The sequence below is a fragment of the Malania oleifera genome, chromosome 3 (genome assembly GCF_029873635.1).
Source record: "Malania oleifera isolate guangnan ecotype guangnan chromosome 3, ASM2987363v1, whole genome shotgun sequence".
Taxonomy (NCBI): Eukaryota; Viridiplantae; Streptophyta; class Magnoliopsida; order Santalales; family Ximeniaceae; genus Malania; species Malania oleifera.
The window spans coordinates 88,133,323-88,205,411 of record NC_080419.1 but is presented as its reverse complement, the minus strand read 5'-3'; the positions used below and the strand labels follow the sequence as shown (position 1 = coordinate 88,205,411).

Sequence of the window (72,089 nt, the reverse complement as noted above, 5' to 3'; positions counted from 1 at the left end):
ATTTGGAAAAAAAAAAAAAAAAATAGGAATTTAGTCAAACAATCTTTGGCGGCACCAAGATGGAAAGGAAGACAAGAGATCAATTTATTTTATTTTTATTTATACTTCATTTAAATGTTACTTGTTAATAGTCAATTTTTGAGTAATGACCCAACTAAAATAAATCAAAGTTCAAGATAAAAATAAGAGGAAAATAAAATTCCACAAGGTAGTTAGTTTTATTTTTTTGTTGAAAATTTGAAATTTGACTTTATAAATTTCAAAAAAAAATTCCTTCCCTTTTGTTTGGTCTACATATAGACTTTGTTGGGGCATTTTTTGGCAACACATGCAATTGGAAAATAGAGAGGAATGTTGAAAAAGCTAAGAGAATTTGTGCATACATTGTTTAATCCTTGCACTTTATTCTTGTGGAGTTTGGCACTTTCTTTCATCTTTCTCTTCTCATCCTTTTTTTTTTTTTTTTTGCATTGAATTTCTTATTTTTCATCTTTCCTATTGGCAAAATTAATTGTTTTTCTTGGTTTGCAATGTATTGATTCTCATATCATAAATTAAAAAAATTTCTACTTAAGCTTTTGTTCTTTAAAAAAAAAAAAAGGTACCCCTGATTCCTCAATTTATGATTTACATTATTTTTTTTTTAGTGTTTTACAGTGTGTTCATCTTTATTGATGGGATAGCTAAGTAGATTTTTGCCAATCACTAAACTTTTGATAATGGAGAAATAATAATTTTATTTGCAGTGTATTTATTTTGGTTTTATAGAAAAAAATCCTTGCTAAGATTTTGTTTAAAAATAAAAGGGAATAAAATCTCCATGATTCTTGAGTTCATGGTTTATGCTAAAATTTTTAATTTTATTCTTGGTTCAAAGTGTATTTTCTCATAGAAAACTTTTTTGCTTAATCTTTTTTTTTTTTTTTAAATAAGGTATTGAATTCCCATGATTCCTTAGTTCACGGTCTATGTTTTTTTTTAGTTGTCTACTATACTCTTAGATGGGTCTCAGTCATCAACTTGTCAATTCCCTCAGCTGTATTCTAATTACCCCTTTTACTATTGTTTCCATTTGATTTAAACTGTAAACTGTCATTAATTATCACCTTTTAATCTCTCTTTATCATTACCATCACTTAATGAATTAGAATAGGGCGTCCAGTGAAACTCATTTCTATAATTGATATTTCCTATACATCCTATTTAATGAGCAGCCAACACAAACAGGTTAAGGTAGATGCTTTGTGGTTGTCAACAAATGACTAAACAACAACAAATAACAATAATAACAAGTCTTAATTATAGTAATAGAGATGTGTCCCGGGAGTTGGGTTGACCGAACGTCCAACTGATGCACAGAAATCATGTACGCATCCGGATTTTATCCTGATCAGCGAGATCTGGGGGCGGAGGACGCGTATCTATAAGTTTGGTGCCGCACCAGGGGATCCGAAGAGCTCGTTAGTGACTAGAGTTCTTATATAATTAAAAAAAAAAAAAAAAACAAGTCTTAATTTGTATAATTACTATTTGATTATTACTCATCCTATGCCCTCACGCAAGTGTGAATTTTTCAATAAAGATAATTCAAGGTCTTGACAGCCTACTTAATAAACATGTCATGGTGATTTTTGTGTTAAATATGTTGGTGTCTTTTATGTGTGCTTGTGTATATTGGAGGAGGGCTAAATCCCACTAATGGCAATAAAGTTTGTAGTTTTGTTTTTGATTTAATACTAGCTGTTTTCTTAGTATTTTTCGATCTTTAGGGTTTAGATTAAAATGGGTGTATGACTTGGAAGGAAACATTATTACTTGAGACTATCGACATCGGATTTTAAAGGTTCATTTGGATTATCAATATTTTGGTGACTATTTACAAATTAAACAAGTATAAACAACCAAACTATTGACCCTAACTTTTTTATTTTATTTTATTTTGTTTTAAGAAATGGAGTTACCGCTTTATTTTAATTTTTGAAAAGACAAAATAAAAGAAAACTTTTTGAAAAAAGAAGAGGTATAGAAGTACTTTTGTGCATAAGGAAGATAATACTTTAAATTCTATTTCATTGAAATGATGACTTTTTGGGTCCTATCTCATTTTGATTATGACAAATACAAAGTATCTTACCTGTGCATTAAGTATGTGAGTAGGATTATCACTTTATATACACGGATGGTAAGGTTAAAATAGAAGTCACGGGGATAAGACAAAATAAAAGAAAACTTTTTGAAAAGAGATGAGGTTTAGGAATACTTTTGTGAATAAGGAAGATAAAGCTTTAAATCTCATTTCATTGAAATTCAAAGAATTGACACCCTAGAGCACCCATTCCACGAACAATTACCTTGCTTATCTTTTGTGGTGTGTGTGTGTGTGTGTGTATTTCCCTTTGTTGAAAGAAAATTTTTGAAAGAAAGGATAAAATTTTGGAAAAATGTTGAAAAAATCAAATTAAAAAACTAGGCGATCAACTGCTTGCACTCCTTTGCTTGTTCAATTCAGAGATTTACCAACTCTTAACCTCTTTTTAAAAGGTTTTAGTAGGATCTACATATATGACTTAACCTTATGAAAATCCTACTACTTTATGCCCAATCAAAACACACAAACATTAAAAAAATTATAAAATGAAGAAAAGAAGGGGAACTTTTGGTTTTTTGTTTGGTAGAGCTAAATCTACAAAGTAGACTGCTTATATATTCGCAAAAGAGGAATCATATCATCTTTAGTTTCCAAAAAAAAAATATTTTTAATTTCAATGTTAAAAAATACTTTTTTGTGTAATTTTATGGCAAATTCTTGAATTTGTATGTTTTTGTTTATTTGGGAGGAAAACTTATCCTTTAGAAAAAATGTTTTTTAATCCATTCAATAGCTACATTATGAATCATTCATTAAAAGGTTAAATTTTCTAAAGGAAGACACTTTGGCTTCTTTGAAAGGAAACCATAAAACTCATTTTGAAAAGCGTGGATTTTTGGAAGGAAACCACAAACCCGCCTTGACATTTTATGGAAAAGATTGAAGAACACTAAAATGTTGCAATATGAATGTATGACTCTAAAATAATTTGAAAATTTTGCAAAAACATGGAAACTTTTATGAGAATTCATACAAATTCATTTGTTTGATGAAAAATTTGGGGTTTTTTTTTTTTTTTTTTTTGGAGAAACCATGAAAAACTCTAAGAAAAGTCATCTAATCTTAATCAATTGTGCTTTACCAAGTGTAGAGACTCAAAAACACTTGAAATTCCGAAGGAAATCAAGAAAAAACATAGAAAATAACACTTTTACAATTTGGAGGTCAACCACTTATAAAGACCGATTGACCACTTATAGCCAACGACTAGTTTTTCAAAATGAAAGGGGCTTCGTTGATCGCCTGCGTAGGCTAGTTGACCGCCTGAATGTGTACTTCCACAAAATTATGCAATTTTAATATTCAAACATGCTTTCTCCTCTATGTAATCAAGATAAAAACATGTCCTATTTATTTTAACATGCATTTGACATGGATTAGTGGAGAAATCATGAAGCAAGTGGAAATGAACAAAGTATAGGGTTAGGCATTGACCTTACTAAGAATAATCTTTTGTAGATCAAGTAGAAGACACCCTCAGTTCAAATCAAACCCCAAGTTCCCCTTTTGGAAGAGGAGACATATGTTTTCTCTCTTTTCCTCCTTTCCATAGAAATCCCCTTTTGACCCATGAAAAACTTCGAAAACCTCACCTTGCGGCCCACTTGGATGTGCCCCAATCTTTCTCTTAAGAAGTCTTTTTATAGACCTCCCAAAGAATGGAGGTAAAATCCATTTTGAATTTGAATTTTTAAAAATTTAAATTCAAAAAATAACTTCTAATAATTACCAATTATTAATTGCTAATGTCAGAGGTTGACATATGACATCATTAGGGTAGTGGCAAGCTCAAAATTGTTAAGAATTCCACTTGTGAGCTTGTACCACATTGGAAAATTTGAGTGGATGATGGGTGCTTATCTACATGGTTGGGCCCAAGACCCAATAGGCTTAAACTTTTGGGTCAAGTTGATGTTCACCCATGTATATCAAGCCCACCCATGGGCTCCTCCAGTGCTAACAAGTGGTATCTGAGCCGACGGTTCGTAACTCTGGGTGAGCGAGATCATAAAAAGTCGAGATGTGAAGCTAATTCTCCTGACGTGTTAATAGTTGGAGGACCAAGTGTATGACCAAGGCTAAGGATCATCTAGGCTAGGGATGGATTCGAATAGGCTGGGTAGGATCGGTTCGAAGGCATGTGGAATGTAATTCGAAGCACGTAAGGCACTAGTGGTATGACCCACTTAAGCAACTGTTTTTGGGAATTGGGCTTGCTCTCATAAGGGAGATGGTTTCCGTTCAAGGGGGAGTAGTTGGAATTCATAAATAAGGGGGAGATATTTTTTGCCTCTATTATAGTGGAAATTTTACTAGGTTTCATAAGCCCTGTGGTTTTTACCCTTTACATTAGAGGGGTTTTAGACGTTAAAAATCGTGGTATTCATTTTGTGGTGTGTGTTTTATTATTGTTGGTTGGTTATTTTTGCTCGTCACAGATTTAATTTTTTGGGAAAGATTTATCTGCTACGCTAATTGTCTTGTTACTTTCCCAACAAGTGGTATCAAAGCTAGGTTCATATAAAATATGGAAGACAAAGACAACGTAGATACTATGAGTAAGCTCACAGCTTCAAATTATTCAATTTGGAAACCAAAGATGGAGGATATTATTTATTGTAAGGATTTATTTGATCTGATTGAGTTGGATAGCAATAAGCCGGAAAAACAAACTGAAGCTAACTGGAAGAAAATGTATAGGAAAGCAGTTGGCATAATCAGACAGTGCGTGGATAATAGTGTTTTTCATCATGTGGCGCAAAAGACAAATGCACAAATACTTTGGAATAAATTGGAGTGTCTTTATGAGAGAAAGATTGCTCACAACAAAGCTTTTACAATTAGAAAGCTTGTAAATCTGAAGCTTAAAGAAGAAAAATCTGTTACTAAGCATTTGAGCGATTTCCAGAGTTTGGTAAACCAGTTAACCAATATGAAGATAATTTTAAATAATGAACTACAAGTTTTATTGCTATTAAGTTCTTTGCCAGATAGTTGGGAGACTCTTGTAGTATCTTTTAGCAACTCAGCCCCAAACAGTGTGTTGACCCTATCGTTTGTTAAAGATAGCTTATTTAATGAAGAGACCAGAAGGAAACAAATGGGTACAGATAATACCCAGGTACTTGTAACAGAAGATAGGGGGAGAAGCTGATACAAAAATGAAAGGGGTAGAAGTAAAAGTAGAAGCAAGTCAAGGTCAAGATTTAAAAATATTGGGTGTCATTATTATGGTTAAAATGGTTATATCAAGAAGTACTGTTACAAGTGGAAGAGAGAAAATAAAAGTAATAGTGACAAGAAAGAAAAGAAGGATCAGGATAATAATGATCACGTTGCCACTACTGTTGGAGATGATTTGGTTCTTGCTTATGGTGATAATATAATTAGTGTTGCCTATAGTGAAATTAGTTGGAAGGTTGACAGCAGTGCCTCTTTTCACGTGACATCAAGGAAGGATTTCTTCAGTTCATATACTTTTAGTGACTTTGGAGTTTTGAAGATGGGAAATGATCTTGTAGTATCGATAGTAGGCACTGGAACTGTTTGCTTAAGGACCAATAATGGAACAAAATTGGTACTCAATAATGTCAGGCATGCTCCTAGTGTTTGTCTGCATTTGATCTCTATTGAAAGACTTGATGATGATAGATATTGTAACTTCTTTGGTAATGGACAATGGAAACTTACTAGAGGAAATTTAATTGTGGCCCGAGGTAACAAATTTTCTAACTTATATTTTATGAATGCTTCTCTTTGCTTGAATTCTGTGAATGCAGTTGATAGCGATAACACATCAGAGTTATGGCACAAGCGACTCAGTCACATAAGTGAGAAAGGACTCGATTGCTTAGCCAAGAAGAATTTTCTATCAGGCTTAAATGGTGTAAAACTAAAAAGATGTGTTCACTATTTGGCTGGGAAGTAGAAAAAGGTTTCATTTAGGAGTCATCATCCTTCTAGAAAAACAAAGTTACTTGAGTTGATTCATTTAGATGTTTGTGGCCTAATGAAGGTAAGGACACTTCGTGGTGCACTTTATTTTATCACTTTTATTGATGATCATTCAAGAAAGCTTTGAGTTTATGCTTTGAAATCCAAAGATCAGGTGCTTGATATGTTTAAAGATTTTCATGCTTTAGTTGAGGGAGTAAGAGGAAAGAAGATAAAATGTATTCGCACTAATAATGATGGTGAGTATTGTGGTCTATTTGATGTGTACTGTAGACAACAGGGCATACAACATCAGAGGACACATCCTAAGACTCCTTAATTGAATGGTTTGGTAGAAAGAATGAACAAAAAATTTGAAGAGAGAGTTATATGTTTGCTTTCAGAAGCAAAACTACCTAGATCATTTTGGGGTGAGGTATTATATACTGTTGCTCATGTAATTAACTTGTCTCCTACTGTTGTTGCGCTGCAGACTGATGTCCCTGACAGAATCTGATATGGGAAGGATGTTTCCTATGACCATCTATGTGTGTTTGGCTGCAAAGCCTTTGTTCATGTGCCTAAAGATGAAAGGTCCAAGTTAGATGTTGAAAACTAAGGTATAGTCCCAAGAGGGGGGTGAATTGGATTTAAAAATTTTCTTTTAAATCTTTTCAAGAATCCTTAATTTCTTTTTCTTCTTTTAATGAATCCTTTAATTCTTGTTGATTTATTCAAATAATAAATACTTAAAAACAAAATTCAATCCACAATCAACAAAGTACTTAACCAATCAATCAATCAATCAATTTTCCAATCATCTACAATATTCAAACTAAGATAGAAGATTCAGCTTGTGTCTGTTTGCAGCCCTGTAGTTAATGAATTTGCTTTCTTAAAATTAGGTGCAATATAAAATCCAATACTCTTTTCAAAAGTTTAGACGTTAAATAAACTTTCAGTTTAAAGAGTCTTTGAGTGTTTCACCAATCAACCTTACAGTTTTCGCAAAGAATGGATCAACAAACGTACTCCTTTTCGGTTTCCGTAATCCCAAAAACAAATTAAGCTTAAGTTTACTTAATATCAAATCCACATAGTGTTTATGATTAAGGAATTTAAAACATCCACGCAGTTCGTATATGCTGTAAGTAAAGAGAGTAAGGGAAAAAGAGAGTGAGACCACGGTTTTTACGAGATTCGACTTATACCCAGCCTATGTCCTCGCCTTTGGAAAACCACCAAAGGATTCACTAAAACCAGTTCCTTTGCCAAACGAAACAACACTGTTTACACACTCCTTCAGTAGGCTAGAGCCCACCTCTCCAAGTGATATCCCCTCATTCGATCACTCCTTCAAATATGCTAGAGCAGCACCTCTCTAAGTGATATCCCCTCGCTTAGCCAATGATTCGAAAATCCTAGAATCGTCACAATCTACAAGAGATACAAAAAATATATGTGCACAAAGAGTGCTCTCAGATAGAGCTGATTAGTACAATTGAAAACTAATATTCTTCAATTCAAAATATCAATATGAAATACAATTGAAGCTCAAAAGAAATTTCACCAAGTTTTCATTCTAGATGAAAATCAACAATTTAGAAACAAAGAGAAATATTGATCAGTTGCTTCCAAAAAATCTCAGTAATTCAAATGTGCAAAGATTAGAGCATGAGAGCTTTGAGAGTATGAGAGTTTCAACTTTGAGAATTGATTTTCAATTGCTTGGTATAATTTAATTTGCAAAACCATGTATTTATAGAGTGAGTTTACTTGTCTCCCAAGTTGCTTGGAGTGTCTTAAAAGTTTTTATAACATTTAGATTTAAAAAACTAATTTTTTAAATTTTCCCGTTAAAGTTCAAAATTTAAATTTCCATAGGGTCAGTTGGCTAGACAGACGACAGGGTGGGTGTTTATACAGGGTCAGCTGACTGGGTAGGTGACTGAGAGCTTTCTACCTACCAAAAATTCATTCTATTAGATGGTCAGATGGCTTACTGAACACTAGTCATTTTGGTTAGTTGGCTGACTAGACAATTTGCAGAGTTGTTGACAACTTCAACCCTAGTTCAGTATTTTGGTCATAACTTTTTATATATAACTCTGATTTTGACGTTATTGGTGTAAAAAGAAAGGTACGAGAAAATCCTACAACTTTAATGTTAAGAGAAAATCCTACAACTTTAATGTTGAACACTTTTTAAAATAAAGAGTTTTTGATAGAGAAAAAGGCATATCAATGCCGATGTAGAAAAAATAACAACATTTGGAAAATCCTCTTTTTGGTGCTTTTCATTCCAAAAATAATTTTAACAATTTTGAAATATCTTTTGACCTTATAAAAATATTTCCCAAGTATTTTAAAAGGTATTTAGGTTTAACAAATTAACCTAAGAGCTTCTTGTATTTATATTGAAATCGAATGAAGTACTTACATAAAGACTTCTTAGATTTTTTGACATTATTAAACACTCAAGTCTTCATGCTTTGTCTTGGCCCTTCCTTCAAGATTTAATATCAAGTTCATCCTCTCATATATCATCCATGCCTTTAAGTATTCTTTAAGCTTCATATGATCATGTTCCTTTGGAATATAAGCTTCAACTGATCCTTATGAGTACTTGACCTTGCTTTCACATGTATGAGATCTGAAATATCATCACTGAACCAAATATGTTAAGTTCCACTTGTTTGTTAGCATCAAAATAGGATGTTAAGCCTTGTAAGGCTAATAGATGTCAAGGCAAGGTAGTGCATTTTTATTGGGTATGGTCAGGATGAGTTTGGCTACAGGTTTTATGTTCTAGTGGAAAAGAAACTTGTGAGAAGCCGTGATGTAGTCTTCATGGAGGATCAAACCATTGAAGACATTGGTAAGACAGAAAATTTTTAGTTTCAGGATAGTGATGACTCAATTGACTTGGATCCGATTCCTTCTAAAAATTTTCCTGACAATTGAGATTGGTAATCAGAATGATACAGAGGCAGATGTTCAAAATGATCATGTGGTGGAAGATCATGAAACTGTTGATAAGGAAGGTACTTCGACTATTGAACAACCTACAACTTCACTTAAGAGGTCTACCACAGACTAACAGCCCTCCATAAGATATCCTATAGATGAGTATGTTCTTCTAACTGATGAGGGAGAACCAAAGTGTTATGAAGAAGCCATTAAAAGTGAGCGGAAGCAACAATGGTTTAGTGCATTGGAAGATGAAATGAAATCTCTGCATGACAACCACACTTTTGAGCTGGTAAAATTACCTAAAGGTAAGAGAGCTTTAAAAAATTGTTGGGTGATTATTAAAACAAGAAGAGAACTCTTCACTCCCACGGTACAAAGTTAGATTAGTTGTCAAAGGTTTTAGTCAGAAAAAAGGGATTGATTTTGGGGAGATTTTCTCACCAATAGTGAAAATGTCATCAATCCGTGTTGTGAAAACTACAATAGTGAAAAGGGCTTGGTTGCTAGTCTTGATTTGGAGGTTGAGCAGATGGATGTGAAAACTGTTTTCCTCCATGGCGATCTTGAGGAAGAAATTTATATGAACCTGCATGAGGGTTTTATGGTGAAAGGTAAGGAGAATTGTGTTTGGCCTGAAACAAGCTCCTAGACAATGGTATAAGAAGTTCGATTCTATCATGGTTCAACAAGGCTACAGGAAAAAGACTTCAGACCATTGTGTATTTGTTAAAAAATTCTCTAATGATGATTTCATTATTTTTTTGCTTTATGTTGATGACATGCTTATTATTGGTCACAATGCTTCTAGAATTGACAGGTTAAAGCACGTGTTGAGCAAGTATCTTGCCATGAAAGACTTGGGACCAGCGGAACAAATTCTTGGCATGAAAATCTCACGTGACAGAAGTGCTAGGAAGTTATGGTTATCTCAAGAAAAGCATATGGAGAAGGTACTTCAAAGGTTTCACATGGAGAAAGACAAAGTGGTAAGTACTCCTCTTGCTACACATTTCACGTTAAGTAGTAAACAGTCTCCTTCTAATGATGAAGAAAAGAGAGACATGGAAAGTGTTCCATATGCATCTGCAATTGGTAGTTTAATGTATGCCATGGTTTGCACAATGCTAGATTTAGCTTATGTAGTTGTTGTAGTTAGTAGATTTCTCTCTAATCCAAGTAGAGAGCATTGGAATGTTGTGAAATGGATTATGAGGTATCTCCGTGGTACAACTGATTTGAAACTCTGTTTTGGTTCTGAAAAACCTGTTCTAGTTAGCTATACAGATTCAGACATGGCTGGAGATTCGAACTTGAGGAAATCTACTTCAAGTTATATGATTACCTTTGCAGGGGGAGCTGTGTCTTGGCAATCCAAGTTTCAAAAATGTGTTGCTTGTCAACTACAGAAGTTGAGTTCATTGCAGCTACTGAGGCATGTAAAGAGTTATTGTGGATGAAGAAATTGGTTTGTGAACTTGGATTCACTCAAAAAAGGTATGTGTTATTTTGTGATAACCAAAGTGATATTCATCTCAGTAAGAATTCAACCTTTCATGGTAAATCAAAGCAATTAATGTGAGATATCATTGAATTCGAGATGTTTTGGATTCTAAGTTGCTTGAACTTGAGAAGATCCACACTTATAAGAATGCTGTTGATATGATGACAAAGGTGGTGCCTTGTACGAAGTTTGAGTTGTGTGCCGAGGCAACCGGTATCAAAATTGTTTTATGCTCTTAATGAATGTCTCCTTCCTCTTATGGGCTAGAGGGGGAGATTTATTGGGTCCAGCCTACATAAAAATAATAATAAAAAGGCCCATGTGTTTTGAAGCCCACTAGGGAAAAATTTAAAATGGGCGACAGTGTTGGAGCGCTGAAACTGGAGGGAAAAAAAAAAATTTCTAGAGCGCCGCAGGTAGTATATGAAACAACGTGTGTGGCAGTGTGTGAGGCAATGTCCAATCTTTATCAACTCGACAATTAGAGGGTCTTTCGTGATCTAATTTTGCTGAAATTTGGAGAGCACATTCAGGATTCATTGACCTTCATCCCCAACTAATTGCATATAAACAAGTCAAATTTTCAAATTATTATTGGATTGTCGATTGCGTAAAAGAGTCAATTGATTGCCTGTAGGTGAAGCCAAACAATGGAAATGGAGGGAAGGTCAATCGACCGCCCTAGATGGCTAGTCAACCACCCAATGAAGGATTTGATTTTCTCTTCACCTTTTATTTGATTTTTGATATTTGCATTTGGGTTATTGTTTGTTTGGTAAAAAAAATGACTATCAACAAAGAATTTAAAATATATTAACAAAATCCAATATGTTATGACTTCAATTTTTAAAACTAATTTAACTTTACAATCAAAAGTTGGCAACTAGGATTTCACAATTTAGTAAATGTTCAAAGTCTATTATATAAAGACAACCATAATTATTATAATGTTCATCAAAGTTTTTTTGGAAGCCAATTAGTTTCTTGTAATCTTCATGCTTTATATATATATATATATATATATATATATATATATATATATATATATATATATAGACACACACACACACTATCAATACTCTTTTGTGCTATATGTAAAAAAATTGTTTTATCAAGAAATAACTATCAAATTGATTGATTTTTTTTTTATTTTACTATCATTTTCATTATTTTTTTATACCTCCTTCCTCTATTGGTTGTACTTTCTCTTATGCATAACGCTAAACATTGAGTTGGTAATTTGTAGTTGTGTCATGTGCATGCTTGCTAGGTCGACATGAGGATACCTTCAGACTAATGAATCTTGTGTCTTGTAGGGTATGGAGGGCCATCCAAGAAAGGTAGGGTTTTCACCCTTCCCTTTTGCCCCTCAATTAATAACAAACTTAATTAATGGGCACAAATTAATAATAGATACATGCCAATAATTTTTTTTTATGGGAACAAGGCCATGAATGAAGAAATCCTCATATTGTAGAGATATTATTAGTGTAAGAATATTACATGGTAAAATATATTTCAAGCTCACAGACAAAGCAGAGCACTTAGGATAAATCTTATACTTGCGAGAATGACCACTTTAAGATGAGTGAAATTTTCTAGAAGTAGACAAAGGGATGATGTATTACATTCAAAGTGCATAATCAATGCAAAATGGTTAAGCATTAGTTGTTGTTTTATATATATATATACATACATACATACATACATATATACATACATACAAACATACTGTAACGACCTGAAAATTCATACCATTTTTTTATAATAATATATAAAATATACTGATAATCATTTTACTCTAATACCCCTATATTATTTGCTATAACATCTCCGGTCCCAGGAGGGCACTGAGGAAAATCTCGTTCACAAAATAGCATACTTATGCAGCGAAAAACATAAAGTCATACATCCATATCTACAATACCAGAATCCAGTATTATCCCAAAACATACATACATAATTTTACATCATCCCAGCATCTTCTACCCAAACACTCCTGAATACTACTCAAAATTACAATCCCTTGATAACACTTACCCTACAGATAGGGTAGTGTAGATGACCTCTCTACCTGCGAGTCTATTTTGCTCGTCTAGTTGGATCACCTGAAAAATGTTAATTTACTGAGATGAGACAACGCTCAGTAAGAAGAAATATGTTATTACTAGTGTGTGGCAACTGAGTTTACATAAATAATTTATTGATAAATAACTTAACTGAGATATCATGTAAATACTGTGTAACTCACACCTACATGGCTTAAAATACAACTGTATTATCTAAGTTTTCTATTTATTCATTCTACTAAGAATATATCTGCTATTATTCTATAAATCTATATATATAACTGAGTAATATCCCTGGAAATCTATATGTCATGATTTAACCTCTTATGACAGGGTTGTGCAACCCGTAGGCTGGACTTAACTCTAGTTGGGCAACCAGGATAAGTCACCTGAATACTCTACCAATCCTCAATCCGGCCTTTATTGCAATTCCTCCAAAGGCACAGTACTAGTATCTACCTCGTCAAATCGGCCTCCTCAACCCAGGAATCTGGGGAGATTGCAATCTCTCCATAGGCATGGTAGACGGAATCCACACACTATCTAAGATATGTGGTTGCACTCTGATATGAAATAGCATCAGTACCATGCTCTGCTGATTGAATTTGTCTGTAAAATAATTAATCTAACTGAAATAATTCATTAGGGATCTAATATTGTATAATACTAATATATATAATTATCCTTCTGTTTCATCATGATTCCAAAATAACTATAACACTATAAATCTGATCTAAAATACTGTAATATCTGACTGAATAATCTGTAATTTTTGAGTGTTATGGTTTTGGAAAATCATGAAATTCTGCAAATACTGTAAAATATCTATCGGCAAAATATATCAATCGGTCTACAATCACCCAAACGACTTTTTGCCCGTGTAGCACCGATAGTAACCCTAAAACGAAGTCTATAGATATATGGTCCCACTTCCACTCGGGAATGTAGAGTGGCTGCAACTGTTCTGCTGGCCTCTAGTGCTTAGCTTTTATCTGCTGGCACGTCAAACATTGCTCCATGAATTCATCTATCTCCCTCTTCATGCTGCTCGACCAAAAAGATTCTCAAAGATCCCGATACATCTTAGTACTGCCAGGATGAACTGTGTATAGGGATCTATATGCCTCCTCTAAGATATCCCTCCTAATCTCAGCATCTGCAAAAACGCATAGTCTGGTACGAAACCGTAAGGCTCCGTTATCTGATATACTGAACTCCTCTCCCGGTACATCCTGCACCTTTTCTCTTAACTCTACCAACTCTGTGTCATTTCTCTGAGCAGCCTTAATTCTTTCTCACAAGGTAGGTTGTAACACTAGGTTGGCCTGGTGACCATCTTTTACTAACTCTACACCGAGCCTTTCCATGTCCATCCGAATCGGATGATGAATCTCCACTGCTGACAAAGCTGCTCCTACTGACTTTCGGCTCGGTGCATCAACCACCATATTTGCTTTCCCTGGATGGAAGCTAATCGTACAACCATATTCTTTAATAAGCTCTAGCCATCTTCTTTGCCTCATATTCAATTCCTTCTAAGTGAAGAAATACTTTAAACTTTTATGATCTGTAAAGATTTCACATTTTCTTCCATACAGATAATGCCTCAAGATCTTGAGAGCATACACTACCGCAGCTAATTCTAAATCATGCATAGGATAGTTCTTCTTATATTCTTTAAGTTGCCTGGATGCATAAGCAATAACTCTCCTTTGTTGCATCAACACGCACCTAAGTATCCTCTAAGACGCATCACTGTATATGACAAATTCATCCTCTCCTAATGGAATAGCTAACACTGGAGCAGTAACCAGCTGCTATTTCAAATCCTGGAAGTTGTGCTCACACTCATCAGACCATTCATTCTTTCTCATGAGCCGTGTCAAAAGACCTGATAATCTAGAAAAGCCATCTACAAAACGCCTGTAGTACCCTGCTAAACCAAGAAAACTCTTAACCTCCTGAACGTTTCCCGGCCTTGGCCAATCTACCACTGCTTCTATCTTACCTAGATCAACTGATATGTCATCTCCAAAGACCACATGCCCAAGAAAGGTGACCTGCCTCAGCCAGAATTCACATTTCTTGAATTTTTCGTATAATTTCTTCTCCCTTAACACTTGCAATACTAGCCTCAGATGATGCTCGTGCTCCCTAAAACTCTTCGAGTAAACCAATATATCATCTATAAAAATCACAATGAACTAGTCCAGATACTAGTGGAACACCTGATTCATCAAGTCCATGAATGCAGCCGGTACATTAGTTAGACCAAACGGCATAACTAGAAACTCATAATTCCCATACCTAGTCCTGAAAGCTATCCTCGAAACGTCTTCTACTTTTAGTTTCACCTGGTGATAACCTGACTAGAGATCAATCTTGGAATAGACCTGGGTCCCCTGAAATTGATCAAATAGATCTCGATTCTGGGAAGAGGGTATTTATTATTCATTGTCACTTTGTTTATCTCTTTGTAATCAGTACAAATCCTCATAGTCCCATCTTTCTTTTTCATGAACAAGACTAGCGCTCCCCAGGGCGACACGCTGGGCCTAATAAAACTTTTATCTAACAACTCTTGTAGATGGTTTTTCAATTCTTTCAATTCAGCTGGAGCCATTCTGTAAGGCGCTTTAGATATTCGTGCCATCCCTGGAAGTAGATCAATTGCAAATTCTATCTCCTAATCTGGTGGTAAACCAAGAAACTCCTTTGGAAAAACATCTAGAAATTCTCTAATTATTGGAATATCAGACTGTTTTAGTTCTTCTTCTGGCATTTCCTTTATATAAGCAATATAACCCTGGCAATTACCCTGAAGCAGCTTCCTCGCCTGAATAACTGACACTAATTGTGGCCAGGCGCACATATGTGAACCCATAAATCTGAATTCTTGCTCACTTTTGGGTTTGAAAATCATTTCCTTTCGATGACAATCTATGCTGGCGCGATTAGCTGTCATCCAATCCATACCCAATATTACATCAAATGGCCATTGAAAAATTTTAGAGTATCCTCCTACACTTAATTACTGATCCAGTCGGCGTGGCAACTAACAATTCAACATCTAACTATTGTGCCTCAACCCCAGATAACTTAGCATATCCCGAAAATACGAAAGAATGGGTGGCACCTGTGTAAAATAAAACAACAACTTTATATGGTAAAGTAGTAATAATACCTGTCACAACGTCTCCAGCAACCTCAGCATCTCCTGGCGTCAATGCATAAACCCTCGCCGGTGTCGTGTTCCTCTACTGGCCTCCACGAGGTGCCTAGTAACCGCCCCGAAATGGTCCACAAACTGGTGCTTGGGCCTGCGGTCCCTGACATAACCAAGACCTATGATCGGGTCTCCCACAACAATAGCAAATGTTCTCACCCATCCTACATTCACTTGGATGCCTCCAACTACATCTGGGACAAATGAGGTAAGCTTGTTCACCCTGAAACCCTCGGTGTCCTGTCATCTGCCTCTGATCTCCTCTATACCAATCTCCTCTCCATGGGCCCCGACTGGACTCCGCCTGAAAACCTAGAGGCGTGGGCCTCTTCCTCTGGCTCAGTACTCCCACATATGTTTTCTCACTCTCCTCTGCTAATATGGCTTTGTTAACTAACTCAGAGAAGTCTTGTATCTTTAGTATTGCCACCTACTTATATATATCTCGCCTCAAGCCCCTCTCGAACATCCTGGCCTTCTTGACTTCATCTGGCACTATATATGGAGCAAATCATGACTACTCAATAAATTTCGCCGCATACTGCTGAACTGTCAACAGCCCCTGCGTCAAACCCAGAAACTCCTACACTTTAGCCTCTCTAATAGTAGTAGGAAAATATTTATCAAATAGTATGTCTTTGAATCAAGCTCAGGTCAAAGGCACTAGTATAGGTATCTACTCCTCCAGTAATCTAGTGCCTCCCCTTCCAACTTATGTGTGGCACAAAGAACCCTCTGCTTGCTAGTGCAATGAAGTCTCATCAATATTTTCTCTATCTCCTGCATCCAGTTTTCAACAACTGCAGGATCAAATGCTCCTAAAAACGTTGGAGAGTTCATCTTTGTGAACTTCTCTATCATACACCCCTACGCTAAAGATGGACCTCCTTGCTCTCTAGAGCTCCATGCAATCTCAGCCATGACCTACTAAGCTATGCTGCTTAAAACAGCATCTGAATCTCCACCGCCCATGCTAGAGGGCCCTGATCCATCATCGCCACTAGCGTAACCACTACCACCTCCATAGTCCATCTTGCAATAACACCAATTTTTTCTAAGAACCCAAACCTCATAATACTATTCTAACTAAAATATCCTCATACCACCTATCACTAATTTAAGGTCTAGTTCTACCATATAGAAAAGAAACCGACAATAGTTTACTATGGTTTTCCTAAAATCATCACCACAGGAAAAACACAGAAACCACCTCAAAGTTCTTACTTCTAGACTGTAGAACAGAATCCTAAATCCTCCCCCTTATTTCCCAACATTAACTTACTAATATTTCGTTCTATCTTTCTCCAAAAATTTTATTCCTATATTCTGGTATTGTTTTTCGTTGCACTCTAGAGTCTACAAAACCTAGCAACCTAGGCTTTGATACCAAAATGTAACGGCCTGAAAATTCATACCATTTTTTTCTAATAATATATAAAATATAATGATAATCATTTTACTCTGATACCCCTATATTATTTGCTATAACATCTCAGGCCCCAGGAGGGCCCTAAGGAAAATCTCGTTCACAAAATAACATACTTATGCAGCGGAAAACATAAAGGCATACATTCATATTTACAATACTAGAATCTAGTATTATCCCAAAACATACATACATAATTATACATCATCCCAGCATCTTCTACCAAAACACTCCTGAATACTAGGGGTGAGCAAACGACCGATTCGGTGAAATTCAATTAATTAACCGAATTAACCAAAAATTTCAGTTAATCATTTCCATTAACTGAACTGACCAAATAAGGGGTATTAACCGAACCTCGCCCGACCGAATTACCTATTCGAGTAATTCGGTTAATTGAATTTAACCAAAATTATTTAAAACTAATTATTAAAAACATAATTTTGGTGAAGCTTATTTATTTAACATATATTAATTTATATTTTAAATTTAATTAATTATCAAATCGGTTAATCGGTTAACTGAATTTATATTTCCTATTCACCGAACCAAAAATCGATTCACCGAATTTTGGCAAAGCTCAACTGAACTAACCGAACTGATTTTTTTACTCGAACTGAACCGACCAATTTCGGTCGGTTAAATCAGTTAATTTGGGTTTCCCCGAATTATGCTCACCCCAACTGAATACTACTCAAAATTACAGTCCCCTAATAACACTTACCCTACAGATAGGGTAGTGTAAATGACCTCTCTATTTGCGAGCCTAATTTGCTCGTCTAATTGGATCATCTGAAAAATGTTTATTTACTAGGATGAGACAACGCTTAATAAGAAGAAATATGTTATTACTAGTGTATGACAACTAAGTTTACGTAAATAATTTACCGATAAATAATTGAACTGAGATATCATGTAAATATTGTGTAACTCACACCTACATAACCTAAAATACAACTGCATTATTTGAGTTTTCTATTTATTCATACTGCTAAGAATATAATATATCTGCCGTTATTCTATATATATATATATATATATATATGTATATATATAATTGAGTAATATCCCTAGAAATCTATATGTCATGATTTAACCCATCGTAACAGGGTTGTGCGACCCGTAGGCTGAACTTAACTCTAGTTGGCCAACTAGGATAAGTCACCTAAATACTCTACCAATCCTCAGTTCGGCCTTTACTTTAATCCCTCCAAAGGCATGATATTGGTATCTACCTTGCCAAATCGGCTTCATCAACCCAGGAATCTGGGGAGACTGCAATCCCTCCATAGGCCCAGTAGACGGAATTCACACACTATCTGAGATATGTGGTTGCACTCTGATCTGAAATAGCATCGGTACCACGCTTTTCTGACTGAATCTGTGTGTAAAATAATTAATCTAACTGAAATATTTCATCAAGGATCTGATACTATATAATACTAATATATATATAATTATCTTGTTGTTTCATCATGATTCCAAAATAACCATAACACTATAAATCTGCGTTGAAATACTATAATATCTGACTGAAATAACTGTAATATCCGACTGAATAATCTGTAATTTCTGAGTGTTATGGTTTTGGAAAATCATGGAATTCTGTAAATACTGTAAATTATCTGTCTGTAAAATATATGTCTGTATAATATTTTTCTGTAAAATATATTTGTCTGAATAGTATCTGTCTGTAAAATATATATGTCTGTATAATATTTGATAAAGCATATTTCTGTACAAAAAATACTGCAAATCATGATATTCTAAAAACTACATAAACACTGTACTGAGCAAATACCTACTCATGCCACACAAATAATAAAACTCATATTCTCAAATCTGTAAAATTGTATAGTTTATTCCCTGTATCTTAATAAACAAATACTATACTTTACTGATAAAATTTTTTGAATTTACTATCATAACATATTTCCCTTACCTTGGCTAACTGAACTCGTATACTGGTTCTAACTTTCGCCCACGACGTTCATAATTCCATATTCCTAAAATTACACATGTATATATATTTTCCTGTCAAATAATGAAATACCCAGAATAATTTTCATACACATATTTCCTGAATTATAAACTATTCCTCGTCTTCCCTAGGTTCCTGAAAACACCCTCTAGATTCCCCTAACTTGCCTGCAGTAAAAGCCCCAAAACCCTGAATTCACAACACCCACATAAATCATCCCAAACACCAGTACAACAACATTTACTATTAAATCTTGGTTCAGAAAATCTTACAAACCCAATAACCCTTAAATAATCTATTTACCCTGATTTCGGGATGGTTCCCAAACTTCCCATATCGAAATTCTGTTCCGGTTAGGTTGTAGAGAATCTCCCCAGGATTATCGTGGTAGCCTATGATCATCAAATCAGGGAGAAATGGGGCTGAAAATCTAGAGAGAAGTGATAGAAACCGAAACCTAGTGAGAGAGAGAAAGAAAATTGGCTGATTTTTCTATCAAAAATCTGATTTTTGCGCTTATATAGATGGTTGGCCACGTGGCCCCGTTGACGAGGTGAAGAAGGCAGTTCGTCGAAGAAAGTAAAGAACTCGTTGACGAATCAACGAGTCCGGAATACACCCTCTCGGTATCTCTTCGTCGACGAGATACTAAGACTCGTTGACAACCCATATAAGGGAGTTTGTCGACGAAGTCAGGGCATTCATCGATGAGCCTTGCTTTACCTCCTCTGAATTTTCCTTTCCCTCTTCTATTTAATTACTATTATTTTTCGGGTCTTTACACACACACACACACACACACACACACACACACACACACACACATATATATATATATATATATAAACTTGAATTATAGTCCTTTGTTGTTTTTTTATTCCGTTATTTTTTGTTTATTTGATGGTTTTGTAGTTGAAAATTTTTCGTTTGTTTTGACTAGACACCTAGCTTTGGCCATGAATATAATCATAAGTAGATTCTTTTTTGTTTTTTTTTTATGGTTCCATAGTTGAAATCTTTTATTTGTTTTGATATTAACCTAATTACAATGATGTTAAAAAACAAAAGGGCAGTAAGAGCTTCGTGTACAAATGTCCTCTTGTGGATTATCTCTAAGTTGCACTACAACAATATATTAACTCCAAATTAAGTTGGCACACTTTCGTGAGTGAGCACTTCTTTTTTTATTGCAAATCACAGACACTATCAATTATGAGTAGCTAATATTTCATTTTTATTTCATAGGGTCTTGAAATGTTTTGCATATTTTCTTGCATATTATTATTTTAATATCTTTTACTTTGAAGAGTACTAGTGTTTCAATTATTAAGCTTTAAGAGTACCACTTGCTCTAATTTTCATAAAACTATTTGTTTGACCTTTTTTTAATGACAATATTGTAGTTGGAGAAGACCAACCTTAACAAATTGATAAATAATTTTTTACTTTTGATCTACTTGTGAGTCTCCTACTCTGAATGCACTGTTGTGAAAAGCGAATGCACAGTGGAATAAATTGATCTTACAATGCAATACTCAATGGTGAAATATACAGAAAAAAATCACACAGACTATAATGAAAGCAATAGCAATGACACAAAGAATTATGTGGTTTTATAATTCCTACATCCACAGGAGCAGTCGATAGAGTTTTTCTTACTATCTTGTGTCCAAAGATATGAACATTCAAAGTTACAACATATATATAACCCTCTCGAAGGTTCCCCCCGGGCATAAACCCAACCTATCCAATGTCCCAAAATTCAAAATTAGAAAACCAGCGCTAGGAACCCGAGTTAAACCATCAACGGTTTTAGACATACCATCGACGAATTAATACCGAGAGCAAACAGTCAATGTAACGGATTCAGAATCGTCAACTGTTTCACTAAATTGGACCAAACCATCAACAATTACAGGGAAATTATCGACGATTTTCTCTTACAAATTTTAGCTGCTATTTTCTTCCATGTTTTCTATTGTATATATGTTTCACTCAATATATGAGTCACTTATCACAACAATCTCCACCTTGGCGAATATACACCCTTTAGGAGAAAATCAAAAACATAAAGCTACTGCTCAACTTGGGATAAAAAATTCGTATGGGTTGGGACTGCCTCCCGTCTAGCAACTGGAGACAAAAACCAAATCCAAGTAATGCTTGAACTTGTCCATGGTAGCTTCAGCTCCTGCCATGAACCCCGACTCAGTTGTAGATATGACAACATGAGACTGTACCTTGGACTTCCAACAATTAGGTTTTCCAACAATAGTAAGCACATACCTTGTTATAAACCTTCTCTCATCAAAGCCCCCTACACATTTTGCATCCATAAATCTCTCAACTAACAAATCACTTTGTTGCTTTCCGAAACACCCCACTGCACCAACATAGGGGACCTTTGATATATCATGAATATCACCATTCGTCATTGGTTACCGAGCAGCAGACAATTTACATTGATTCTCCATAAAACCACCCTGAGATAACCACTATCTCCCTGCAACCCTATCCACAAAGCCACCCTAAGATAACCCCAATCTCCCTGCAGCTCTATCTTTGCAAATCTCCAAACCAAGATTCTCCTTGGTCGTACCCAAAATCTTTATGTTTAAACAATTTTTCAACAGAGTTCCCAACTGATTAGCCTCAGTCAAAGCTTTCCCAACAAATAACATGTCATCCACATAGAACAACATATACATCACCCATTTGCATCCTATCACCCTCTTCCCTTCTGGAAGCTCCACCAACTCCCACATCTGATTTTTATGTAATAACTCCATTTCCTCCACCATAACACTCATTCATCTATTTTTCCATTTGTTGTGCACCAAATCTTGAAAAATAATAGGAACCTTGCTAGTAGTAATGAATACATAAAATACCAAATCATCAAATTTATACTTGAGCAGTGGCCTGATAGTGCATCTAGATCCATTGTGATCCTACTGGTCTCTCAAGTTATAACTCTCTCATTATGAAAAATGTCATCTCTGCGTTGAATCTGTAACTCCACCTGCATCACATACTCATTGCTACTGTAGTTTTCTAACACCTATTTCTCTTCCATTACCTGAGTACACTACACCATTACTTTCTTACTAAAACCATGTCCCCACTGATGACCACCTTGTTTAGATCACATAGCTTGAACCCACCTTTCTTATAACCTAGAAAGATGTATCATCCAGATATTGCACCAAGCTTAGATCTCACCTCACTAGAAAAGTGCATAGCTAAACATCCACACTCACTCAACCCAGAGTATTCTACCACATAACCTATCCAAACGTCTCCTGCAACTCTCTTATCTAGTGATACCCTTGGCAAACGGTTAAACAAGAAACACGTCATACTTACTAACTTTACCAAAAAGCTTCTTGCAAACGCTGCATATAACCGGCCATGTTGCTTACAAAACTCCTTGAACAGAACCAGTGTAATCATTACCAATGTCTTATCTAAGGATCTTTCTCCCGATCTGGTTTTCCACCTCAGCCACAAGTTAAACCTAGCAAACATCTCTAACTTGTGCCACATGATGTACACCAAGACCTTTCATGATAAATCCACGAAACACATATGTCCACCCTATTATACTGCCATCACTAGTCCCCAAACATCTGAATACATGTAGTTAAGAATACCCTCCATCTTGTGTGTGGTTGTTTTACACAAAATAGTATTACTTGACTCAGATTCTATAATTGCAGCTCCACCTACAACTGTGGTACCCTGCAGTGCATAGATATTTCTTGCTAACTTCTATCCCTTCATCACCATCATATTGCCTTCACACACCTTCATTTTTCCACTCTCATATTTGTAACTATACCCCTTACAATCTAAAGTGCCCAATAAAATCACATTCTTCCATAAATTCGGTACATGCCTTACATCACATAAAGTTCTCACAACACCATCATACATACATATTAATTCTGACATATCCTATTCCAACTATTTTGCATGAAGCATCATTTCCCATTAGAACATAACCAGAATTAACTAACCTGTTGGTGTTAAACCAATTTCTATTTGGTGTCATGTGATAAGAACATCTCGAATCTAGGATCCAAGAATCCATGAGGCGTTTTGAACCCGATGAAACATAAAACATCTCACCATCATTGCTCCTTGAGTCTCCTTCTTCCACTATATTCTCAGATTTTGATGAAGCCTCTTGATTTTTAGCATTCCCCTTCTTCCACAAATACCTTGTGGTATGTGATCCTATTGTTATGTAAAAAATTAAATTTTTTAGATTTTTTCTTTCACATTAGTTGCTACAAAAATTAAAGTACAAATTTATCATATAATTTTCAAATATTAATAGTTTCATTGAGGGTTAGTCTCAAATTAATTAGCTTACTAAGTTACAGGTATGTGATCCTATTGTCATGTAAGAAATCAATTTTTCATTTTTTTTTCTTTAACATTAGTTGCTACAAAAATTAAATTACAAATTTATCATACAATTTTAAAATATTAATAGTTTTATTAAGGGCCAATTTCAAAATAAATCAGCATACTAAGTTATACTTCTATTGGGCAATTTCAAAATTTTCAAATCAATTTTGAAAATGCAACTCAATGCACAATATTTTTAGGCCTATATTTAATAACATGGTTAAATTTTGTAACGGAATACATAGAATTGATATTTCATATTAAATTTTATAATTTTTATTTAGAACTAATATTATAAATCATGCCCCGTGCGTAGCTCGACTTCTCTACTAGTATAATATAACAAACATAGAAATTATATATATAAGAATAATATTATCATGTTCTAATAATGTAATAAATAATTGAAAATTTTAAATCATATCAACAACAAGAACACAACAAAACCAAGCCTTAGTCCCACTAGGTGAGGTCATTTATATGAATCAATTTCTGCCAATTTATGCGATCATGAACCATTTTTTTTTTTTTATGGATTCAAGAATATTAAATCCTTACTCACTATCTCCTCCCAAGTTATTTTAAATCTACCCCTACCCCTTCTGCTGCCCTCCACAGTAACTAAGTCATTCTTCCTCACAGGTGCACTACGAGGCCTCCATTGCAAGTGTGCATACCATCTGAGTCGTCCCTCCCTTATCTTGTCTTCTATAGGAGCTACACCTAACCTACCATGAATATGTTCATTTCTTAATTTATCTTTCAATGTTATACCACTCATCCATCTAATCTTTCTCATCTCAACAACTTTTACTTTTTGGATATTATGTTTCTTCGTCACCCAACATTCCGATCCATATAACATAGCTGGTCTTATAGCTATCCTATAAAACTTACATTTCAATTTTAAGGGTATTCTACGATCACAGAGCACACTTGAAGCACTTCTCCATTTTACCCAACTTGCTTTAACTTTATGCATTTCATCATCTTCAATTTCTCCTTCAGCTTGCATAACAGATCCAAGGTATCGAAATTTACAAGTATTATTTATTTCTTCATCATCAAGTTTAACTTTGTCTCCAATAATCCTCCTATCATTAGTAAAATTACATTTCATATATTCTGTTTTATTTCTACTTATCCTAAAGCCTCTAGATTCCAAAGCTTCTCTCCATAATTCTAACTCAGCCTCTACTCCGTCCCTAGTTTCATCAATTAATACAATATCATCTACAAACAACATACACCATGGAACCTTCTTTTGAATACTCTTAGCCAATTGGATTATCACTAAAGCAAAAAAGGATAAGGACTCAAAACAGATCCTTCATGTACACTTATGGTGATTGGAAATTCTCTAATTTTTCCATCTATAGTCCTTACACTAGTCATTACTCCATCGTACATATCCTTAATGACATCAGTATACCTACTAAATACACCTTTTTTTTTTTAAAACCCACCATAGGACTTCCCTAGGTATCCTATCACATGTTTTCTCAAGGTCAATAAATATCATATGCAAGTCCCTCTTCTTTTCCCTAAACTTTTCCATTAATCTTCTTGAAAGATAAATAACTTCTGTGGTAGATCTCCCTTACATAAAACCAAATTGATCTTCTGAGACCTTCGTTTCTAACGTTAATCTTATTCAACAATCCTTTCCCATAGTTTTATCGTATGACTTATAAGTTTAATTCCACGATAGTTATTACAATTTTGAATATCTCCTTTATTTTTGTATATAGGTATTAAAGTGTTTTTCCTCCATTCATCTGACATTTTCTTAATTTTTACAATTGTATTAAATAAATTAGTTAACCATATAATTCTGTTATCACCTAAGCATTTCCAAACTTCAACTGGGATATTATCTGGTCCCATAACTTTCCCATTTTTCATCTTTTTTAGTGCAAACTTAACTTCGTTAACTCTAATTTTGCAAATAAATCTCATATTTTTAGTCTTTTCCTCATTTGACAAATCTAAATTTAAGTCTTCTATTTGGTTTTCATAAAAGAACTTACTAAAATAACTTTGCCATCTTTCTTTAATGTCTTCATCCTTAACCAAGACAATATCATCCTCACTTTTGATACATTTTACATTTCCTAAGTCCTTACTCTTCCTTTCTCTAGTTTTAGCAAGTTTAAATACATCTCTTTCCCTTTCTTTTGTACCTAATCTATCATACAAACTATTAAATGATCTATATTTAACTTTATCAACGACCTTTTTTGCATCTTCATATTTTTTAAAGTTATCTCTGTTTCTACATTTTTACCACATTTTATATCAAATTCTTTTGGTCTTTATGATTTTTTGTACATCTTTATCCCACCACTAATTTTCTTTGCTATTCGAGAATCTTTCCCTTGATTCACCTAAAATCTCTTTTGCTATCTTTTTAATAAAGTTATGTTGGAATTAGTGTATTCCCAAGAGGGGGGTTGAATTGGGTATTAAAAGATTTTCTCCTATGTTTAATGTCCAACAGCAGTATAAGACAACTTAGGGTCTATCTATGCAATTGTAAAACCAATCATTCAGAATAATAAATCACAAACATTCAAGTGCTGAAATTTAAATTGCAGAAATTAAAAGCAAACACAAGAAATGTTATCAGGGTTCGGCCAATACTATCTACGTCCCCGCCTCAGCTCGCAAGTCCGAGGATTACTACTATTGCTCACTTAATGGGTGTAGTGGCACCGGTTACAATCAGGTCAAATTCTCAGGGCTAATCTCAACCTTTACACACTCTCTTTGCGAGGCAGAGAATGCCTTACCGATCCTTACGGGCTAGATCAAACGCCCTCAGGCCACTTCTGGAATACAACAATGAGGATAAAATTTTTGTATAATACAAATGCTTCTAAACAAGTAGATTATGTACCAATACCACAAGCAATAATCAGTGCACCTCAAGAAGATAGGAACTATAAGCTCAGTGCAAACAATGTGTAATAGCACTCTAGGTAATGTCAATAATCAATCAAGTACAAGAGTGTATTACCAATCTATCTTTGAAACAAAATGTAAATATATTTCAACCACAAGTAGGATTTTAAAGATTTTCAACAAATATAATCAAATGTCTCAAAATGATTTTTAACAACTTGATGCACAAGAAACAATAGCAGACCAAGCTTGTCAAAAAGATTTTTGCTTCACAATCACAAAACAAGCTTAATGAGTCTTGCAATAATAGTGCAAAAGCTTCATAAGCTAAAAGGTTTCCCCACACAATGAATTTATTAATTAGATCAGGGGGAAAACTTTTGGCTAAACTCGCAATCAAAATCAACAAGCAATCATGCTGATGAGAATTTGAGCAATAGTATGGAGTGTAGGATTACTTAGTATACTCTCACTCAATAAGATTTTGCAAGACACTAATTAAGGGAAGAGTATTTGGGCTTTGAATATGTAAAAGGAGCTCTCAAAATTTCAAAGAATATTTTTCTTAATCAAAATTGTCAATCTCTGCTTAATCTTGCAAATGAACTCATGTGATACCTCATGGATGAAAGACTTAAAAAAATTAGATGTTACCACCCATATCAACAAGGTGCACCTTTCTTTTCAGGAGCTTTCCCATAAGAACTCCATAGTTAAGCGTGCTTGGCTTGGAGCAATCTTGGGATGGGTGACCACTTGGGAAGTTTTCTCAGGAAGTGTGTGAGTGAGAACAAAACATACTGAAAATGACACATGTTGGTTTATGGGGCCAGTCATTAGTCTGAGAAGGCCCGCCCCCTATTGTCTGGTCCAGGTAGAGGAGGAGAGATGCAGTACTCCCTGACAGACCCAGGTTGGGGTGTTACAAATGGTATCAGAGCCAACACCTAGCCAGAAGTGTGATGAGATTCACATTGCCTAGGTTTGGAAATATGGGTTCGCAACGAGTATGTTGTGTTCTATAAGTGGGGGAGAATGTGATACCCCATGGACGAAAGACTTAAAAAGATTAGATGTTACTACCCATATCAACAAGGTGCACCTTTATTTTCGGGAGTTTTTCCATAAGAACTCCATAGTTAAGCGTGTTTGGCTTGGAGCAATCTTGGGATGGGTGACCACTTGGGAAGTTTTCTCAGGAAGTGTGTGAGTGAGGACAAAACACACTGAAAATGACACGTGTTGGTTTATGGAGTCAGTCATTAGTCTGATAAGGCCCGCCCCTTGTTGTCTGGTCTAGGTGAAGGAGGAGAGACGCAGTGCTCCCTGACAGACCTAGGTTGGGGCGTTACAACTCATATATATAGACATTCCCAAAAAAATAATCGTTGGGGACACAAGGGTAATATTTAAAAGTACTTTAAACATGTTTAATCAAAATAACCCTAATTTACCCTTAATTACCTGCGGTAAAATTTGGCCAACCTAAGAGTTTCAAGTGCCTAACCCTTGGGTTCGGTCGCCCAAATAGTCACATTAAGAAAAGTGCATATTCGATGTTCGGATGCCTGGTCAAAGTTTGGGTGGCTGGGTCTAAGGTGATTTTCACCTGCTCGAGGTTTGGTCACTTGGTTCTAAGTTCAGTCTACCGAACTTGAGAATTTGGTCGCCCAAGATTAATTTGAATGTGAAGTTTGGGTGCCCGGGGAAGGTGGAAAAGTCAGTATTATATGTTTGGTCGACCGAGGACACTCAGTTCAATTTGGTTCGGTCGCCTAACCCAAGTTAACCTTCTTACTTTTCAACCATTCGGTCGACTGAGACATTTTTAACGTGCCTGGTTCGGTCGCCCGAATCCCTTTTAATTTTGAGTTTTAGGTCCTATTTTGAGTTTAAAGTTACATGCAGGGACCAAGGGTGATCCCTAAAGTCAATCTATGGTCTTGAGCATATAGTTCTTACCATGCATGTCATGCATTAATTATTATAGACCTTTGAATAATTATTACAAACCCGAAATGAATAAAAGAATATATAATACAACTTGAAAAGGAAATCAATCTTCATGCGCTACTCCTTTGCAATTTCATGGAATATGTCGAAAGATGTGGTTGTTTAAGTGCTTTTAGGCTTCCATTTCTCATCTGTCATATGTGCTTAGAAAAGTAAACATATTCATACACTTAGCATACAAATGAGATACTGTGGTTTGTCATAATCAAAACAGGAGACAAACCCAAAAAGTCAACAATTTAGTTAATTTATTCCAAATAGTATTTGTATCTATCCCATCCTCTACGGTCCAATCCCATCTTTGATCATTTTATCTTTAAATTTTATTATATTTTCTCCTTTTACGTTCCACTATCTAGTTCTCTTACATTGGTTTATTTTATCCTTTTTCTTCCATTTTTTAATACATAAATCTAACACTAAGACTTTATGTTGTGTGGTTAGGCTTTTGCCTAGAATAATTTTACAATCCTTGCATGATAAACGACCTACCCTCCAAGTTAAAAAAAAATTTATTTGACTTCTATTTTGTCCACTTTTAAAGATTATTAAGTGTTCTTCTCTCTTCTTAAAACAAGTATTTATTATACTAAAATCATATAACATAGCAAAATCTAAAATTATCTTCCCAGACTCATTTTTGTCTCCATATCCATATCCTTTATGTATCCTCTCATAATTTTTATTATCTCTTCCAACGTATCCATTCAGATCTTCTTCTATAAATATTTTCTCAATCCCTGGTATGCCTTGTATAATACTATCCATATCTTCCTAAAATTGTCTCTTAAGATTTTATGCTAAGCCGACTTAAGGAGTAGAAGCACTAATGATATTTATTATCTCTTGTCCAAAACCATCTTGATTTTTATAATTCTATCCTTACTCTAGTTACATCCACAACGCTTTCTTTTAAGTTTTTGTCTATAATAATGTCTACTTCATTCTTATATTTTTCTTTTCCAGTGTACCAAAATTTAAATCCTGATTTATCAATTTCTCTAACTTTCTCCCCCACTCACTTAGTTTCTTGAAGGCAAATTATACTAATACTTCTTCTCATCATGGTATCCACAATTTCCATGCTTTTACCTGTAAGCGTCCCTATATTCAAGGACAACTTTAACTCGAGCTAAGGAGCATATTCTCAAACTAGACGGCGTTAGATCTTTTGGATGACAACTTTAACGATGTCAGAAGATAAATTTGAATACAATCTTTTGAGGTGCAAGCTTGATCACGAATTATGGATGTTTGAGCAAAAAATGGATTGCACGAGAACAATCCAAAATTTGTAGACGTTTCTTAACTGCAAAAATTGTTAAAGAGTGAAAACTAAATCAATGTATGTCTTCTTTCTCAATTCTTCTTCCTTGATCTTTATTTTTATTATTATTTTTTTCAGATCACCTTTGAGAGAGGTCAAAATGAATTTTTATAGACAAATATCAAAGTTCAATGAGTCAATTAAAATAATTAGCCATAAATTTATTTAATTTTGACCAATTAAATTAATTGTAGTAATTTATGTATTTTTTCAAATGATTAATAACTAGTCATAATTAAATTTATTTTATTTTGGCTAATTAAATTAAGTGTAAGCATTTATATTATTTTTCTGATGACTACAAATGCCCTCACTCCAAGACTAGGTTGTGTACGGACTTGCCATGTAGTAAGAGCAAGTTTTGGAGTTTTTTTTAATAGGCTTTAAACACACACACACACACACACACACACACACATATATATATATATATATATAAAGTACTATAGCATGGTTTTTCTTAATTGTAGTCTAGCTTGATTCACACTCAAAATTGTGTGCATTAATTTTTTTTAATGCATTTGTATTAAATATTGTGTTTGTGGTTTCTACTAGTTATAGGTGTGACTTAGAAAATTGTCTATGTGAAAAAAATATAAACATATACTTCGCCCGTGTAACACAAATTCATTGTATACACAGTCAGTCCCAAGCCCAGATAAAGGAGCAGGATTATGCTAGGTAGCTGACAGCCAACATAAAACTTTATTTGATCTTATTATCATGAATTCTTATCAAATTCAACTAGGTCAAGGGAATAGACCAGGTGAATATAAAAGGGAGAGGATAAATAAGTTAACACAAGAAACTAAGGCTAGATTAGTAACTTGTAATATAAGAACTCTAATAGTAAAAAGTATAGAAATATTGGAAATAATGTTTAGGAGGAAAATTAAATTAATCTGCCTTTAAGAGATGAAATGGGTAGGAGAGAAAGTTAAAGAAATTTTTAAAAATGAAAATTTAAACATTGGTACACTGGTATAAAAAAACATAAAAACGAGCTAGATATTATTATACACAAAGACCTAAAAGATAATGTAATAGATGTTAAAAGAATAATGGATAGGATCATTAAACTCAAGATAGCTTTAGGCTTGGAGATAGTGAACATCATTAGTGCACATGCTCCCTAAATAGGATTAGTATAAAATCTTAAAAGACAATTTTGGGAAGATATGGACAATATTTTACAAGGGATACCTATGTCTAAAAAGACATTCATAGGAACTAATTTAAATGGTCACATTGGAAATGATAATATAGGATATGAGAGGATAAATGAAGACCATGGATGGGCACAAAAATGAGACGGGTGATGCAATCTTAGATTTTTCCTTCTCTTACGATTTAGTTATGTTGAATACTTGCTTTATAAAAAGAGAAGAATACTTAATAACCTTCAAGAGCAGGTATAGAAAAAACCAAATAGATTTATTCTTGACTAAGAACAGGGATCATCTATCTTGTAAAGAATGTAAAGTTATTCCAGGTGAAAGTTTGGCTACACAATATTGAGTCTTAGTATTAGATATACATATTTAAAAATGGATAAGAAAGAGTAGCATAAATCAACGCAAGAGAACTAGATGGTGGAACCTGAAGCGAGATAATATAGTAAATTTTAATGATAAAATGAACAAAGAATGTGATTGGATAATAAGGGATAGGGTTGATGCAAATACTATTTGGAATAAAATGACAAATTCTATCATAAGGATAACAAAGGAGGTTTTAGGAGAGTTTAAAGGAAGATACTCAAGTAGTAAAAAAGTTGGTGGTGGGATCAAGAAGCCCAAAAAGTCATTAAGACGAAAAGAAATTGGTATAAAATTTGGCAAAATTGTAGAAATATATAAATCTTGAAAAACATTAAGTAACAAGAGAAATACAAAAAGAAAAAAAAAAAGCTATTAATGAAGCTAAACAAAAAGCTTATGATACTTTATATGCTACACTAGATACAAAAGAAGGAAAAAAAAAAGATATTTATAAACTTGCTAGAGCTAGAGAAAAAAATTGCAAAGATTTAGGTGAAGTAAAATATATAAAGGACGAGAATGATAATGTCTTAATTAGGGAAAAAGACATTAAAGAGAGGTGGCGGGGATACTTTGATAAGTTGTTTGATGAAAACCAAAATGAAAATTTGAACTTAGAAGTGACAAATGAGGAGAATATTAAAAATAAAGGATTTATTCACAAAATTAGAGTCCTTGAAATTGAAATAACATTAAAAAAATGAAAAGTGAGAGATCTATAGGACCAGATAAAATTTCAATTGAAGTTTGGAAATGTTTATGAGATAAATGAATTGTTTGGTTAACTAATCTATTCAACACTATTATAAAAACCAAGAAAAGGTCAGAAGAATGGAAGAAAAGTACATTACTACTTATGTACAAAAATGAATGTGATATTCAAAACTGTAACAACTATCGTGGAATTAAGATTATGACCCAGGCGATGAAATTATGGAAAAGGGTAATTGAACATAGAATAATACTAGAAACAAAGATTTCAGAAAATCAATTTGGTTTTATGCTTAAGAGATCAACAATAGAAACTATTTATCTTTTAAAAAGTTTAATGGAAAAGTTTAGGGAAAGGAAGACAGATTTGCATAGAGTTTTTATTGATTTAGAGAAAGCTTATGATAGAGTACCTAGAGAAGTTCTTTGGTGCGTCTTAAAAAAGAATAAAGTTTATAATAGATATATGGAGGTCATCAAGGATATGTATAATAGAGTAGGGACTAGTGGTAGGACTGTAGGAGGTGAATTTAGAGATTTTCCAATCACAATAGGCGTACATCAAGGTCCTACTTTAAGTCCTTACCTTTTCACTTTAATAATTGATGAACTAACTAAGAATATCCAAAATGAGATCCCTTGGTGTATGTTGTTTGCAAATGATATTGTGATGATTGATGATAGTATGAGCGAAGTGGAATCTAAACTAGAACTTTGGAGAGTCACATTAGAGTCTGAAGGGTTCAGGATAAGAAGAAATAAGACAGAATATATGAAATGTAATTTCAGTAATGTAAGGAGTAACAATAGAGAAAAGATTAAACTTGATAATCAAGATATTAACAACACTGATAGATTTCAATATCTTAGATCTATTATGCAAGTTAAAGGGAAAATTAAAGAAGATGTAGTACATAGAATTAAAATAGGTTGGGTAAAATGGAGGAGTGTGTCAGGTGTGTTGTGTGATCATAGAATACCCTTAAAATTAAAAGGAAAGTTTTATAAGATGACTATAAGGTCAGCTATGCTTTATGGTTCAGAATGTTGGGCAACTAAGAAAGAACATGTACAGAAAATAAAAGTTGCTAAGATGTGGATGGGTAGTTTAACATTAAAAGATAAAGCAAAAAATAAACAAATTCGTAATAATTTAGGTAAAGTACTGGTTGAGAACATGATAAGCGGGGTGGCTTTAATGATCTAGGCATTTTAAATGTAGGCCTAGTAGAGCATCTGTAAGAAGGAGTGAGTTACTTATTGTGTCTAACATGAAAAGAGGTATGGGTAGGCCCAAAATAATTTGGAATGAGGTATGAGAAAGGATTTAATAGCCCCTTAATTTAATAGAGGAAGATGGTCTTGATCGGGTGGATTGGTGAAAAATGATTCATGTAACCGACTCTACTTAGTGGGATTTAAGGCTTGTTGTTATTGTTGTAAAAATTTTGTTTAGCTATAATAGCCCATCTTCCATACCCTTATTTTATAAGGAATATAAATTATTACACTTCCTAAGATTTGAATACATCAAAACCTCTTAGTTTATCTTTTTGCCGACTTCAAAACTTCTATTATTGCCAAAGCAGTGTGCTCATCCCTCTGCTATTGACGTACCAAATGTAGCGACATCCATTCCTAGAAATTTTGATGAATTTTCGCTTCATCATAATATTCATAACTGCATGTGCCTCATTCAAATATTATTATTATTATTATTATTATTATTATTATTATTATTATTATTATTATATATTGATTCATCAATGGATGTCCAGGTATGTATCATGGCCGCATACATACGTACTATTATATTTCAATTCTGCTTTGATTATTCAACAACTGCATATTTACATAACATTTTGCCTCCTATTAATATATATATATATATATATATATATATATATTACTTTTTATTAAAGCACCTTGAAAGTTTATTAAAGCCTCTTCATTTGCAAAAAAATGAAAAGAAAGAAAAAAAGTCTTCACGGATTTAGCAATCTTGTGTAAGGCATTCCATGTGATTTTTTCAGAGCATAAATTTTTGTGCTCTCTTCAGTGTTTGTTCTTTTTAGGTATGTCTTTTACACCTTCTCAATATCTTGTACCGGTAATACAATTTTTTTGTTGTTGTAATCTCTAAAGCCAAATCACCAATAAATCTTCCTAACTTACTTCTTTAGCTCTCTTTATGGGCAAGTCTCTTGGTAATCCAATTTTACCCTCACCGAGATTTGTAGTTACTAATGATCAATCGCCGACCAATCGCCAATGTCTTCCCCAATTACTTTTCGAAGCACATTATCTTGGTAATACAATTTTACCCTTTCCAGAATTTGTAGTTACCAATAACCAATTGCTGACTGATCACCAATGTCTTCTTAGATTGTTTCTACCTGCACGTCATCTTGGTAATACAATTTTACCCTTATCGGATTCGTAGTTACTAATAACCGATTTTCAATTGATCATTTATGTCCTTGTGGCTTATTTTTCTTGGTATGTTGTCTTGGTAATACAATTTTACCCTTAATCGAGTTTGTAGTTACCAATGACCAATCACCAACTGATTCTAGATGTCTTTCAGGCTTGCTTCTATTGAAATTAAGATATGAAAATTTTGTACAATTGTTTGATTTTGTACTGAATGAAATAATGGATACAATCCCTATGGATATTTACAATGAAGAATAAAAAAATTTCTCTATTTCAATCTCCTTGAAAATCAATCTACTAGTTCGAGGGTTAAGGAGCATATTCTCAAATTAGACAGTGTGAATCTTCTAGATGACAACTGCTACTATGTTAGAAGATAGACTTGTATCCAATCTTCATAGGTGCAAGTTTGATCATGAATGATGGGTGTTCAAGTAAAGAATAGATTACGAGTATAGTCCAAAATTTGTTGATGTTTATTAACTGTAAAAATTACCGAAGAGTAAATACTAGATCAATGTATGCCTTCTCTCTTGATTCTTCTTTGCTGTATTTTTTCCCTAAATACCCTTTGAGAGAGGTCACAATAAGTTTTTAATACGCAAATATTGAAGTTGAATAAGCTAATTAAAATAATTAGCCATAAATTTATTTAATTTGATCAATTAAATTAATTGTATAAATTTATGTATTTTTTTAATATGTACAAATGATTAAAATAACTGGTTATAATTAAATTTATTTTATTTTGGCTAATTAAATTAAATATAGGCATTTATATTATTTTTAATGCCTATAATAAGGTTTTTGATATATTTGACAAGATTTCAATATTGAACCAAAAATATAGATATATTATGGAAATTCTCAAATATTATGTGAAGGAAATAAAAATATTCTCATGAGTCCAACATTTTCAGTAATGAAATTACCAATAATATCTATTGCTGCCAAAAATCGTATGACTTTTATTAAACCATCCTTTGATTACGACCACCTGAAAGGAATCAAACAAGAATGACTTTGAGGACCCGAGGTGTTCCCTGGGGGAATCTGTCACGCCCCGAAAGCCGAAATGGGACCCGGGGGTGAGATTGTAACCTAACTTGTCCTTGTATCATACAAATCATCACAGATACAGTACAAAGGATGAGGGTCCGACCCCGTGGGATTCCTAAGCACCCTAAACACATCCAATCATAATCATATGTGCAGCGGAAAAAGGTCATCTATATACATATGCAGTACCATACCAGAGTCTATATAAGAGCAGACACAATGCTTTATCAAAACGTACAAACGGGTGCCCAACACAACCCAAAATGGCAACCCACCAAATTAACAGTCCTAACACTTACCTAGCGCAAAACGCGGTACACCGGCCACTACGCTCCCTACACCAGGACGATAGTTCCGGTTACCCGAAGGACCTATAAAAATGTACGTACAGCAAGGGTGAAACACCTCTCAGTAAGGAAGAACACATGTTATATTGGAGTGTGGCATTTGAGTGTTATCATGATACAACATACACGCAGTTAAATGCATTCCAGTACTAATTCACACAGTGCATACACGCACACATACGGCGGCCATTTATACGCAGCCCCATCACAATACATACACATGATTAGTAATCCTAGTGTCGTCACACACTTCGGCCCGAAGCCAGCTCGCGACATACGGCGTTGGCCCATAGCCAACCCGCGAACACGGCGCCACCAACACATGGCTAGTCCCCAACTCCCATGGCATCGTACCGGTGCTAATCTGGTGGATCCACACCCTTCAGCCTGATCTGTCGGAATAGGCTCACGCCCTCAGATATAGAGCCGAACACTCTTGCCTACATGGCAGGCGGTAAAATACACGCCCTCGGATATAGAGCCGGACACTCTCAGTACCTGGAATCATTTCAGAACCACGTTCCTACTAGCATTTCAACATATCACACACATATGCATGCTCATATAACCAAACAAATCACACCCATTTGGTAATCTAAATCATGGCTTTCCAAACAAATATAGTTTAAACAAGTCAAGGCATGACCATCCCAATATCACAGTATAAATCATACATATACTTGGTTTTCAACAAAACCCGGGATTTTGCTCGTCGCTCCCTTTTTCCCAAAACTGTAATAATGAAAAATCCATAGTTTTCCCTATTAGATCCCCCCAAATGAGTAGCCAAAACACACACAGGACAGTGGACCACAGTTCCACTGAGTTCGATTTTGAAAATAACCAATATAAACATAGTTCCCCTTACCTTAACCCCGGATAACAAATCTTGAACTCCAAGGCCCCTAAACAGTGAACCGAGTTCCAAAACTTACAAATCACAATACAAAATATGCTCACAAGATAGTTACCTACAAATCTACCATATCAGAACTGAAAACCGAACCTTACCTCAATTTTTCGCCAAAACCCAAAAATTTCCGAATCGAGATTCCGATCCGTAGAAGTTGTAGAGAATCCTTCCACGATCCTCGTGGTAACTTCGATTTTCCAATTCTAGCAACGATCGGCGAAAAAATCTAGAGAGAGAGAGAGAGAGTAGGGAGAGTTTAGAGAAAGAGGGAGAGATATTTGAAGTAACTTAGTGAAGAAGTAATGAAAATTTCCTTTTATAACCCTTTGACCCAGCCCAATTTCGTCGACGAAATGGTGCCTTCGTCGACGAATCTTTCACTGAATTCGTCGATGAATCAATGGTCTCGTCGACGAATCTTGATATTTCTCGATTTTCGAAACTCTTTGGCTTCTCCTCGTCTACGAGGCTCTGAATTTCGTCAACGAGAAGAACAAAGGCTTAGTCAACGAAATCCGACTTCGTCGACGAACCTGCTCTTTTACCAAAATGTCCCTTTCTTTATATATATATCCATTATCACCATTCGAGTTCTTACAATCTCCCCTCCTTACAAAAATTTCGTCCTCGAAATTTGTCATCTCTCATTCTCAGATTCATACATACAATCGAACACATAGACACAACCCAAGAGCAAACTGGCGATCACCATAGCGCAGTCCCATCATAAACATACACATACATACCCTCACTTATAGAGGAGGAATACCGTGGTTACATATACAACGGTCTCAGGAGTTCACAATACACACACACTCCCGACGACTAACCACTTATCCCAACCCACAGTAGGATCATGTATAAGTGCTCAAAACAACTGTGGATACTTCCGGCGTATTTTCATTTCAAGTTCCCAAGAAGCTTCCTCAACCTCGTGGTTTCGCCACAATACCTTCACTAACGGTATCTCTCTGGTACAAAGCTTCTGAACTTTATGGTCCAAAACCTGAACAGGTATCTCCTCATACGCTAAAGTATCCCCAATTTCCAACTCATCATAACTAAGAACATGTGAGGGATCCAGCACGTACCTCCTCAACATGGAGACGTGAAACACATCATGGACCCTCGAAAGTGCTGGAGTTAATGCAACTCTGTAGGCTACCGGAACCACTCGCTCAAGTACCTCGAATGGTCCGATAAACCTCGGGCTCAACTTGCCCTTCCTGCCAAATCTCATCACTCCTTTCATCGGAGTGATACGCAGAAATACCTTACCTCCCACTTCAAAATCTAACTCATGGCGGTGAACATCTGCATAACTCTTCTGCCGACTCTAAGCTGATCTAATGCTCTCTCGGATTAAACCCACCTTCTCAGACGTCTGCTGCACAAGTTCTGGTCCTAACACCTGACATTCACCAACCTCATCTCAACACAAAGGAGATCGACACCTCTAACCATACAAAGTCTTGAACGGTGCCATCCCGATACTAGACTAGAAGCTGTTGTTATAAGAGAACTCTACAAGTGGCATAAACTGCATCCAACTACCACCGAAGTCCAACACACAAGCTCGCAACATATCTTCCAATATCTGTATCGTCCTCTCTGACTGTCCATCAGTCTGGGGGTGGAACACTGTACTGAAAGTAAGCTTCGTCCCCAATGTCTTTTGTAAGCTCGTCCAGAATCGAGAAGTAAACCTCGGATCTTGATCTGACACAATGGACACCGGTATCCCTTGCATTCTCACAATCTCATGCACATATAAATCTGCTATCCTACTCAAAGGATAGCTAACTTTCATTGGTATGAAATGCGCAGATTTCGTCAATCTATCCACGATCACCCAGATAGCATTCTGCCCATGAAGCGTTGGTGGCAATCTGGTTACAAAATCTATGGAAATATGCTCCCATTTCCACACCAGAATAGGCAAAGGCTGCAACAGCCCTGCCGGCCTTTAATGTTCAGCTTTCACTTGCTGACACGTCAGACACTGCTCCACAAACTGAGCAATCTGCCTCTTCATATTAGACCACCAGAAGGTTTCGCACAAGTCCCAATACATCTTCGTACTACCAGGATGTACCGTCAACATAGAACAATGTGCCTCCTCTAGAATTGTCCTTCTGATCTCATCATCGTTCAAAACACACAATCTGGTCCCAAACCTCAGTACACCTCCCTCAGAGATGTTAAACTCTGTCACCAATCCCTGCTGTACCTTTTCCCTAACCTCTGCCAACTCTACATCATTAGCCTGCGCGGCTTTCATACGCTCAAACAAAGTCGGTTGAACCACCAAACTAGCAAGATAAGCCTGATGATCACCAACCACCAACTCTATACCTGAGCTCTCCAAATCCCGTCTGATGTGACATTGAGTTACAATCGCAAATACAGCCATAGGCCCTGACTTCCGACTCAACGCATCAGCTACCACATTAGCCTTCCCCGGGTGATAACTGATCGTGCAATCGTAGTCCTTAATCAACTCTAACCATTGCCTCAACCTCATATTCAACTCCTTCTGCGTGAAGAAATACTTTAGACTCTTATGATCAGTGAAGATCTCACACTGCACACCATACAAATAGTGCCGCCAGATTTTCAACGCATACACAACAGCAGCCAACTCCAAATCATGCGTAGGGTAGTTCTTCTCATATTCTTTCAATTACCGAGAAGCATACGCTACTACCTTACCCTATTGCATGAGCACACATCCCAGGCCTTTTAGAGACGCGTCGCTATAAATTACAAATCCACCATCTCCCAAAGGAATGGTCAACACTAGAGCAGTAACCAGCCGGTGCTTCAACTCTTGAAAGCACTACTCGCAATCACTGGTCCACTCAAACTGGACTCCCTTCATGGTCAATCGAGTCAGAGGTCCAAATAGTTTAGAGAAACCCTCTACGAACCGACGATAATAACTCGCCAGTCCCAGAAAACTTTGAACCTCCTACACATTCTTCGGCCTTACCCAGTCGACCACAGCTTCAATCTTGCTAGGATCAACTAATATTCCATCCCCAATAACCACATGACCTAAGAACATAATCTGACTCAACCAGAATTCACACTTTTTCAACTTAGCATACAACTTCTTCTCCCGCAGAGCCTGTAACACTAACCTCAAATGTTCCGCGTGCTCTTCCGTACTCCTCGAGTATACCAGAATGTCATCAATGAACACCACCATGAACCGATCCAGGTACTCATGGAAAACCCTGTTCATTAGATCCATGAACATCGCCGGAGCATTCGTCAACCCAAACGGCATGACTAAAAACTCATAATGGCCATATCTGGTTTGGAAAGTGGTCTTCGCTACATCCTCCGCTCTAACCCTCACCTGATGATATCCTGACCGCAAGTCAATCTTCGAAAAGACCTGCGTCCCCTACAACTGGTAAAAAAAAATCATCTATACGAGGTAAAGGATAGCGATTCTTTACAGTTACCTTGTTAATCTCACAATAATCAATGCATATTTGCATCGACCCGTCCTTCTTCTTTACAAACAGTACTGGAGCTCCCTAGGGCGAAACACTAGATCGAATGAATCCCCTGTCCAGTAATTCCTGTAACTGCTCCTTCAATTCCCGAAATTCTACTGGAGCCATCTGGTACGGAGCTTTAGAGATCGGTGTCTTACTAGGCAGCAACTCTATCGCAAAGTCTACCTCACGATCTGGAGGTAAACCGGGTAAATCATCTGGAAACACATTCGGGAATTCGCTGACTACCCGAATGTCCTTGAGTCTCAACTCATCCTGTGGCGATTCCTTCATACAAGCTAGGTACCCCTGACATCCGTCCAAGAGTAGCCTCCTTGCCTGTAGTGCTGACAGAATCTGTGGTGCTGGACGCACGCACGATCCCATAAATTTGTACTCCTGCTCCCCAGGAGGTCTGAAAACTACCACCTTTCTACGACAGTCGATCATGGCATAACTGGAGAACAACCAGTCCATCCCCAGAATGACGTCGAACCCTGATATGTCGTATACCACAAGATCCACTGGTAACAACTTTCCCGAAATTTCCACTTGGCAGTCTATCAACATCTTCCTACAGAAAGATACACTCCCAGATGGGATAGTAACATATAACACCTCATTCATGTCTTGGGTCTCAACCCCACACCGTCCCACAAAATTCACAGATATAAAGGAATGGGTCGCACCCGAATCGAACAAAATAGAGGCTTTATTCGAAAGCAATAATAAGGTACCTGTCACCATGTTACCTGCATGCTCAGTGTTCACGGGAGTGAGAGAGTATACTCTGGCCGGATCTGTATTCGTTTGAGTGGTTCCCCGAGGTATCTGGTTACTCCTTCGGTTCCCACTGAATGCAAGCACATCTCGCTTCGGTGCATGACAATCACGAGACATGTGCCCTGGCTGGCCACAGTTGTAGTAGTTACCCCCAAATGATCTGCACTCACCCTCATGCCACTTGAGGCACCTGGTACAACGACCACTAGTCTGGCTAATTTGAGAATCCTGGAGCTCGGTATTTTGACAATAACCCGAGCCCTTACTCCTCTTCTTCTATGATCCCTAACGAGATCTTGTTTGAGAACCAGAAGGTACTGTCCTCTTTCTCGATTCCTGATCCGCCTCGTCCTCTCGTATACCAGTCTCGATCACTATGGCTTTATCCACCAACACCAAGAACTCGCGGATCTGAAGCATACCCACCAGTCTGCGGATATCCTTCCTTAAACCCTTCTCGAACCTCCGAGTCTTTTCATACTCGCTCGAGATCATACATGGTGCAAAGCGGGACAGCTCTACATACCGAGCTGTGTACCCCTGCACCGTCAAACTCCCTTGAGTCAACGTAGAAAACTCATCTACCTTCACATCACATACTGAAGTTGGGAAGTATCTGTCAAAGAACACCTCCTTGAAAAGGCTCCACGTCATCTCCTCAGGACCACCTATCTGCTTCTCCACTAGATTCACGACAGTCCACCATCGACTCGCCTCCCCAGACAGCTGGAAGGTGGCATAAAGAACTTGCTGCCTATCCGTGCAGTGCAAGACCTCCAAGATTCTCTCATTCTTTTCCATCCAGTCCTCTGCTGTCGTCGGGTTAGGTACTCCAGAGAACGTCGAAGGATGCATGCGTGCGAACCTCTCAATGGTGCACCCCGCAACAGTAGGAGAGTGGTCGCGTCTCCTCACACTCCGCCCGATCTCCCGTAACACCTGCCTCGTCAAACCACGAGGCACAGAAGGAGACTCATCACTCGTAGTCTCCTCGGAGCCACTTCCTAAGTCATTATCCTTGAGCTCCATGCTGTAACACAATAGGAATCTATCAGTATCCCTACTACACATACAGTTAACACAATGATCTACACTAATCGTGTTAACTACTCCCTGCAAGGTCTAGGTCTGTCCTATCACACCGACACGAAAGTCATCAATGATCTGCCCTCTTTTACTGGAATCGTCATCTTAGGAAAAACACAGAATACCGTCGACAATTCCCGGTCTAACAACCGAACAACCCTCAACCAACTCTACCCATATCTACATCCTATACTTTGGTATGTACTCATAACTAAGCCTAACCAAGTCTACAAGATCTAGTAACCTGGTTAGCTCTGATACCAAGTTGTCACGCCCCGAACCCCGAAATGGGACCCGGGGCTGAGATTGTAACCTAACTTGTCCCTGTATCATACAAATCATCACAGATACAGTACAAAGGATGAGGGTCCGATCCTGTAGGGTTCCCAGGCACCCTAAACACATCCAATCATAATCGTATACGCAGCGGAAAAAGGTCATTTATATACATATGCAGTACCATATCAGAGTCTATACAAGAGCAGACACAATGCTCTATCAAAAAGTACAAACATGTGCCCAACACAACCCAAAATGGCAACCCACCAAATTTACAGTCCTAACACTTACCTTGCACAAAACGCGGTACACCGACCACTATGCTCCCTACACCAGGACGCTAGTTCTGGTTACCCGAAGGACCTATAAAAATGTACATACAGCAGGGGTGAGACAGCTCTCAATAAGGAAGAACACATGTTATATCGGTGTGTGGCATTTGAGTGTTATAATGATACAACATACACGCAGTTAAATGCATTCCAGTACTAATTCACACAGTGCATACACGCACACATACAACGGTCATTTATACGCAGCCCCGTCACAATACATACACATGATCAGTAATCCTGGTGTCGTCACACCTTTCGGCCCGAAGTCACCCCCCGACATACAGCGTTGGCCCGTAACCAACCCGCGAACATGGCGCCACCGGCACATGGCTAGTCCCTGACTCCCATGGCATCGTACCGGCGCTAATCTGGTGGATCCACACCCTTTGGCCTGATCTGTTGGAATAGGCTCACGCCCTCGGATATAGAGCCAAACACTCTTACCTACATGGCAGGCGGTAAAATACATGCTCTCGGATATAGAGCCGGACACTCTCAGTCCCTGGAATCATTTCGGAACCGCGTTCCTACTAGCATTTCAACATATCACACACATATGCATGCTCATATAACCAAACAAACCACACCCATTTGGTAATCTAAATCATAGTTTTCCAAAAAAATACAGTTTAAACAAGTCAAGGCACGACCATCCCAATATCACAGTATAAATCACACATATACTCGGTTTTCAACAAAACCCGAGATTCAGCCCGTCGCCCCTTTTTTCCCAAAACTATAATAATGGAAAACCCATAGTTTTTCCCGTTAGATCCCCCCAAATGAGTAGCCAAAACACATATAGGACCGTGGACCAGAGTTCCACCGAGTCCGATTTAGAAAATAACTAATATAAACATAGTTTCCCTTACTTTAACCCCGGATAACAAATCATGAACTCCAAGGCCCCTAAACAACGAACCGAGTTCCAAAACCTACAAATCACAGTACAAAATATGCTCACAAGACAGTTACCTACAAATCTACCAGATCAGAACTGAAAATCGAGCCTTACCTCGATTTTTTGTCGAAACCCAAAAATCTCCAAATCGAGATTTTGATTCGTAAAAGTTGTAGAGAATCCTTCCACGATTCTCGTGGTAACTTCGTTTCGATTCTAGCAACGATCGACGAAGAAATCTAGAAAGAGAGAGAGAGTAGGGAGAGTTTAGAGAGAGAGAGAGAGAGAGAGAGAGAGAGATATTTGAAGTAACTTAGTGAAGAAGTAATGAAAATTTCCTTTTATAGCCCTTTGACCCGGCCCAATTTTGTCGACAAAATGGTGCCTTCATCGACGAATCTTTCACTAAATTTGTCGACGAATCGATGGCCTCGTGGACAAATCCTAATATTTCCCGATTTCCGAAAACTCCTTGGCTTCTCCTTGTCGACAAGGCTCTGAATTTCATCGACGAGAAGAACAAAGGCTTCATCGACGAAATTCGGCTTCATCGACAAACGTGATCTTTTACCAAAATGTCCCTTTCTTTATATATATATACCCATTATCACGGTTCGGGTTCTTACAGAATCACTCCGATGCCTAAGTTAGGGAATGGGCGGTTTAGATTGCAACAATAAGAGAGGATGATATTTACCTCTCCTTGTGACCCCCTTTTTATAGTAGTGAAGGCTAGCCTTTTGCCAGTTTAACATTCATGAGGTACCATTATGCCTAAGGGGTTATGAGCAACTTATGAGTTACGAGTAAGTCGCAGGCGGTTATGTAAGTCATCAATTGCTACTTTCGTAATCACGCTGGATTATTAATAGTTTAGTGGGAGTTACGCGAGACACCCAACATTACCCAAAGTCGACCTTATGGCTACCTACCTCCATTGGCATATTTGTAAATATAGGCGTACTAATTTTGATTATATCAATTGCCCCCCCCCCCCAAAAATACTCTCAAATATTCAAAGCAATTTTTCGAGAGTAATAATTCAAACTAGTTCCTTAAATAACCAATAAAGGTAAGTTCCAATTAATTCTGGCCCCATCTAAGAAGTTAGGCCTTCTAGTCGAGGTTTATTTGATAACTGGCTCAATCCGAGCCAGTTTCAAATCTTAATTGGCCCAATCCGAGCCAACAATTCTAGCTACCAACTTTAGCTGAGCCGAGGCTACCACAATAACCGGTTCAATCTGAGCTTATTAGTGTTTTTACCTGATCTATTCTATACCTCTACTCAATTTGAGCAGGAAGCTTTGCGATTTCTTAGATTAAACTTTATCTACCTCATGAGTTGTGTTCATCAGTTCGGGCTTGCCTTTGGGCCTCATGAGTTATGCCCATCAGTTAGGCCAATTCGGTGAACAATGCTCACTCATTCGTCTCATAAGTTGTGCTCATCAGCTGGACCGGTTTTTCAGGCCTCATGAGCGGTGCTCATTAGATGGACCATTATTGGTGAATCGTGCTCACTCATTTGTTGACTTATGAGTTGTGCTCATCAGATAGGCCATTACGGGTGAGTCATGCTCACTTCTTTCTACCTCATGAGTTATGCTTATTAAATGGGCAAGTTTTTAGGGCCTAATGAGTTGTGCTCATCATATGGCTCATTGCGGGTGAGTCGTGCTTACTCCTTTGTGCCTTATGAGCTATGCTCATCAAGTGGGTAGGTTTTTAGGGCCTCATGAGCGGTGCTCATCAGATGGACCATTTTTGGTCAAGGTATGTTAGTCCACACCATTGGGATTTGAGTTATTAGGATTCCTGTCATTGGGGTTCACGTCACTACGGTTTGCACACCATGAGTTTATAGGTTGTTTCCTTCCTTTCCTTGGCTGCTTCATTCTAGTCCCTTAGATTTTTCCTTTTTAGATTAGTCCGACTCCTTCTTGTGATCATAGTTAAGGATAGAAAACCTCCCAAGGGTTCCCACAGATGGCGGCAACTGTTGCTACCAAAAATCGTATAGCTTTTGTTAAGACATCCTTCGACCATGACCACCTGAAAGGAATCAAACAAGAATGACTTGGAGTACCCGGGGTGTACCCTAAGGGATCACTTTAATGCCTAAGTTAAGGAATATTGTTACTGCCTAAAATTGAACAACTTTTGTTAAACCATCCTTCGATCACGACCATCTGAAAGGAATAAAACATGAATGACTTCGAGAACCATGGGTGTACCCCGAGGGATCACTTCGATGCCTACGTTAGGAAATGAAAAGTTTAGATTACAGCAGTAAGAGAGAATGAGATTCACCTCTCCCTATGACCCCTTTTCTATAGTGGTGAAGGCTAGCCTTTCCCCAACTTGGCATTCATGAGGTACCATTATGCCTTAGGGGGTTACGAGCAACTTATGAGTTGCAAGTAACTCACAGGCAGTTATGTAAGCCATCAATTGTTGCTTTTGTAACTACACTAGGGATTATTAATAGTTTAGTGGGAGTTATGCGAGACACCCAACGTTACCTAAAGCCAACCTTACGACTGTCTGCCTCCATGGGCATATTTGTAAATATGGGTGTACTGATTTTGACTGTATAAATATCATTCAATAATATATATATATATATAATTATAATTGTGTAGGTCAAATGCTTCCCAAAGGACCATCTGTAATGACCCAAAAAATTTTAACTATTTAAAATAATAAGAAAGATAATAAAAGGAAAAAGGGAAATAGAAGAAAGGGAAAATAAATTTTTAAAAGGGTAATAAGCAAGCACTCGTCGACGAACTTGATTTTTTCGTCAGCGAGCACTCTTCTGAGCCTCGTCGCCGAGTATGCATGTCTCATCGACGAGGGTTTACCAAGAGAGGTTATCATATTTTGGAATTTCGTCGACGAGCTCCCGATTTCGTCGACGAACTATGTTCTTGGGCTTGTCAATGAGTCCAGATGTCTTGTCGACAAGGCCACGTGGCAAGTTGCTTATAAATAGGCAAAAATCATCATTTCAGCGAAGGATTTCATTTTTCCTTCAGTTTCTCTCTCTAAAAACGGCCCCTCTGCCTTCTCTCTTCGAATCCGGCCCGGTTTTAGTTCAATTCAACGATCGGAAGCTACCACGAGACTTCTGGGAAGATTCTATGCAACATAGCCGGAGGAGAATTTCGATTTGATAAGTTTGGGAAACATCCCAAAACTAGGGTAAGTGAGATATTTTAAGGTTTTATTATTATTTTGAAATACATGGAACTTATGAAGTATTAAATGAGTGTTTTTTTTTTAGATTTGAGTAAGTTGAGATTTTTGGAATACATGGTCTCATTTTGTTTGGTTTAGGCAGGAATTCGGGGAGCAAGTAAGGGGAAATACTTTATAACATTTTTTTATTAAATTTTTAAACCGGCTAAATTTTGGGTATAACATTTTATATATTTATGTTTAATTTTCTGAACAGTGCAGTCATTGAAAATATTGTTTTTGATTATATAATATATTGGGAAAAATCATGTGGCATGAAAACAACTTTGATAATTATATGGTTGTTGGTGCTGCTTGATTTTGATAGATGTTTGGTTGTGATGCTATTTGGATGATTTAATTCTGTGAATGGAAAAGGGTTGATGTGTTTACTTGTACTGGATGTGTATTATGCTGTGGTTCGTGTAAAATTGCGATATAACATTGGCAGTGGTATGAGGAGGTCGTTATATCGTACCTGATATAAATTGCGATATAATGTTGGCAGTGGTATGAGGATGTTGTTATATCGTACTTGATATAAATAGTCATATAATGTTGACAGTTGTATGAAGAGGTTGTTATATGAGGGGTAAAACATTGGCAGTGGTATGAGGAGTTTGTTTTACCTATTTACCCTGAATAGGGTTGTGTGTGTGTGGGAGTGAATGAAGATTGTGTGAGTAATTCTGTGTGGATTGTGATACTTGCGTGGTTATAGACCCTTTGTGGGTGTGATTGAGAAGCTTGTGTTGTAACTTGTGTGGTTAAGAAGATTATGTGTGTATCCTGTGTGAATTGGGTGTAGTATGTGTACATGTGGAACTGGTGAAATGATTAGCGTTGTTTATGTTTAACTTTAATTGCATAAGTATTTATGGTAAAGTAGATTACTCCACCCGAGGGCTTGCTGAGGAAGGCGAGTGCTCTGGTAATTATCTGTGGATACTAGAGCAGAGGGAAGTCATTTGTATGGCGGGGTGACCTTCCCTATTTTTGGAGACTTTACTTGGATACATAACCCAAGGGCTTACTGAAAAAGGTGGGTGCCCTGGTGTTAGCACTAGAGTAGAGGGAATTTACTTGTATGAGCGGGTAGACTTCTTTATTTTCGGGAATTATTAGTAAAAATAATTATATATGGGTGTATGTGATTTGGTGATAGAGAAGTCGACAATGATGTGATTATGAATGCATTTACTCGGCTGTTATTGATGGTGATATACAATTGTATGTATATTTTGTAATTGTATATTAAACACTTTAGCCACATACTGTTGTAATTTATTTATTTCTTACTAAAAAGTGTCTCACTCCGATGAATATTTAATCTTTTCAGGTCTTCCAGGTGATCGATCTTAGATAGCTTTAGGGCGGGGTTAGATTTGTGAGTGCATACTAGAACGGTTATGTGATTAGTTTCATGTTTAATATATTTTATTCTAGCTATGTAATATGAAGAATAAGATTGTTTTATATGAGTTTGCATATGTAAATATAGAACTCTGGTATTTCAATTAAAATTATTTAATTAATTATGCTGCATGAATGGTATCAAAGACGTATGATTGGTCTCATAACACTCCGGGCCCCACGTGACAGGTCCGAGGCATTACACCATGTGTTTTCTAATTTACCCTTATAGTGTTGGCAAATAAGGATGTTTATAGTTCCGATTATTTGATTGAGCCAAAGTTTTAAAATAAAATCAAATCTAATAGAAAGTATATGTTGTATACTTATGTGAATTGAAATTGATTTGAACTCATCAATTGGCCAATAATTTGGTCATTGATGGTTTGATTTGGTTATTTGATCCCACCTAATTCATATTATTTATATTGTTATATAATGACACACAATATGTAATATATATATATTTTAACTAAATACATATATCAGTATGATTAGGATAATAATATATTCATGAATATTTAAAATTAAAATCGAGTAATTGATAAAAAATTGAAGAAAATGTGAATAAAAATTAAATTAACAAATCAATTAACTAAATTTTTAGTTCAAATCAGATTAATTTTGTGGGTTAGATCGATTTTTGAATATTTTATTATAACATTATTAGAAAAGGGTCAAAAGTTAATATTAGTCTTTTCAGAATTTTATTTTAAGAAGATTAGTGTATTCATTCTTGAATTATTCTTATAATTCATTTTTTTATAGAAATTATCTTCAAAATATTCTAACTTTCAACCCATTTCCAACCTCTAACTTTAGATTGGTTTTATTTAATGTCATTTAACTCAATTTAATTCATAAACGAACCATTATATAAATAGATATAAATATAAATTAAATATAGATCATAGGGTACATTTTATGTAAATGCACACGCGCCTGGAAAGTGGGCGCAGTTTAACTAGCGTACGCCGCGCTGTCGAAATCTCTCGTGTATGCCTCCGCTCATCACATATCTCCCATTCTCCTGCCCCCCCTTTCCTCTTCTCTCTCTTACTGTCTCTTTTTTTCTCTCTCTCTCTCTCTCTCTCCTCTGATCAAAACCAAAACTATAGATAGGGGGGGAGACAAGGCGAACAAAGGAACAACACGGACAATGAAGCAGAGCTCATCTGAAGCAGCTCCATCATCGTCCTCATCTACATCCGAGCAATCGCAGCCTTCCATCTCGGCCCCCTCCTCCTCATCGTCGCCGTCCGTGTCAATCACCGCCGTCGAAGATCTCACGGTGGGTTCCCGTGATGCCGGCGGCCAAGAATCGATCACCGTCGAGCGACGCGGCGACTTCTCCGCCATCTGCAAGTGGACGGTCTTCAATTTCCCTAAGGTTAAGGCTAGGGCTTTGTGGAGCAAGTACTTCGAAGTTGGAGGCTACGATTGTCGCCTCCTTGTGTACCCCAAGGGTGACTCGCAGGCTTTGCCTGGCTACATCTCCATCTACCTCCAAATCATGGACCCTCGCGGCACGTCGTCGTCCAAGTGGGACTGTTTCGCCAGCTACCGCCTCGCCGTCGTGAACCACGCCGACGAAGCGAAGTCTGTTCATCGCGATTCGTGGCACCGGTTCTCGACGAAAAAGAAATCACACGGTTGGTGCGACTTCACCCCTTCTTCATCAATCTTTGATTCTAAGGCCGGATATTTATTTAACAATGATTGCGTTCTCATCACTGCCGATATACTTATTTTGAATGAATCCATCAATTTTGTGCGCGATAACAATGAAGCGCAATCTGGGTCGTCAATTTCGTCGTTGGTTGCTGGGGGTCCAGTTTCGGATGTTTTGAGTGGGAAGTTCACTTGGAAAGTCCACAATTTCAGTTTGTTTAAGGAGATGATTAAGACCCAGAAGATAATGAGCCCGGTGTTTCCAGCTGGAGAGTGCAATTTGAGGATTAGTGTGTATCAGAGTTCGGTTAGTGGGGTTGAGTATTTGTCTATGTGTTTAGAGAGTAAAGATACGGAGAAGACTGTGGTGTCAGATCGGAGTTGTTGGTGTTTGTTTCGAATGTCAGTGTTGAATCAAAAACCAGGGTTGAATCACATGCACAGGGATTCATATGGGCGTTTTGCAGCAGATAACAAGAGTGGGGATAATACGAGTTTGGGATGGAATGATTATATGAAGATGTTGGATTTTATTGGGTCAGATTCTGGGTTTTTGGTTGATGATACTGCAGTTTTTAGTGCGTCATTTCATGTAATCAAGGAATTTAGTAGTTTTTCAAAGAATGGGGGATTGATTGGAGGGAGGAGTGGTAGTGGTGCGAGGAAGACTGATGGGCATTTGGGGAAATTCACTTGGAGGATTGAAAATTTCACAAGGTTGAAAGATCTTCTGAAGAAGAGGAAGATTACGGGTCTTTGCATAAAGAGCAGAAGGTTTCAAATTGGGAATCGGGATTGCCGTCTTATTGTTTATCCTCGAGGTATGCTGAATTACTTAAAACAGAGGATAAATTTTTTTATATGTAAATTTTTAGATAAAAACTCTTACCCCCGTTTAATTTGTGAAATGTCTTCTCTTTCTAGGAATAGATTAGTTATAATAAGTTAATTAAAATTAGTTACATAAGAAATTATGTTGGTACCGCAAAGAACAATATAAAATTTTAACGAGTCTACAATTAGGAGCAGACAAGAAATAACTATTCCTAAATTTCACCATGGGAATGTTTATTTGTTTCTTAGTATATGTTGAATGAAATAATAAGGTACGTATAAGAAATAACTGTTACCTATATTCTCTAAATTTTCAATATATTTTTTCTTATTCCAAGGAATAGCTATTTTGTAAATCAAATGAGTTGTTGGTTTATGTCTGGTTCGCGAATTAGCGATTCCTTGGAACTAGATAGAATATGGTGGAAAATTTGAGAATAGAGGTATATTCTTTTTTGTTTCATCTAACACGTACTAAGAAAGAAATAGACATTCTTATGGTGAAATTTGGGAATAGTTATTCCTTGGAAGTTTCACATTGTTATTTGATTTGTGGCAACGACATTTTTTTAATTAAATATAACTAATTATAACTAATCTATTATAAATAACTATTCTTAGCAATAGGCATGCTAGGAACCAAGCATAACCTTCAGATTTTATATGAATCTTTAGTTGATAACTCTTCTAATTGTGTAGTGATAGCTTATCTTTGGATTATAAAGAATTATTTGTGCTTATGCTATTTGAATTTTGAACTGAAGAGGTTGCATTTTGTTTTGATCCTTGCATTTGGATTTTTTGAGCTGGGATGATTGTTTCCAAGATTGTCATTATGAAAGTGAACTCATGAAAACATCTTTAATGCTTAATGGTAACAGGGCAGTCTCAGCCACCGTGCCACCTTTCTGTGTTTCTTGAAGTTACAGATTCACGAAACACTTCCAGTGATTGGAGTTGTTTTGTGAGTCATCGGCTGTCAGTTGTGAACCAGAGAATGGAGGACAAATCTGTAACAAAAGAATCTCAGAACCGCTACTCCAAAGCTGCAAAAGACTGGGGCTGGCGTGAATTTGTTACTCTTACTAGTCTTTTTGATCAAGATTCTGGGTTTCTCGTTCAGGACACTGTTGTGTTCTCTGCTGAGGTTCTTATTTTGAAGGAGACATCTATAATGCAGGATTTTGCTGATCAAGATAGTGATTTGAGTAACACTGGTTCACATATTGAAAGGGTTGGGAAAAGAAGTTCTTTTACATGGAAAGTGGAGAACTTCTTGTCCTTCAAGGAGATTATGGAAACCCGTAAAATCTTCAGCAAATTCTTTCAAGCTGGTGGATGTGAGCTGCGCATTGGTGGGTGGTTGTTTATTTATTTTTTCCTGTTCTCCAAAAATCGCGTTGTAGTAATGCAATTGGGTATTCTCTTATGTTGATATTGATGGTTTAAGTTTCCACAACACAGGTGTGTACGAATCCTTTGATACCATATGTATATATCTGGAGAGTGATCAATCTGTTGGGAGTGATCCGGATAAGAATTTTTGGGTTCGATACAGGATGGCTGTGGTGAATCAAAAGAATGCATCCAAAACTGTGTGGAAGGAGTCATCTATTTGTACAAAAACATGGAATAATTCTGTTCTTCAATTTATGAAAGTTTCGGATATGCTAGAAGCTGATGCAGGATTTCTTGTGCGTGACACAGTTGTTTTTGTATGTGAAATCTTGGACTGCTGTCCATGGTTTGAGTTCTCAGGCCTAGAGGTTAGTACGAGTGTGTTAGTTTTATCTATTTGCGTCGTGCTGTTGTTGCTCTCTAAGGGGTTCAAAATCTAAAGTACTCTTACTTGAATTTTTGGGTGGTGTTTGATTTGTAGAATACTCTAGTATTTTTGGGAATGTGATGCCTATAGCACTCCATTTCTGTGTTTGGTTTGGCACTGGAATCTACTGTGACGGTTATTAGAGATCAATTAAAAGGAATGTGAGATTCCCATGAAAAATGAGACTCCCATTCCGACCCTTACCTTAGGTAATTTGAGATTTCCATGGGCTTCCAAATTTATGGGCCTGAAACGTCTCCAATATTTAGCCATTTGGGGCAAAAGTACCCCTCGTAATAGGAGAACAAGAAGAGCCTCAAACAGAGGAAGAGAAAAAAAAATCAGCACTATGCCATCATCTTAGTAATGCTACCAATTCTTGGTTAACATCTCGAGCCCTTAAAACAGACTGCACTATATGCCCAAAGGGAAGCCAAAAATTGAACTGTGTGCCAAAGAAAATCCCTTGACAGCATCTTTCTGGAAAATATTCTAGCATTTCTCTACAACCAAATTTCCCATGGAACAGCCAAGGGAGCATAATACCTCCACAGCTTTCCAACATCCTTGCCCTTCCCAAAACCAACAGAAGACTTACTCAAAACTCCTCCATTGTTTTGGAGCAAACCCACAATTCACCAAGAACACCAAATAATATGTTCCATATTCCCCATGCAAATGATCAGTGTAAAAAAAATGAACTGCATCCTCAGAGATGTTCTGCTCGTGAAACACATATCTAGAGAAAAAAAGCTTTAGAGGGCCTTCTACCACAACAATTTTTTGGTGTTTAACTTCCTAAAGGCCACTAGCCAAACAAATGCCTTAATCTTAGAAGGAACTTTAGCATCCCATATGCCCCCAAAAAGAGGAAAAGACAATTGGGCCTTAACTAAATGAGAGAAGAAAAAATTACACAAATAATTCCCCATTGAATACAAATTCTAAGTTCTAACATCACTCTTATTGGAGTTATAGCAAACATCCAAGACTCTTATTATTCAAACCCTTCTAAAATGAAATTCCCAAGAAAAGGAATCCCTCTCAAAAATAAGAGGAAATCACGTCACCATATTATTATCGCACATTATTATATCATCTAAAAAAGTGCAGTTATGATATTGAAAATAGTAAGCAATATTATATTATGCTATAAGATCATAATATTATTTAGTAATAACATAATTGATTATAATATCACATAATAGTTTGATACTATACATTGTAATATTATAGCATGAAACAATGACAAACTAGCCTAGTCCTGCTTGTTGGGGTCAGCTGCATGTATATTGTCTATTAGTATACACAATCTAGGATATTGCCTATGACAATTAGAAACTTGTCATTCTTACAATCTTAGTTGAAGTTATTCGATATCTACCCCTCCTTCTCCTACTGCCATTAACATTAATCAGCACTCATGCAATGTTGCAAGTAAACCATCTTAATCACTTTCCTTTATCTTATCTTCTCTAGATGCTAGGCCTAACTTACCATAACATCCGCTGTGTTTGCATAAACCTTTACTTTCCATAATGTGATATTGGAAGTTCACTAGTTGACCTCATTCTTTCAGCTTCTTATCACATGATTAGAAAGATACATGATGGCAAACAGTTATTCATGAGATTCTCCCTGAGCAGTGCATTCTTCTGGTTGGTCCATTTCAACATTTTGTAGAAGTTTCTGATGATTGACATTTCCATTAGCATTATTGTACTAATGGGGATGCCATATTATGATTTAGAATTTGATAGTATACTCATACTAAATCTAGGTGCATATATTTTTTTGATCAATTAAATCTGGATCAGTACTATGAAAGTGTCTAAAATTAGTGAAATTCTGACTGCTCAAGTGTATCCCTTGGTTTACAAGCTGAAAACACTTGGTGTCCAAGCGTCATATTAGGGAGATGCATGCATAAATGGAACCGTAGTACCATACATGCTGTGTCCTTGGAGCTAGACTAGTCAGGGGTCATCCTGTTGCTTTTAGATGAGTTTTGTCTGTCCAAAAGGCAATGTTAAAGACATGGCTGAAAATCTTGGAAGAAGCTTGAGCATGCTTAGGTAGGGTGAATATAACTCATCAAATATACATAGAAATATAACAACAAATGCATCGAGGGTATTGGAAGACAGTACAGCTAAGCACTTGATAGCTATTATTATTATTATCATTTTTTTTAAAATATGCTCGACTCCAATGGGTGAGTAAGTGCATGGCAGTCTTCTAGCTGAAAATTCAGCACACAATTCCTCTCATATAAATGTGGCTGGAAGCATAACTGTATAGTGATAATATAACAAGGACATTATATTTATGTATATTCGTTTGCTCTTCTCTCAGTAACAGAATCACAATTTCAGAATCAAGCTAAAAATCAACTTATCTGGATTTAGAATCGCATGCAAGAACAGGATTCCATCCAGCTGCTCCTCTTCTTCCTGCTATTGCTGTCTCTGGTTTGGTAGCTTAGCTATCATTTATATAAATCATACCAACATGGAGTTGAAAGTTCACTAGTTAAAGCATCTATCCGGCTCTTATGGCTTCCCCCTGTATTCTTGGTTTGCTTGATTTTCTTGGCAACTTCCCCTATTTCCTTTGCAGCACCTTTGAGGACTGTGAATTAATGCTGAAAAAAGATCCTTTTGTTATGCCTTAAGAATCAATACTGTCTCAATAATATTAATCCTTGTCACCTTTCCAGACCCAGGCTCGATTTTTCCTATGCAGTATTCTCTTTGAGCCACTCTACCAGGCTTCCTTTTTTAGAAAATCCCTGGTAGAATCTTGCTCCAATCATGACAAATCCTTGACTTGGCACTTCTTACATAGGATCTTGATAGAATCTTGCTCCAATCATGACAAAATTTTGTTCCTTTCACGACAGAAGCTTGCACCTGTCATTATAAGCTGTAAAAATACTTTTGGTGTATCATTTGCCTCAAAGTTTATTCTTTTTGGATTAGATAGAGGTAAGGTTACCATGTACTTCTGCAACTTCTTAGGCCTTATTATGTGAAAATGTCATTTGATGTAATTATTGTAGTTCATATGTTGGAGGTAAGACATTTCTTTTTAAAAAATATTGTATGATGGTTTGTATTTTATAGTTCCTATGATATTTTTCTAATTTTATGCATAATTTATAATTTATATAGCTGCTCCCTAGGTGCATCTAACCTTTCAACTCCTGTACATTTTCCTGCTCTCAAACACCCACCGGTCACACTCTCACCCATTCCTGCTCCCGCTTTATGTAACTATAGCATGTACATGTGCCCTCAACCACATATCAACATCCTTTGCAGCTCATCTCTAGCTAATTCCTCTGACTAGTGATTTTATTTGTAAGCAATATGCACTGACAGGAGCCAAAGACATGCATTAAGCATATGCAGCTCTTCAATTTTCCATATACAAATCCATTCCTATGTTCATATTTTTGGACACTAAACCGGGGTGCTAACTTCATTGAAAAATTTCTGAGGTAAATAGAACTTTAAATGGGTCAGCCTGGCTTCTTTAAGGTCCGGTTTGGATCAAGAATTTTTTTTGATGAAAAGAAAGGAAAGGGAAATAAGAAGGAAGTGTATTTTCTATTGTATTGTATTTTCTCTCTATATCAAATGGCATTAAAAATAAAATTATATTCTAATATTATTAAAATTTTTAAAAAATGTTGACCATGTGGTTTATTTGGTTGATGGTTCCTCATTTTTTATTGTGGTGTCTTTGGAGGGAGAGGAATAGTAGGTGTTTTGAAGATAAGGAAAGATCCATTTCGGACCTGAAGCTATTTTTCTTTACAACTTTGATGGATTGGTTGGCTGCTTTGCGAAACCAATCATTTGCTTCTGGTTTTGATTTACTAGATTCTTGTAATTTCTGTTTTTGATTTGTTTACCTCATGTACACTCCTAGTGTAATTTGTGTTCATTTTTGTTATCAATAAACTTATTACTTACCAAAAAAATGTTGACCATGTGTAAAATCATGATTTTATTCATTAATTTACTATATATTTTATTTTTCTTCTTGCTTTCCCTGATAACCAAACAAGAAAAACTGGATTCCTTTATCTTTTTCTTTCCCTTTTCTCACGTTTTCCAAGTGCCAAACAAACCCTAAGGGTTAGGGAAAGGTGCCCCCATTATCAAATGCACATTGCGATCCAGAAGGGCTGTTTTGTTTATCCTTAGTTTCTATGTTCCTTTCAATCTTTTGTTATATTTTTCACAATTAGATCATTGCCTTCTGTATTTTCAACCTTTTTCTGTTGCCTCTTGCAGCCTGTATGTTTGATGATGATGATGTTGTTATTGGTGTTAGTTTCTTATTTATTTATTTAATCTTACTCTTTTTTGGGTATTTTTTTGGAGGTACATTGTCTGGTGAATGCCTCATTTCTTAAATTCTTTCCTTTCGTTTTTTCCACTTTGATAAACTTTATTCCTTGTGAAGGAAGGATATATTAGTATGGAAGTTTATAAAGCCTAGCTAGTGGATGTGGTTTTTGACCTGATAAACTGAGTAGGCTTGCCTTGTTTTTCTAATATTTTAGCATCATTACTTTCTGTCTGTCAATCTGTCTGTATGTGCCTTTTCGCTCTTTGTGTGTATTTATATACATTCAATGTGGTCTTCCTATTGTCAGGTTTTAGCTTCCGAGGATGATCAGGATGCTTTAACAACTGACCCTGATGAGCTCATTGATTCAGAAGACAGTGAAGGGATAAGTGGAGATGAAGAAGATATCTTTAGAAACCTTCTTTCCAGGGCAGGTTTTCACCTCACATACGGAGATAATCCTTCACAGCCACAGGTCACATTAAGAGAAAAGCTTCTAATGGATGCTGGTGCAATTGCTGGTTTTCTGACTGGACTTCGTGTTTATCTCGATGACCCTGCTAAGGTGAAGCGTTTGCTCCTCCCAACAAAGCTCTCTAGTTGTAATGATGGAAAGGTCTCGAAGACTGATGAATCTTCCCCCAGTCTGATGAATTTGTTGATGGGAGTAAAAGTTCTGCAGCAGGCAATTATTGATTTACTATTGGATATAATGGTTGAGTGTTGCCAGCCTTCAGAGGGAAGCTCTTATGGTGATTCTTCAGATGCAAGCTTGAAACCTTCTCCAGATGGCAGTGGAGCTATCAGTCCCCTGGAATCTGATAGGGAAACTGGGGCATCAGAATCTGTGGAACTCCCGGTATATGAGAGGTTAGATTCTGGGGTAGATGAAAATACTAATGGATCTGCAGTACAGAGCTCAGATATGAATGGTATTCCCATAACTAATAAAGCTGTTCCTGGACAGCCCATTTGTCCCCCAGAAACATCTGCTAGTGGTTCTTTAGAAAATGCTTCCCTTCGCTCCAAGGTACAATTCTTTAATTGCTAGAAATGGTGTACTTTGTGGGTTAATTTTCCTGTTTTAATGCCGTGATGAATTGCTTTTTCAGACTAAGTGGCCAGAGCAGTCTGAGGAGCTTTTGGGATTGATTGTGAACTCATTAAGAGCTCTAGATGGGGCTGTTCCACAAGGTTGTCCTGAGCCAAGACGGAGGCCTCAGTCTGCACAAAAGATTTCTATTGTCTTGGATAAGGCTCCAAAACATCTGCAGCCAGATCTGGTTGCTTTGGTTCCCAAATTGGTCGAACATTCGGAGCATCCGCTCGCTGCTTGTGCACTTCTAGACCGACTTCAAAAGCCGGACGCAGAACCTGCATTACGGTTACCTGTAAGATATTGTTTTGAAAGCCTTTCCTCTTTTACCTCTTTGATGGTCTCATTGGGCTGTGCTCTTAATGAACGTCTGAGGAAGCTCCATTTCAATTTTGAATTTTTTCTATTCCACACAAAATTTTGTCTAACTTATTTTGTTGCTATATTTCATCCCTTAATGATGATATCTTGTTCCACAGGTTTTTGGTGCTCTTAGTCAATTGGAGTGTGGTAGCGAGGTTTGGGAACGCGTTCTATTGCAATCTCTTGAACTTTTGGTGGACGCAAATGATGAACCTCTTGCTGCAACCATAAATTTTATTTTTAAAGCTGCATCCCGATGCCAGCATCTTCCTGAAGCCGTACGTCTGAAAATTTAGTCCTCGTATATTGTAACATGTTCTCCATTATTTGGCATGCTTTTTTTTTATTTTATGGATTTGTATTATCTAACTCACCTTGTAAGTTGTGATTGAGTTTGTTCCTTTTTTCGTTCCAGGTTAGATCTGTTCGTGTTAGGCTAAAAAATTTGGGTGCTGAGGTGTCTCCTTGTGTCCTTGATTTTTTAAGTAGGACTGTAAATAGTTGGGGAGATGTTGCCGAAACTATACTAAGAGATATTGACTCTGATGATGATTTTGGTGACAATTGCTCAGCATTGCCTTGTGGGCTTTTCTTATTTGGTGAAAATGGGCCTACAGGAGGGTTGCATGCGGTGGATGAGCAGGCTTTCCGTGCTTGTCGTTATTTTTCTGATATTTATATCCTGATAGAGATGTTGTCTATACCTTGCCTTGCTGTTGAAGCCTCCCAAACTTTTGAGAGAGCTGTGGCTCGGGGGGTCATCATGGCTCAATCAGTAGCCATGGTATTGGAAAGACGCATTGCTCAAAGACTGAATTTCAATTCCAGGTTTGCTGCTGAAAATTTCCAGCACACAGATGTGGTAGCGGAGGGAGAAACCAATGAGCAGCTGAGAGTCCAACAAGATGATTTTACTTCAATTCTTGGTCTAGCTGAGTCATTGGCTCTCTCTAGAGATCTGCGTGTAAAGGGCTTTGTGAAGATGCTCTACACTATAGTGTTTAAATGGTATGCTGATGAGTCTTACCGAGGGAGGATGCTGAAGAGACTAGTTGATCGCGCCACCAGCACAACAGATAGTAGTCGTGAAGTAGATTTGGATTTGGATATTTTGGTCATTTTGGCTTGTGAGGAACAAGAAATAGTTAGACCAGTGTTGAGCATGATGCGGGAGGTTGCTGAACTTGCAAATGTTGATCGTTCAGCTCTGTGGCATCAGCTATGCGCAACTGAAGATGAAGTTATTCGCGTTCGTGAAGAAAAGAAAGTTGAAATTTCTAACGTGATGAGAGAAAAAGCTATTTTAGCACAAAAGTTGTGTGAATCTGATGTCACCACCAACCGTCTCAAGGTACATTGTCTGTTCTAACTGATGATACGGGGTAGAGTATCACTCTCACTTCCTATTGGTTTTCCTTTTGGAGATCATTAAAATTGACAATTTTTTGCAATATGACAGTCCGAAATGAGGTCTGAGACAGATCGTTTGGCTCGGGAAAAGAAGGAGCTCTCTGAACAGATGCAGGAGGTTGAAAGTCAGCTTGAGTGGCTTCGTTCAGAGCGGGATGATGAAATCACGAAACTCACAGCTGAGAAAAAAATTCTTCAGGATCGTCTTCATGATGCAGAGACACAACTTTCACAATTGAAGTCCCGGAAACGTGATGAATTGAAGGTAGCATATAACTTGCATTTCAGTTGCCCTTCATTTTGTTCTGCTGCAGTTATTCTCTTAAATAAATTATTTTGGAAAGTACAATATCAATGTCTTAAGCTAGAAAATGTCAACTTACACCTGTTACTTTGAATCCAAAAATTTTGGGCTGTTCTGCATTGTGGGCTAGATTGCTTTGGCATAAATTACTACCTAGTCCTTGATTCAGAGATTTTGGACAGTCCAAAGGACTGACAAAAGTTTATGAATGACAATTACCAACAAAAATAATAGTAAATTCTCTGAAGAAGTGCACTAGGTTAGTACAGGACTTCGTATTGGGGCCTGGTCTGGTAAGTCTTAGTATTTATTTATTTGCCCACTATGTGTATATGTACTAAGGAAAAGTTCAGAAACTGGGGGTACCATGACCCCTGCACTTGACTGTGGCTCTGTATATGTTGGACTGAAATCTTCGTTCTGGATTTGTGGTCTATATTCTATTCTTTGTTGCTCTATAACTATTCATACGAAGTTTATGACTTAATCATATATTTTTACCTATTATATGTTTTTCAAAGCCATGGTTGCACATTTCATTTAGAAGACTGGATTAGATTTAGTTTTTGTTGGTTAGGTTTGTTGCTTGAATTGGAATCAGTCTATTAGGTTACACATTTCCCTGCATTTGGCTGTGGACCTGAGGGCCTGTTTAGTTGTGGATAACAATTTTTATTTTTCATTTTAGTTTTTTTTTTTAAAAGTACAAAAAAAATTGGCTAATTTTTTTTTATTTTTTTTATTCTTACAACATTTGTATGAAATAAATGAACAACAATAAACAGTTTTGACACTATTTTCTTGTGGAAATAGTTTTATTTTTTCATCTAATTTATTCATATTAGTACAAAAATGCCACCTTTTTTGTTTTTTTTTTTTACAATTTTCTAAATCTATATAGAAAAGTTGGAAAACATCTTTTTATTATTTTCTAGATTTCTACTCTTTGCTTAGAGAGCATGGAATTCGGATCTTGGTCTTTGATTTGTGTGATTAAAAATTAAGTTAAAGCCCCAAAATCCATGATATCAAAAAATACCTTATAAATTTTATGGAAAATTGAAAAACTAGTTTAATTTTATTTATTTATTTTTGTAACAATTTTGAAATCTTGAAATAAAAAATGTATAACTGTTTTGCACTTTTTTTTTAAAAAAAAGGGCAGCCTGGTGCACAAAGCTCCCGTGTATGCGGGGTCCGGGGAAGGGGCGGACCATAATAGGTCTATAGTACAAACTCTATATTTTCTACCTTTTAATGACAAATCTTAAAAAACTAAAAACTAAATTAAAATATTTCTAATTCTTTGGAAAACTAAAAAATGGAAGATGGAAAATAGTTTCCGCAACTGAACGGGCCTTGACATTTTTGGTTATGATTCATGATGGAGGCCTTTGTTACCAGTTATTATTGTTTAATATATTACCAGTGTAGGCGCATTGTTCAGGACTTATTTTTCTGTTTCTGATCCTGGTCTTTGAGACCTGTTTTGATGCCTGAACTTGCCTTGGGCATATCCCTGGGCCGAGCAGCAGATCCTTTTGTTTCCTTGGTCTTATCACTTTGTGTTAAAGCCTCTCTCTCTCTCTCTCTCTCTCTCTCGTGGGTGTGAAAATGTAGTAAAAGTCAAGCCACAGCTTCACCTAAAAGCTTAAGCTGTTTGTTTGTGGGCCTGCAATGCACATCAAGCCTTAAAACTACCTTGCACATGCAGTGCAATTGCAACTAGAGGGGTAAACAGATGATCAATAACACCTGTATCTACCAGTCAGTTGCTGCAATTAGTGGGAGTCCTTTTATGAAATAGCAGTAAAAATTAAGACTCAAGCTGGAACTCTAAACAACTGTTACTCGAGGACAGTACATTATTCTGTTTTTTTTTTGGCTGGAAAATTTTGTCACAGCAGACTTCCAAAGAGGACCATGAAAACTTACAGGCCTAAGTGCATTTTATAAAATTTTCTTTCCAAACTTTTCTTATCAACGCTTTCTTTTCAAATTGGAAGGTATTCCCGTGGCACTACCATTTCATCCAACCTGCCATAATCCTATGAAAAGATCTTCGAGTTATTCCTAATGAATGATTGAGCCTAAATATTTAAAACTATTAGTCCAGCTTCTATCATCAATTTGTTAAAAACTATCTTGTGCTCTATTCATCATTTGTTTACCTCTCCACATGCAATCAAGCTGCACGTGCTGAGGTTTTTGTTTCTGTTCTTGTTGCTGACAACCTAAAAGCTCAAGTGGTGATCTAACAAGTTAATACAGTTTTCAGCTGATTGCTTACCTATGTTGACTGTGGACAAGGGTACTGTTGGCTTGTTCCATCTGTAGAACCCAATAAACACATGCTTGAAATTGTCTCCACTGCAACTAGAATTATCTATACTTTTATAGAAAGGGAAGCTGATCCGGTCTCTCCCATCTCCCCTCAAATAATTATCTTCGTATTTTCCTATAAGTAGGCATCTTCCCCACTTTTGATACATAAAGGGGCAAGATTGGATATCTGTTACGCACTTTAGTAATTGAAGAAAACATCCTGTTCAATATTTAGGCTCTGTTGTCACGAGGAGCACAGTGATGATGTCATGAATGGTAAGAGCAGGTTGGCTGAAATGGGCCAATAAAAGTTATTTTTGAAGGTTGGGTTTACACCGAGGACAAGTTAAGATGATGGCTTGGCCATGTGCAACATGGACGGATATACTTAGGTTTGCTTTGGTAATTTGGTGTGCAAGAGTGATTCAACTGAAGTAAAAGGAATCAAGAGAGGTCAAGCAGGTAAAATAGATCATGTGCTGATGTAGTTAGAATGATGGAGAACCACCAATGCAGAATTTTAGATGTTCATATTGTATCTAGTTTTTTATATTTTAGATTGAGAAACTCTTGCTACTTTAGAAGTTTAGTCAATTTAGGTTTATTTTGTGTATTTAAGTAGTTGAGGTTATTTTGTAATTTCTTGTCTTATTGTTTTTATGTAAATATGTGTTCTAGTTAGTAGTGGGTATAAGTGCTGGATATGTAAGTTGTTGTACAGTTATTGCTTTGAACCAGATTGCTGCAGTTTCCCTCTCTCTCTCTGGCGGGCTTCTTCTTTTCCTTCGTCTTCTTCTTCTTTTTCTTCTTCTTCTTCTCAATTTTCTCTTTATATCCAAATTTCAATACTTGTCCGACATCACAGAAAAGATTTGGTGTCTCTAGATCATACTCTCAACAGGCAAAATGGAGAAACTGATTCGTGTAGCCGATCAGAACTAGTGTTTGGGAGTATAATTAACTTAAGTAATGGAAGGGACAATGTGGAGAAACAAAATTGAGTCATGAAGGTAAACATTCATAAAGAATCCTTGAGGAGTATGAATCATTTGTTTGCGATCATAATTTGTGGTCATGTTCTTGGAAATTTAATGTCTCTGACATTGTGAATTGTGAGCAGATGTTGAGATCAAAGGCATGGAGCAAGAGCTGCAGAGAAGTTCTTGCTCTTTTGAGGTTTTGAGCTTGGAATGTGTATTGGATCAACAGCTATTAATTTATAACAGGATAAGAATTGTTGTATGCAGGAAGAATGACTAGCTTGCTTGCTACTGTTTTTCTGGATTTGTGAAATCAAGCATAATATCATCATTTAATTATTATAAGGCGTTCTTTTGCAAAATTTGTGGCGTACTTGTGACTCGTCCTGTATTGTAATACTTATTTTGGGTGGCCTGTGGCCTGGCTTAGTGGTAAAGGCCTGGGTTGGAGGTAAAGGAGATACATGGTTCTAATCTTACCAGTTACCAATCAAAAAGTAAAGGATTTTTTGTTTGGCAATAATATTATAATTAATCTATGTATTAACAATTTCTGCCTACCTATATGGATTTTAAGCTTGTCTGTGGTTTTATCACGATTGAAGTCTACTTCTTATGAACATGTGCCTTGCTTGGAAACTTTACTAATGTATACAGTGATGCTGCATGCGACAGTGTGGCTTGTCTTTGATTATGTCAACCTTAATGCATTTGTCCATTAACTAATCTTTTACCCATCTCTATTGTAACTCATTTTTTGAACTTCAACTTTTAACTTGTGGTGTAATTTTTATATATGGAGATTACTTGTATCTGTGTCTGATGTACAAATTTCCTTTAATACCTTCAATCCACCCAAAAAAAAAAAAAAAAAAAAGGTTTTTGGAAGGAAAATTTGGAATTTAAAGGCTTTGGGAAACGTAGTTCTAAAATGGAGTATATGGAATATAAGTTTTAATGATAGGTGAGGAAAATGTTGTTGGCATTAGTTATTTAGAATCAATAACCCACTGAAATGGAGAAATTGAGGACATATTCATAAAAAAACAGGATTGTTCAAATGTTTGGAAAAAGGATGTAGGGGTATAAAGAGGTGCTTTTGGTAGTCCCAACTCATAAGGCTTGGATGGGATTGATGCCCAAAAAGCACTGTAGAACTTAGCTACAGCAGCAAGTGATTGAGTTCAGTAGTTTCTCATATAAAATTATTGACTCTAGAGATATAGTAATATGAAGAACACAAATTTGATGCTTCTTTAAGATTTTGCAATTCCCCTAACCCTTTGCTCGATCTCCAAGGGATTTTAGGATTGATTCCTAATCCTAGAATTTTCTCATTCTTCTTTTTATTGATTTTATACTCGTCACTTCACCGAAAAGCTTAAGCTGTTAGGTTATGGGTCAACAATGTAACAATAAATGCAGACAGAAGACTGGAACCCAGGATCTCCTGACAACCATTGCTCTGATACCATTATAGCAACCACTATAACCAAAGCTTAAGCTGTTAGGTAGCAGGCCAACAATGTATGTCAAACTTTAAGATACACTACTATGCACACTTTAAAACCCCGGGCAATTCTTATTTTTTCTAATTTTTTTTAAGGTAAGGGTTATTGTTACCCTAATCATCCTTCAGGCTACAACCATTAATCCTTTACTGCAATAATCCAAACTATGGGTTGTGCATGTTCACAAGTTTCTGTCACATTTTCTGAAATGTCTGTAATTCATTTCCTTTCAATCATTAGACACTGAAACCGCAATTGAATCTCAACCTCAACCCGCAATTTAACTTATTGCAGACATTTAATGTATGATGATGCTGTTCTATATCAATTTGACTTTCTGAATTGTTAAACAATTCTTAGATTTTTAGCCTGTTTTTTCTGTTTTTAAGTAGTACTAGAAGTTAACTTTAATAACTTTTATGATTGCCTCCTCCTTAATGATGTTATACATTTTCTTGCATGACGGCGAGGCTGCTGTTACAAACAAAATGCTTTCTTTTTAATATAATTGTTGTGTTCTAAGTTCTAACTCAAGCTGTGGTCTTGCATTTAGATATGCAATGTTCAGTGGTTTTGGTATTTTTTCCTGATCAATAGTAGCTTTTCCAAATGTAAATATTTTTCTACGCTAACAATGGGTGCCTTCTTGGTTGGGGGAACGGTGAGGGTATTTGAGTTGCCTGTTAAATGGATTTGCTTCTGGGGGATATTGATTGCCATCTAATCTGGATCATTGACAGGAGTCAAAATGGGCAAAACTGGGAAGACATGGTGCCCCTAAATGGCTAACCATCTTGGTTTACCATCTACATTGCTTGAGCAACCACTTTTGGTAGAATGATATTTTGACTTCTTACATGATCCATTTTTTGAATCTGATTCCCAATTGGTCATTGTTGTCACAGTTGTCGTTTCAGTTTACAAGCATGTTTAAATTTTGTCTGTCATGGCAATATTCATTCTGAGGATAGTTGCTTTTGTGTGTGTCTGTACACATGAGCTTGTGTTGCAGTGCTATTTCTTTGTAACTTATACGTGCATGCAATCCTTTGAGTCTCATATTGGGCACCTTTTCATGAACTAAAATTGTGTTGTATGTTTGTGTGTGCTTGTTTTTTTTTCCCTGGGAGGGGGAGTGGGGGGGCATTGTTTGGTTGTCATTACATTTGTGCTTTTGGTTCCAGTGCTGAGTCATTTCCTTTCTTAACAAAAACCTTTGTATTTTACAGAGAGTTGTGAAGGAGAAAAATGCTCTTGCTGAAAGGTTAAAGAGTGCTGAATTAGCACGCAAAAGATTTGATGATGAACTGAAACGCTATGCCACAGAAAATGTTACTAGAGAGGAAATCCGACAGTCACTTGAGGACGAAGTTCGACGGCTGACGCAAACAGTTGGGCAAACTGAAGGAGAAAAGAGGGAGAAAGAGCAGCAGGTTGCTCGATGCGAAGCATACATTGATGGGATGGAATCAAAACTGCAAGCCTGCGAGGTTTTGGCCGTCAACTCCTTTTGCTTCTATTTATCTCAGTTAGTCAATGTTATGCTGTTGGTGTTTAGATTTGAAGTTGCTTTATTTATGTGATTAATCCATTTTTGCTTCTGAAAAAAAGGAATACGAGGGAATTTTTTGATAAGATAGGGGAAGGGGAATGTAAAATAAAGGGGGATCTCATTCCAGGAGGAAAGAGTTGAAGTAAGACGAGACCAGTAAAAGAGAGGAAACAAGAAAAAGCTGGCAAGAGGCTGCTTCATACACCAAAACCTACTATTTATGGGCAAAACATCTTTCAACATATTGCTCTTGCAGCATGGCTCTCTTGGTTGCCTAATCAGGAAATTCAGAATATGATTAGTTGATCTTGAGGCTCAAAGCAGGCTTATGGTTTCTGTTTTATTCTGCCCTTCTGAAAATTTGGGAATGCATGTTACATATGGCGTTTCTTGTGCGAGACATTATGATGCATGTTATATATTCAGTAACTGTGTTGTGGTTCATGCTAATTTATTTTGTAAGAATTGGCTTTTGTAAATATGGGCTGTGACTTGTGGACATGTAGTACTGAAAATTTCTGTTGTTGGAGTGTGGAAGAGTAGTTGTGCTAATGCTTTTATTTTTTTGGCAGCAATATATCCATTCTCTTGAGGGTTCACTTCAAGAAGAGATGTCTCGACATGCACCTCTATACGGTGCTGGCTTGGAAGCTCTATCAATGAAGGAGTTGGATACGCTGTCCCGTATCCATGAAGATGGTCTTAGACAGATCCATGCCATCCAACAACGTAAAGGGAGTCCCGCAGGAAGTCCTCTTATGAGCCCCCACACACTCCCACCCTCTCATGGGTTGTACCCTACTGCCCCACCTCCAATGGCTATAGGATTGCCTCCGCTCATCCCAAATGGTGTTGGTATCCATAGCAATGGGCACATGAATGGTGCAGTTGGACCATGGTTCAACCATTCTTAATCTGTTGGGGAGTTCATGGTGTTTCAGCTGTGCCACTGATGATTCATTTGGTCGGTGTTCTGTGTCACCTAGTGTGGAGCTCGGTAACATCTATCTCAATATGAAGGGGTATTTTTTGTTTTGGGAATATTTCTTGGCATTTTAACTGCTAGATCTGTTGGAACAGGGTGAGGATAAAGAAATAATGCAAATGTATGATGTGAAGGGGGAGTAGTGTTTTTGGCAATTGAATGCCAGGAAGAGAGTCCAATAGAACTAGCAGTTGTAATGCAACACTTTATCTTGTCATTTCTCCAAGTTAATTACAGGCATTTTTAAAAAACCTACACGGTTTTTTGTATTAACGCAGAAATATGATGAATGGTATTGGTGGATTTACTTGTCTTTTGAGCAAAATAGAAGAACTTAAAAGGACATAAAATAAATATTGCTGTTTAATATGTCATTTAATATTTCATATTAAAATTTTTTCCTTTTCCCTTTCTTCATTTAAAAAGATCAATCATCGAGATCAGGAAATAACGATCCTTAAGATATAAATCATGATGGCCCAGTAGGTTCTTTGATATTCCATGTAAGACTTCTCTTGCCCTCACCGCCATTTGGCCTCGATGGATGCTCGCACGTTTGGATCTCATACACTGACCAATGACATTTCATCAAGACTACTCTCACTTTAGCTTATCAAAGCTTAGCACGTCTTTATACGTGAAGCAAAATAGGAACGCCATAAATTAACTAACATGCAACAGGAAATCGAATAAGATAAGGTCAATGCAAAACAAAATTTTATATTTGTAGAGATTCGTTAATTCCTTAGGTGTAAACTATATGTACAACAAATATCAAGTGTTTTATATATTCTCCTAAAAAAAATTTTATTAGTTAAAATGTTAACGTCTAAATTAGAGGTTTCGGATTACTCCACTATTTTCTCTAATGGTTTCTTTTCTAATGGTCAACAGTTTGGATGCGCCAAAAGGTCTGCGACCAAAAACGTCTAATATGGATGGGATAATGTGCTACGCAGGCAAGATAATGCCATGCATTCCAATTTGAATTTACGTGGAGTGCCATTTTTGGATATAGTAAATTTTGAATGTTTGCACGTATCTTCTAATGTATAGGCTCCATGCATGCATGCATCGCCCCAATATATAGATGCATATTACCATTAACTAATCAATTTCATTGTCTGTTGAGAAGATATATCCTAAAAGAGCTTTATTAAAATTAGGGTTTATGACTGGTGTATAATTCTTTGAATATTTAGTATAGGGATTGTTGTAATATGTGATTCATATTGAGTGTAACACATGTATAGAGAAAACAGATTAAAGAAAATTAGGAAGTTGACTTGAAAAAAATCGTTGACGATTTTTCCATAGGTACATCAATGGTTTCTTCCAGAAGATATCAACGGTTTCTTCCAATAGCCAACTAGGAAGCTGGCTTGAAGAAAATCATCCACGCTTGGATGAAACCATCAACGGTTTTGTTCGGCATCAGTTTTTTAGTGTTTGAAATTTATCGTTTTATTAGTTAGGACATTTAATGGGTTGGGAGTGCAGGGGCAACACCTCCATGGTACAGTATAGGGGTATATAAAGAATTTTTCTAATATTTCTGTACGACTAGGGTTCGTATAAGACATATGATGTAACCCTACTTGCTACAATAATGAAATTCAGTCGCCGCTTGCTCCTATGGATGTATGCATACTGTGGAACCATGTTAAATCTGTCTGTTTTTGTTACTCTATCTGTTTTTTTTTTTCGTACTATTTATCATAATTGCTGCACATTTCTCAACAAGGATGCTAGCCATACGTATTCACAAGCACCATGTAATGTTTACATTCACCAACTGCATGCTTTGCCGTCATAACACCTTTTTGGTAAATTATTATATTAGATTGCTTAATTAACAAGTATTGTGAGACAAATATTTGATTCAAATAAGTAACCATCAATTGAAATTTACTTAAAATCTAAGGGTCTGTTTAGTATTAATATTATTTTCTGTTTTCAGTTTTCATTTATGTACAATAGAGAAACATTTTACAGAAATATGTTTGTGTAGTTTGCCAATTTTCTATATATTCTTGTTGTTTGTTTTCATTTGTTTGCGAAAAAACTAAAAATTAGATTTATGGTTTTTAGTTATTTTGGCAACCTGCTATTAAGAATATACTTTTGTACCCAAAATTAGTTTTTCTTGATCAAATAATTCATTTATTCATATTTTTAATTAAAATAAAAATAAATTATCAAATGAATTTAAAATATAATGAAATTGAAAATGTCCAAAAAATTTCAAAAAAAGAAAAATATAATAAAGAACATTTACAAAATATGTTTATTAATCTTCAATTACCATGTACAGTAAGATTGTTTTTGTAAAGTGAATTTTGAAATATAATAACTAAACAAAAAAATTATCAAAATTCATATTTTTACTATATTTAACCAAACAAGTTGCTAATTTTCAATTTTTATTGTTTTCATAATTTTGATAATATTACCAAATAACCTCCAAGAATTTGATTAGTTATATAAATATGACATGACTAGGCAATTGTTGGAATTGGTGTATTCCCAAGAGGAGGGTGAATTAGGTATTTAAAAATTTATGCTTAGGTTAAACCAGATGACAACAGTATTACGAAACCTAAGGTCTATCTATGCAATCCCAATCACACTAGTAAATAACTGAGCAAATATTTAAACAATTAAAGCAATCTTAGTATTTCTCAATCATTCACAATAATAAAAAATATAAACATTCAAGTGTAGAAAATAAATTGCGGAAATTAAAATCAGGCACAAGAAATGTTATCGGGGTTTGGCCAAACTTGCCTACATGCCCGCCTCAAGCTTACAAGCAAGAGAATTCCACTTGCTCACTTGCGGGTGGAGCAACACTGATTACATCACCTTACCAGGATAATGCACCTAGTTCTCTTAACCGAGTCTGAACCAGTTCAGTGTTCTCCTAACTGAGTCTGAACAATTCAGGACTATTCATAGGGCTAGTTTCCCTCTTCCGACCACACGTCGGGAATACAATAGATAATCAAATAATTTTGTACAAATGTAATGCTTCTAATACAAGCAGATGATGTACAACAATATGCTCAATACACTCTTGTATGATAAAAATTTATGCTCAGTAGAGTTTATGTGAATAAGTGTATCTCTCAAAAGAAAGTATATGAGATATGTGAGAGATAATAATCTTTGAGTTGAAAGAAATTTATATTAAAAACACTTCAAAGATCTAATGCGTGCAATAAAATCTCCAAAATGTTTTCAAGATAAAGTATAGGAGATGTTGGATATGGCTTACAAAAATTAATTTTAGCAATATGCACAAGAAGGGCTCTTGAGTCTTGCAATCAATATGCCTAAAGACTTTCAAGCAATTAAGAGATTTTTCCAATGAAAATTTATCAATATGAAATAATATGTAAAAATCTCAAAGCTAACTCGTAAGAGGGTTTTTCAAAATGTATGAGTATGAGAGAGTATTAGCTTAGAATTGATGTATGAATAGCCACACAACAATAAAACCAAACACTCTTCAAGTTGCAATGAGTTTTCTAATGAAGAGGATAAGCAAGTAGAACTCTCTTCTTTTAAAATAGTTGTAATAAAAATAAGAGAGAGTATAAGTGTATGCTTGATTTTGAAATAATATGCAATAAAAGTACAAAGAAATTTTGAGAGAAAATATGGCTAATCTTATGTCTAATTAAGTTACTAATCAGGACAAATGAGAGAGTATTTATAGGTTTTCCAAAAAATATAACCGTTGGGGACACGACCGGTATTTTTGAAAAGTTTAATTAAAAATTAATCCTGATTACTCACGGTAAAAAATGAAGAACTCGAGAGGTTCGGTCACCCGATGCTTAGAGTCAGTCGCTTGAATAGACACAAAAATTTTGCCTTTTTAAGTTGGGTTTGGTTGGATGTGCACAGTACCGGTTGGCCGAACCAAGACGATTTTCCAAACCTTCGCAGGTTCGGGTGCTCGGGAGTATTGGCCAGTTTGCCAAGTGGATAAGGTTGGTTGACCGAGGTATTTTTAAACAGAATAATTGGTCGCCTGAGGACGGTAGAAAAAGTCAGCTTTTAAGGTCGATTGACCGTGGAAGTTTAGTTTAAAATTCGTTCGGCCGCCCAAGCCAAGTCAAAGATTTGACTTCTGACCGGTTCAGTCGACTGAGGCATTTATAACGCCATGGGTTGGTTGACTGAGACTTTTTAACTATGCTAAAAAAATCAAGCGTTGGTTGACCAAAGGTTGATCGAAGTCTTTGTAAGCCATGATTTTGACCTTAAACTTATTCAACCATGTGTGGATAAGTTATAACATTTTGTGCTAAGGTTTTAGAGTCCTAGTGGTCAATCTATGGTCTTTTGTATCTTGATCATTCAACCCTTATCATGCACGAGATGCAAAT

At 36.3% G+C, this 72,089-nt stretch overlaps 1 protein-coding gene across 1 annotated transcript; it reads left to right on the top strand.

Annotated features, from left to right (window-relative positions):
• The first annotated feature begins 49,470 nt into the window (after positions 1-49,470).
• Positions 49,471-67,894, top strand: LOC131151284 (uncharacterized). The gene is made up of 10 exons (XM_058102538.1): positions 49,471-50,966; positions 51,861-52,334; positions 52,444-52,745; positions 57,474-58,196; positions 58,279-58,557; positions 58,742-58,903; positions 59,041-59,976; positions 60,085-60,300; positions 66,385-66,645; positions 67,280-67,894. The coding sequence occupies exons 1-10, from the start codon at positions 49,634-49,636 to the stop codon at positions 67,619-67,621; spliced, it is 5,028 nt and encodes a 1,675-aa protein (XP_057958521.1). The 5' UTR covers positions 49,471-49,633; the 3' UTR covers positions 67,622-67,894.
• The last annotated feature ends 4,195 nt before the right edge of the window (positions 67,895-72,089 follow it).

What these genes read in the sequence shown, in the direction of transcription:
- LOC131151284 (XM_058102538.1), top strand. Translation starts at nt 49,634, where the DNA reads ATGAAGCAGAGCTCATCTGAAGCAGCTCCATCATCGTCCTCATCTACA. An exon ending in TCACCACCAACCGTCTCAAG is followed by an intron (nt 59,977 to 60,084) that starts GTACATTGTCTG and finishes GCAATATGACAG; the next exon opens with TCCGAAATGAGGTCTGAGAC. An exon ending in CAAAACTGCAAGCCTGCGAG is followed by an intron (nt 66,646 to 67,279) that starts GTTTTGGCCGTC and finishes TTTTTTTGGCAG; the next exon opens with CAATATATCCATTCTCTTGA.